Source organism: Pteronotus mesoamericanus, unplaced genomic scaffold (assembly GCF_021234165.1).
Source record: "Pteronotus mesoamericanus isolate MK-2021 breed Mesoamerican mustached bat unplaced genomic scaffold, CSHL_Meso_final contig_72, whole genome shotgun sequence".
Lineage (NCBI taxonomy): Eukaryota > Metazoa > Chordata > Mammalia > Chiroptera > Mormoopidae > Pteronotus > Pteronotus mesoamericanus.
The window spans coordinates 1,185,260-1,242,740 of NW_026555242.1; the positions used below are offsets into that span (position 1 = coordinate 1,185,260).

The 57,481-nt window shown below is 45.9% G+C and overlaps 3 protein-coding genes across 6 annotated transcripts; 2 read left to right on the plus strand and 1 right to left on the minus strand.

Moving 5' to 3' along the window:
• Positions 1–457: 457 nt before the first annotated feature.
• QPRT (quinolinate phosphoribosyltransferase) lies at positions 458–8,467 on the plus strand. 3 transcript variants are annotated; one of them, XM_054582701.1, is made up of 5 exons: positions 458–570; positions 997–1,090; positions 6,536–7,071; positions 7,823–7,954; positions 8,028–8,467. In XM_054582701.1, exons 2-5 carry the CDS (start codon positions 1,078–1,080, stop codon positions 8,244–8,246), a joined length of 900 nt encoding a protein of 299 aa, XP_054438676.1. In that variant the 5' UTR covers positions 458–570; positions 997–1,077; the 3' UTR covers positions 8,247–8,467. The 3 variants fall into 3 exon arrangements, with proteins under 3 accessions (XP_054438676.1, XP_054438675.1, XP_054438677.1); XM_054582700.1 differs by lacking the exon at positions 458–570 and adding an exon at positions 748–865; XM_054582702.1 differs by lacking the exon at positions 458–570 and adding an exon at positions 748–865 and having other exon boundaries at positions 6,536–6,789.
• Positions 8,468–20,052: 11,585 nt separating this feature from the next.
• CUNH16orf54 (chromosome unknown C16orf54 homolog) lies at positions 20,053–22,573 on the minus strand. Of its 2 annotated transcripts, none has more exons than XM_054582803.1 (2): positions 22,471–22,573; positions 20,053–22,080 (listed from the first exon to the last, which is right to left on the minus strand). In XM_054582803.1, exon 2 carries the CDS (start codon positions 22,078–22,080, stop codon positions 21,406–21,408), a length of 675 nt encoding a protein of 224 aa, XP_054438778.1. In that variant the 5' UTR covers positions 22,471–22,573; the 3' UTR covers positions 20,053–21,405. The 2 variants fall into 2 exon arrangements, with proteins under 2 accessions (XP_054438778.1, XP_054438780.1); XM_054582805.1 differs by having other exon boundaries at positions 22,475–22,534.
• Positions 22,574–46,371: 23,798 nt separating this feature from the next.
• ZG16 (zymogen granule protein 16) lies at positions 46,372–48,027 on the plus strand. The gene is made up of 3 exons (XM_054582806.1): positions 46,372–46,439; positions 46,605–46,740; positions 47,614–48,027. Exons 1-3 carry the CDS (start codon positions 46,385–46,387, stop codon positions 47,927–47,929), a joined length of 507 nt encoding a protein of 168 aa, XP_054438781.1. The 5' UTR covers positions 46,372–46,384; the 3' UTR covers positions 47,930–48,027.
• Positions 48,028–57,481: the final 9,454 nt, after the last annotated feature.

A 57,481-nucleotide genomic window follows, 5' to 3' on the forward strand; every position in this document is an offset into this window, starting at 1 on the left:
GAGGCAACACCAAAATTTGAGAAAGGACCTGCAAGAGACAGCACAGAGCCTTTAAGAGAGAAACGTGGAGAAAATAACACCTGAGGAACAAAGGGAGAAACTAGTTTTCAGAAGTGCTGTAAGGGGCAGTCCCGGACAAGAGTGAGGCAAGCAAGGCGCTTGGGTGCAAAATAGAACCTAAGAGTGAGGCCTGCTTCAGCTTTGCACCCTAGGACCTTCACTTGTCTTAGCCGAGCCCCAGTCCCGGCAGGGTCCTGTGCTGCGGAGAAAGAGATGGGAGAAGGCCGGGAAGGTGCTTGTGGATTAACAATCGGGGTCCCAGTGACCTTTGCCAGCAGTTTCCCGTGAAGAAATAGAGGCCCAGCCATTCTTGGACAGAACTTGCCTGACGTTCCGGTACAGGTTACTGGCAATTTCCCAGTTTTCCTGGTCAGGAGTCTAGCTCTGATCTGTCCATGTCCTTAAAGTACTTCGGGAAGAGGGAAGAAAAAGGAAATGGACATTTGTTGAGTTTTTCACTCTGTGTTGCTGGCAGAGGTTTCTCACTTGATTCTCAGTTGAACCCATGAGGTAGGTATTATCCCATTTTATGGAAGAGTAAACTGAGGCATAGAAAAAGGTTTAAAGGTACTGAGATCAAAAAGGATGGAAGTAGGATTTGAACCCAAGTCTAAGGCCCAATTTTCCTAGTGCACCATCAAAAAAGCTTTCTAGCCCTCACAAGGGAGCACATTCTTGCATTCACAGCCTCACATTCTGGGGAGAGCAGGGGGTGTGGTGAGAACAGGGCCCTTGGCTCAGAGAGAAGAGGATTTCTGAATTACACAACTGAGAACTCCTCTTCTGAGTATGGAAAACAGATAAGGTACTTAACAACCCCAGGGGTCCTGAAAGCGGACAAGCGGGGGTTGAGGGGCGCGGGGGCGGGGGGCAGAGAACCTGGGAAGGGCTGAGAGGGGCTGGCTGGACCAACCCTTCCCCCGCCTCCTCTGGCAGCCCCACCCCCAGCCTCAGGCCTCTCTGAACATTGGATCTGAGCAGCAGACGCCGGTGTCAGTGGGGCCGTTCCAAGCCGTCATGGAGCCTGAAGGTAAAGCAGCGCCCCAGACCTCTCTCCCCTTCGCCACCATCTCCCCCACCCTCCTGCCCCTCTCCCCATCCCAACTTATCTCCGTACCTTATTTTCCCACCTCCACCGGAAGACCAGGTTTCTTCGTTTCCGTCCAGGGCCTTAACCTCCCCATCTCCCTCAAACCTCTCTGAACCCCAAGCATTCCTTTCTGCCTGCCAAAGGCCTCCTGTCACTCTTTTTTTCTCCTCCGTGTTGGGTCTCAAGAAGCTCTAGGAAAGAAAAGGACTTGAGCCCCAGGGAAGGTCTGGGGTGGCCTGGAGAAGGGCACATCTCCTGGGAGCTCTAGAGGGGGTGGGGGTGGGGGGATGGGTAGTGGGAGGCCGGATGGTGAGCAGCTCTGGACTTTGCTCCTGGACAGCAGCTCGGGAGAAGTGGAGACAAAGTCCTGTCCAGTCTGCCGTGGGTGGGGGAGGGGGCTTGAGTCCACTGAGTCTCTGCAGGGGCCGGGGTGGGGGAGGGGGGTGCAGGGAGGTGATGCCCCTAAGGAGGCTATATGCAGAATGATGGGGGCCAGGCTCTCTGTGGTCAAAAGGCCCCTGTTTGAATCCGGGTCCCAGCAGGAACAGTGCTTTGGGCAAGTCACTTGACTTCCCAGAGCCCTTTTTTCCTTGCATCTGTAAAATGACAATAACAGTTCCCTGCTCACCGGTTTGTTGGGAGGGCAAATGACAGGAAGCATGAAAGGGGCCCCACCTGTGAGCTCTCTGAATTTTCACTGGGCTTCTCCCCCAGCTCGGACCTGGTTTGGGGCTCCTGCTGGCTCTGCACATCCAGATCCTTTGGCTTGACTGTGGGAGCAGCTCTCGGGAGCGCACACAAGCTCTTGGTTTAGAAACGACCTCAGAGCCAGGGACTGGGTTCAAGTCCCATTCCTGTGTGACCACGGACAAGATGCGTAGCCTTGCTGTGCCTCTGCTCCCTCATCGATAAAGTGAAAACAGTGCCTCCCCTTGGCTTGTGGTGAGGGTTAAATGTGGAGGGCCGGCTCGGTGGTACCTGGGCTTGTGATGTTGATCCCTGACATCTGTCTCTGCAGCTCGAGCCCTCCCCAGGCTCTGCTGCTTTTTTGGAAGCCACATATGTCCATCTCCACCTGGGCAGCTCCCTGCCCTGTGAGACTCCGTCTCTCCCTCCACCAGCTCCGTTTCTGTTCATGCCTCGCCATCTTCCTACTCAGACTGGAAACGTCAGGGTCAGTGTTACTGCTCACTGCCCCTCGCACCCCAATAAGCTAGACAGGTGCCATGTCCTGTGGATTTACCTCCATGGCATCGCCTGAGCCTTTTCTCATTCCATTCCTACCTGCCTCTGGGGATTGGCCTGGTGAGGCTTCCTTTGCAGTGCTGCCTTCCCTCACGTGACCACACCTGGTGTTTCACTCAGAAGGGCTGGCGCTGGGATCGCTGAGCCGTGGGAATTAAGCCAGGAAGGAGTAGACAAATCAAGGGGGTGAGGCAAAGGCTGGGGAACTGGGGGGAAGAAGGGGTGACTACAGAGTTGGGACAGATGCAGATGGCAGGCTGGTGGGGGAAGGTGGAGAAGTCAGACTTGGCCAAAGGTGGAGAGGTGCAAGTGGGGCGGGGCCAGACCCAAAGTCTGTGGGTGTGGGGTGCGGGGGGCGGGGGGCGGCGGGAACAAGTCGTAGTGTGTGCTTTTTCCTACAGCCTCAGGAGGGATGCCCTCCCGATTACACTTCACCCTGGCTCCCTGCTTCTTGCTCAGCTGTTGCAACAGCCTCCCAATTTACATCTTTCAGGAACCCTAGCCACAGTTTAAATATTTAAACTTCAAAGAGCATTTCTGATGACGCGACTTCTGATCAAAAGTTTCAATGATTTCCCTCTTCCTACCGAACAAAATCCTAACTCTTTCCTATCATTCAAGGCCTACTCAGTCTGGCCCCAGCCTACCACTCGGCCCTCTCTTTCGCTACTCTCTGATTGCTCTGAAATTCTGTAGGTTGTTTAACTACTTGTATTATGGGCAATCACGTTTAGCCCTGTTTGTAGGTCATTTCTCTAGAGAGAAGAGGGGAAAGAAAAGGCCATCAAGCTGAAAGCTGCAGTGCAAACCAGCCTCTGTCTCCATCTGGTGTTTGCCAAATGGATCAACAAATAAATAGATGGCAGAACAAAGCTGCCAGAGTTAGACACCTGGGTTTCAAAAAAATGTGGTCAGGCACTGCACGTGAATCACCTTATTCCCTCCTCATTGCAGCCCCGTGGCTTTTTAAATTTATTTTTAGAGAGCGGGGAAGGGAGGGAGAAAAAGAGGGAGAGAAATATCAATAGGTGAGAGAAATGGATCAATTGCCTCTCGCATGTCCCCTAAACGGGGACCTGGCCCTGGCCTGCAACCCAAGAATGTACTGTGACTGGGATTTTAACCTGTGGCCTTTTGGTTTGCAGAATGACACCCAATCCACTGAGCAACACCTGTCAGGACTAAAGATCACCCCTGGGTTGATTCCCAGTCAGGGTACAGTTCTCAGTCGTGGCAGGGGGGTGGGTTGCAGGCTCACTCCCCGGGGCATGTAGGGGGTGCAGCCAAATCAGCGTTGCATCTCTTACCTCACTTTTCTCTCCCTCTCTTTCCGCCTCCTTTCCCCTCAGGGCAGCATTCAGGTGTTCAGTTGTCTCACAAATGTTCTAATTTGTTTTCAATATGTATGTTTGAATTAGGATCCAAATAAGATCCATACACTGTGATTGGGGTTAGTATGTATGTTGAGATTATTTAATCTTCGGTTCCCTTGCAGTGCATTTGCTGATGAAATTGGTTATCCTCTGGTAGAGTGTCGTCTGGTCTGAATTTCGCTGGTTGTATCCCTGTGGGACCCTTTAATATGTCCCCCTGCCCTCTGGTTTTATTGTAAATTGGTGGTGGTGTGTTCTTCCGTCAGGAGCATGTTTCTTCTTGAGGTTGGCTTTTGATGCTCAGTACCTGGAGGCACTGGTTTACTGGGATTGCAAAATGGTTCCTGCCTTTTGGTAGAGCACTGGTTCTTATTTGTTCATTTAAGCGGACAATCCAAATATTTTCAGTAAATTTACCAAGTTGTGCAGCCAACACCATCGAGCATTTCCATCACCCCTACAAGACCTCATGTCATTCACCCCAGCCCCAGACAGCCACTATATTGACATCTGTCTTTCTCAATTTGCCTTTTCTGGACATTTCATATACATGGAGGCATGCAGCCTGTGATCTTGTGTGAGTATCCTCAAGTGCATCTGAGTCAGAGTGGGAGCTCTTCTAAAACCTGGATGCCTGGGAACCACCCCACCCACCCACCCTCCCACAGATTGATGCAGGCGATCTGGAATGGGCCAACAGTCTGAAGAGCTCCCCGGGCGACTCCAGTGTGCTTTCCAGGTGAAGGGCTCTGTTTTCTCAACCTTTGCTAAAGAGCAGTTCACACCTACTTCTGTACTTCCCCAGTTCCTGCGTATGTCATGACCATGACAATGTGGTTTCTGCCCCAACCACACGGAACCAAAACTGCCCTGGCAAAGGCCTCCTAATTGCTAAGCCCAATACCCATTTCAGCCTTTTTTCTTCTTGCTTCTGCTCACACCCTACTTCTTGAAATCTAAACACCCACTCTCTCCTGCGGCTCCTTCTCTTTTTGACAGCCATGCCTCCGTGTGTCCTTTAAATATTGGTGTGTCCCAGAGCCCTCCTCTCCTTCCCTAACCAGGTGATGTTACCCATCCCCCCCCCCCCCCGCCCCTGCTATGCTCAGTCACCACCCAGCCAGAGCACAGCTGGCTCTGAGTGAGGAATGGAAGCCACTTGGAATAGCTGTGGGAGAGAATATGGGGAAGGAAGGCCAGGTTCCATTACAGGTCTGTGGCTGAGGGTAGGGGATGAGGGATGGATGGGTATGTGGCTTTGGGGAAGAAGGGCTGGACAAGAAGGCTGGCTTCCGAGAGTAGAGCAAGTCAGAGTGTATGGCGTTAACTTTAACTTGGAGCAAAAGTGGGGGAAACAAATCCCAACCCAACCGAACCCAACCTAACTTCTTCGCACGTTACTGAATTACCTTCCGTTCACCTGGGTTTCTATGAGGCTGCAGGTCTTCTCTTGACCGACAGATGGCGATGATGCACCCTGCCTGAGCATGGCCTCTGCCGTCACCTCATTCATCCAGCAGGCGTGAGGGGCACATTTATTCGTGAGTGGGAAGGACCTTAGAGACTGCTATGTCCATAACTATTATTTTACAGGTGAAGGACTCATCCGCACTCATGAAGCTCCTAGAGCTATGTCCCACAGAGAGGGGATCCCCAACCCCAATTTCCCTGTTTTTATAGCCTCTTTGTACAGCTCCAGTCTATAGAAAGATACGTTTGTTGAAACATCAGGCGTGGGAGGGGTCTCCAAGCTAGAGGGCAAAGTCAGAGGGACAGCCCGTCCTGACCACAATGCCTGGCTGGTCTGACTCTGCTGCCAACTTGCTGTATGATCTCAGCCTACTTGCCTCTCCTCTCCGTTTCTGTCTCCACCTAGAAAAACTTCCAGCTTTAAAACACTGGGTGCTATGGGAAGCCTGGGATGAAAAAGCACACAGCTCATATTCTACTGGGGGCTTCAGCTCCTAAATAACTAATCCTTCTGTGCAGACAGACTGGAAAGGCTGCAGCGTGACTTTGAGGTGCTGTTCACTTCTCTCCTAGCTGTTGATCCGGCGCTGTCTGCCAGACAAAACGTAGGACAGTTAAAATTTGCATTTCAGATAACCAACAGATAATTTTTAAGTATATGCTATGTATGTTCTAAATATTGCTTAGGATATATTTATACCGTAAAAAAAACTTTGATGTTTATCAGAAATTTAAATTTAACTAGGTGCTCCGTATTTTTATTTGCTTAATCTGGCAACTCTGACCAGGCCACAGGGCCCACCCAGCACCCCAGCCCTCACCCAGGATCCCCAGATCTCCCCCTGATTGGCTAGTGCCCAATTCTGCTGGTTGTTAAATGGAATTGACCCTCGAACAAACCAACAGAACAAACACGGGTTTGTACTGTGCGGGCCTACTTAGATGTGGATTTTTTTTTCAATAAATACCTGTACTGTTTTCAATCCATGGTTGGGAGTCCATGGATATGAAGGGCCAACTGTGTGCCTTGATCTACGCCATTTTATATAGGAGACTTGAGTATCTGTGAATTTCGGTACTGGTGGCAGTGGTCAGGTCCTGAAAGCAATCCCCACTGATACCAAGGGACAACTGAGGTTCTGAGCGAGTCCAAGTTACATGGGAATTTTCAATTGCACGGTGGTGTCGCCATCCCTAACCCCCGTGTTGTTCAAGAGTCAGCTGTATTTTGACTATCACCTCTGACTGTGAGAGAGGCAGCCACATTATAATTCCGTTTTCTCTCCATCCCTCACAGGCCTGGCGCTCCTGCTGCCCCCCGCTACTCTGGCTGCCCTGGCAGATGGCTGGCTCCGAGAGGACTGTCCAGGCTTCAACTACACAGCCTTGGTCACAGGGCCAACCCCCTCACAGGCGGCACTGTGGGCCAAATCCCCAGGGGTGCTGGCTGGGAGGCCTTTCTTTGATGCCATCTTTGCCCAAGTCAACTGTCAGGTCTCCTGGTTCCTCCCGGAGGGATCAAAGCTGGTGCCCGTGGCCAAGGTCGCCGAGGTCCGGGGCCCTGCCCATTGCCTGCTGCTGGGGGAGCGGGTGGCCCTTAACACGCTGGCCCGGTGCAGTGGAGTTGCCAGCTGTGCTGCCGCAGCTGTAGAGTCTGCCAGGGGGACTGGCTGGGCTGGGCGTGTCGCAGGCACCAGGAAGACCACGCCAGGCTTCCGGCTGGTAGAAAAGTATGGGCTCCTAGTAGGTGGAGCTGCCTCTCACCGCTATGACCTGGGCGGGCTGGTGATGGTGAAAGACAACCATGTGGTGGCAGCTGGTGGTGTGAAAAAGGTGCATGTCTGGCCCCTGCCCTGGCCCTGCTCCAACCGCCCATCACAGCCCTTCCCCTCCGCCAGAGACCCTGGTGCAGGGCGATGGCCTGGGGGCTGGGGGATGAGACTGCAGAATCCCTCAGTCGCGCCATCTGGATAATGACGGGTCGGACTTGCTTCTTTACAAGTGTTCTTCTGCTGCTTGGTGTGACGTTCAAGAGCAAAGGACAAGTTGTGGGGAGCCCAGTGTTGATGGCTCTCCAACTGTGGGCAGGCTGCTCCCGAGTCCCTGGGCCTCTTTCCCATTTGTGAAATTATTCTTGGAGACCCCTTCCATTTTTAATGTTCCGAGTCAAATTCAACTCAGGTGCAAATGCTAAATATTGCTGGTATTTGACCATTTGAAAAGATATTTTAAAAATATTTCTTAAATTTACTGAGAAAGAGAGAGAGAGAGACACCATTTTGTTGTTGCACATCTGCATTCATTGGCTGATTCCTGCATGTGCCCTGCCTGCGGGTCGCCCCCGCGGTCTGGGAGAACAGGGATGCTCGGACCCCCTGAGCGGCCCGGCCGGGGCTTCTTACCCATTTTTTGATCCACAAGTGGTAATTTCATGTGGTTTCACCTAGTATGAAAGAAACCATCCCAATGCCCAGTTTCCTCGTTAACCCCAAACTCGTTATCTATCCGGGACCTTCTGAATGCCAGTGCCAGCTCCCTGTGCTCCTAACGCCGCCACCTGTTCTCACTCTCACCCGCTTGTCAGGCGGTCCAGAGGGCCCGACAGGTGGCCAACTTCACCCTGAAGGTGGAGGTGGAGTGCAGCAGCCTACAGGAGGCCGTGGAGGCAGCGGAGGCTGGAGCAGACCTTGTCTTGCTGGACAACTTCAGGCCGGAGGTGAGGCCGGGAGTACCTCCTGGGAAGGGGCCGTGTCAGGGGATGTCACTCGCCCTTGGCTTGTGTCCTGCAGGAGCTGCACCCCACGGCTGAAGCGCTGAAGGCCCGGTTCCCGAGCGTGGGAGTGGAGGCCAGCGGGGGCATCACGCTGGGCAACCTCGCTCAGTTCTGTGGGCCGCACGTCGATGTCATCTCTTTGGGGATGCTGACCCAGGCAGCCCCGGCCCTCGACTTCTCCCTCAAGCTGTTTGCTGATGGGGCCACTCCAGTGCCCCGTGCCCTCCAGTCCTAAAGCCGAAGAGGATGGCACTGGCAATGGGCCAACATGGTTTCTCGGGACCCTCGAGGTTGCATATCTTTAAGACCAGTGGCCAAAAGAACATTCTCAGCATGAGCCTGAGCTAAGCTCTGGCTCTCCCACTTACTGCCGTGCGACCCCAAAGGGCTGACTTTACCTCAGCCCACCTAATCTGTTTCCTAATCTGTAAAATGGCTCTAATAAATGATCAACCTTTGGGATTTCTTTGAGTGGTAATTAACACATAGTAAGTGCTCAGTAAGCCTTAGAACTTCCAAGAGTTCATTTCTTCTAATGTGCCCTTCTCTTTCACGCACTGCCTTCTCTGAAGTCGAGGTGTGCCTTTAGTCAATGGTGTTAGTGGCCGCTGCCCACCAGGCACCAACCATCATGCAGCTGTCGTAGCCTGTACACTCGGGTTATAGATAGAACATGATCGCCGCTGTTGAAATAAGTCCCAAAGAGCTCTTTCTACAAGTATAAAATAGAAATAGTGAGTGATAAGAAAGCATTGATCATAGTTAAATTGACCACTTCCTTTTGGAGTGGTAGACTGTGTTTTCCAATTAATGGCATCTTATATTTGAGGACATGTGGCATCAGGTGTGATATTCAGCTGGAACGTTCCACTTGGTTGATGTCCTAGGGATACTGGTTATTAAGTCTTTGCCTCTCACCTCTGGCTACTGTTATCACCTCTTTGGTGGAGGTGAGAACATATCTATTCCTCATTTCTTGAGTCCCCAACAGACTTCACCATGCACCTTCCCCAAAATGAAAGACCTCTGGTTGGTGTTAAACACCTTTTAGGGTCTGATTCTACGGGACTGTGGGTTGGGAGAGGATGGTTGGTAGAGAGCAGCTGGGGCCACAGCGAAGGTCTGCTGAGGGAGTGAAGGGTGGGGCTGGTGGGGGTACATGTTCAGAGATCAAATTTCCTTGCATGTGAAGTCAGGACCCAGGGATCTAAGCAGGCAACCTGAGTCTTGTTCCCCAAACCCACACACCTGAGGTCTCTCTCACTTGCGCGGCCGTTCCTACTCTTCCCTGAGGCCCAGAGCTGATCTCTCTCTAACCCTTCTCGGGTGGCTCTGCGAGGCACCAGGCCATGAGGGCTCCCTGGGATGAGGTGGTCCCCGAAATGACTCCTCTCAGAAAGGTTCCAGGCTGCGGCTGCCTCTCTCCTCCCAGGACCCACTCTTCTCTCTGCCCTTTGCCAGGCGAAAAAACCAGCACTCATGCCAGAGGCTGCCTCTCTAGGAAGAACCTAGAATCCCACTCCACCTTTAGGGACATATCCCTCCCTTAGCCCTTTCTCCCACCCTGGAGACCAGTGAGGGGCCTGGGAAGGGGGCAGATCAAGAAAACAATGAGCTCATCTCAGATGTGGAAGCCCCAGACACCTCCCACACCTGCCGTGAGCAGGTTCTGAGCACACAGCACAGCTTCACCTAGCACAGGTGCTGGCTGAGGGGGACACTGCCTTTGGTAATATCTTGAACTAAAGTGGCCATTTTTACAGGGCATAGCTCAGAGGTGCCACCTGGGGCTGTTCCTGTCGTCTAATACACACCTTCACTTCTGAATCCTGTCCTTTCTCCAGGGAAAACATGAACAGCTCAGCTAAGCAGGCTTCCCCGCTCCAGGGAACTTGGATCTCTGAGCCCTAGTTCCTCAGACCTGAAGAGGGAGAACTGAACCCCCAAAGAACCAGGGGTACTTCTGGGTGTCAGAACAGGGAAATTGGGACCCATGGATGAGGTCGGAACTGGGAGGCAAAACATGCGGGATCCAGGGGGAAATCAGAGCCTGACAGAAGCAGAAGGCAGAGGTGGACTAGGAGTCTCAAACTCCAATGCCTCCAGGACCCAGGCAGATGAAACAGATGGAGGGAGCTGGAATAAGACAAAGGGGAGTGAAAGATGAAATCTACCGGGCTGAGTGTCAGGCTCATCCCTGAGCCCAGAAATGGGTCAGCCCTAAGTCACCTCCAGAGGAAAAGAAACTGGGTTCTGGGCAGGCAAAAGCAGCACCGAGGAGATGGTACTGGCAATGCCTCAAAGTTAGGAGTGGCTTGGATTGTTTGGTCTAAAATTTAAAGCTGGGATCAGGAGAGGTGAGCTGACTATGAGTTGGGCTGGGTCCAGACCACAGAATGGTAGGTCAGAAGACTTGGACTCTGTCCCGAGAGCAATCAGCTTGATGCTGGAAAGTGAAATAAGCATATCTGCAGTTAGAGTGCATCTATTGCAGGAAGATGCACTTGAGGGGCTCGTGTGGCTACAGAGAGACCAGAAGGAGGAGGCTGACGCAGCTACTCAGAGGGCTTGAACGTGGGTCGTGGCAGTGGGGCTGGAGGGGGAATACAGGCAGAGGCAACAGCGTCTGCACTGGCTCAGAGGGCACATAGAGGCTGATGGGTTTGGAGCAGCAGGAAGAGCTGGGCATGACTCGGGGTGGGGCGGCAGGGTGGATTGCAAAGAGGAATCTCACCCTCGCCTAGTATTGCCCTTTCTATTTGGCTACACTACCTCCTTATCTGGCCAGCCTAGGACTAGACTTGGATGTTTCCTCAGGCTGCCATCCACCCAGCACAAAGCCCATGCCCGTTATGGCAAATGCCCATGAAGCCAGGTGCTGCTGTTAGCATAGGGTGCTGCCTCAGCACTGGCTGGTGAGTGAGAAGGGAACACACATTGACTGAGCGCCCTTGCTCAGCAAGTGTAGGTCTCTCTCCCTCAGTGAATGCTCGTCGGGGGTGGGTGTTAGCGCCTCCATGTTACTCATTAGGAAACTGAGGCTTTATGAAGTTAAGAGACCTGTTTAGGGGCAGACATCAAATGGTGGGACAGGGTTTGAACACCTACTATGTGCCAGGCAATATTCTAGACACCAGATATACAGCAATGAGTAAACAGACAAAAACCCCTGTCCTCATGGATTTCATAGTCTAGTGTGGGGGTGGGGTGGGGGAAGGTGGGAAGAATAGACAATGAAAAAATACCTGAGACTACCAAACATCGAATCCCCTCATGGCCACCAGAGGGCAGTGTAATTCCACCACCTTCCAGTTTCTGACACCACCTCCCTTTCCAGGTTCCAGAGGTAGCAGACAAGGAGCTATCAATATTAAGGGCAGCATCTGTTCAGGAATGAAAGATGAGGAGGGGTGTGCAGCAGTGCCTTCTTCACTTACTTTTCCAGCTTAATCTCTTTATCATATCTCCATCCAATTGCCCAAGGTATCGCAGTGATTTTTGAAGGCCCTGTGTACTCCAGAGATCACCAAGACTCGCGTTTGCCCACCAACCTTCCATCTCTCTCTTTTTACCCACCTTCTCAGTCCTCTTCTGTCTGCCCTCTTGGCCACCCTCCTAGCTACCCACTCAGCTTCCATCTATTCTAATTCTCACCTACCCACCCCATCCACCCACCCTCCCTTGGCCTACCCACCCCTCTTGCCACACCTGCTCCCGCGCACCCACCAACAGGGGCACTTAGTCTAGAGGGACTGGAAAGGCAACAGATCAAACCAGGCCGCCAGTCAGCGAACTGAATGGGCAAGAGTCTTATAGTGTTAAGGCCAGTGGAAGTTGAAAGCATTTAAAAATGGCAAGACATTATTGGCCAACTAAACTGCATCTGAAAGCAATTCAACTTTGGATCTGTAGAAAATCCCACTGTGATATTATGTGGTATAGACACATGTATAAACTTATCAATAGCTCTTCAAGACAATATGGTAGGTAGAATTCCATAAATGGCTAGCACCTATGTGCTTTGTTCCAATCACTTCCTCAGTCATAGATCATTTTGGCAGTTACTCAGTAACGTTTAAGACCTGCATTCTGGAACTCTAAGTATCTCAGCATATAAGACCGAACTACAAAGTACTGAAGAAAAGCTGACTATGGGGCTGTGAATAACATCTCTATCAATCACTGTACACATGAGATTTACCCAAGATAATGTGGTTTTCTTTATTTCAGGTATGCAGTGCTCTTTAGATCACTAGAATCTAGCACAGCACACCCAGAAAATGATCCGGGGCCAAGAGACCCTTTTATATATCTCTAGTTTGGTGGGCCCCTGGGTAACCTCTTTTGTCCTCTTGAGCTACAACATTCAGAAGACTTAGAACCAGCCAAGAGCTATCCACAGGTCACTTGCTTCTGACATCTTGGTGCTTTTTAACCAAAGGAAAGTATCTTTGTTGTTTCATTTGCTTTGTATGTATAACACAAATTCAAGCCTAAACTCTGCCTTGAAGTTTAAGTATCTCCATACATTCAAACACGTTAGATTTTCTAATGGCTTAAATTCCTTAGAGACCCCTCTGTGTAGCCTTCTGACCTGCCTGTGTCTGGAGTGGTTATTCCCAGGCCTGCTGCAGAGCTGTCTCCTTGGGAACCCCTTCACCATCTGCTGGGAGGGACTCCCCTCACATCTTTCTTGAATCGGATCCTGAGTCTCCTGGATCCTGTGCCTTCCTCTTTCTTGCTTTATCCCTTGCTTCGGTGGGGGCATTCTCTAGTACCTTGATAAGTAGATACATTTCTGAGACTTTGCTAGGTCTCAAAATGTCTTTATTTTACTTCCACACTTTATAGGTTGGATAGAGAATTCAAGATTGGAAATCATTTGTTCTCATATGTTGCACGCACAGCTGTCTCTCCTGGCTCTCGCAGCACCGAGAAGTCCAGGTCCATTCTGGGTCATGACTGTCAGAAAGCATTTCGTCTCTCTGGAAGCAGGTGGGGATCTTCCCTGGTCCCAGTGATCTAAAATTCTTGGTCTGGGTCTCTTCATTCACTGCATTGGGCCCCATCAATCTGGAAAGTCATTTCCTAAGTGTTTATTTTCTCTTTTATTGTAGAAATGTGTATTCAAAGAACTATCACCTCGGTCGAGGAATCAAAGATTGCCAGCATCCTAGAGCCGACCGCACCTAAGGCTGGTCCCTGCACGGAGGTATAATGACCATTTTGACTGCAGTGATCACCATCTTCTTGACTTTTGTTATAGGTTCTCTTGCGTGTATAAATCTCTAAGCAATCTAGTGTAGTTCTGCCTGTTTAGGACTTTATAAACATGCACTACAGGTAACATAACATTTACCATCTTCTCCATTTCTAAGTGTACAATTCAGGAGCGTTAAGTCCATTCACATGCTGCGTAACCGCCTCCAGAGCTCCTTTCATCTTCCCAAACTGAAACTCTGAACCCATTAAACACCAGCTCTCCAACCCTCGCCCCCCGGCCCTGGCCCCCACCATTCTCCTTTCTGTCGCTGGGAATTTGACCATTCTAGGCGCCTCACAGAAGTGGAATCATAATGCATCTCTCTTTTTGTGACTAACTTATTTCACTTAGCATAATGTCCACAAAGTCTATACATGCTGTAGCATGTGACAGGATTTTATTTCTTTTTATGCCTGAATAATATTCCATTGTGTGTATGTATACACTACCTTTTGTTTATCCACTCATCTATTGAGGGAAACCTGTATTGTTTCCACCTCTTGGCTATTGTAAATAGTGCTTCTATGAAAACGGATGTGCTTTGAGGCCCTGCTTTCAATTCTTTGGGGTATATAACCTGGAAGTGGGATGGCTAAATCATATGGTAATTCTATTTTTAATTTTTAGAAATAACCTCCACACTGTTTTCCATAATGGCCGCACCATTTTACATTCTCACCAACAGTGCACAACAGTTCCAATTTCTCTACGTCCTCACCAACACTTGTTCCTTTCTTTTCTTTTTCTTAGGAGTCATCTTAATGGCTGTGAGCTAATATCTTGTAGTTTTGATTTGTGTTTCTCTGATGATCAGTGATGTTGAGTTATCTCTGGCTACTTTTAGAAGTTTTACTCCAGCACTGGTTTTGAGCAAGTTTATTATGATGTGCCTCGGTGTACACTCTTGTGTGTGAGATTTGTTGAGCTTCTTGGATATGTAGGTTTATAATATTCATCAAATTTGGAGATCGTTCAGCCATTAGTTCTTTTTAAATTTAATTTGACTTAATTTTATTTTTTCCCATCACCTCCTATCCTCCCATACCCTCTTCCACCCCCTCCCTGCCCCCCACGCAGTCACCACGCTGTTGTCCACGTCCATGAGTTCTTTCTCTTTCTTTTCTTTTTTGCTCAATCCCTCCACCTAGCAATTAGTTCTTAAAACTATTTTTTTCTGTGTCTCTCCTTCAACTCCAGTTACTCACATATTAAGCTGCAGGAGGCTACTCCACAGCTCACTAATGTGCTTTTAATTTTTGAAAGCAGTTTTTCTCTGTGTTTCATTTTATTTTTTAACACTTTATTTTTTATTTATTTTTAGAAAAAGGGGAAGGGAGGGAGAAAGAGAAGGAGAGAAACATCAGTCAGCTGCCTCTCACTCGCCCCCAGTGGGGACCATGGCCCACAACCCAGGGATGTGCCCTGACCGGGAATTGAACTGGTGACCTTTCATTTTACAGGTTGTCACTCAATCCATTGAGCCACACCAGCCAAGGCTATATGTTTCCTTTTAGATCATTTCTATTGCTATTTCATCAACTCACTAATCTTTTCTTCTATGATGTCTAATCTGTTATTACCAGTGTATGTTTCACCTCCAATATTGTCATTTTAATTTCTAGAAGTTTGACATACACTGTTTATATCTCCATGTCTCTATGTAACTTTTTTAACATATGGGATATAGCTAGAATAGCTATTTTAATGTTCTCTATTCATTCTAACATTTGTGTCAGTTCTGGGTTGGTTGCTATTGATTGATTATTCTCCTCAGTGTGGATCAGGTTTTGCTGCCTCTTTGCATGTGTTGTAATCTTTGATCACTTGCCTGACGTTATGAATTTTGCCTTGTTGAACACCAGATATTTTTTTTAATCTGTATGATTGTTCAGGCAGGCTCAGAGCAGTGTTTAGTCTCGGGGTTAATTAATAATTTGCCACTACGAAGCCAAGACTTTCCTGAGTACCCTGCCCACTACCCTGTAACATTTTCCAGTCTGGCTGGTAGGAACAGGCCCTGGCCTTGTGTGAACCCTGGGCACACTACTCCCTCTAATTCTTCAGGTGGCTCTTCCCCTGGCCTTGGGTAGTTTCCTCCCACACACGTGCTGATTATTTCTCTGCTGAATACTCAGGGGAGCTTCTCGACAGGTTGTAGGGGTTCTCTCCAAGCAGCTCCTGCTTCCCTGTGTTCTGCTCTCCCTCCTCCAGCTGCAGCGCCCCGACCCTCAGCTCTGTTCCCTCAACTCCAGAGGTCCTCTGGGTCCCGCTTCACTCCCCCTGACTCTGCCTGCAATTTGGAAATTCTCCAAGCAGTAAGCTGGGCCATCTTAAAAGGACAAGCCTTGATTGTTTTCCTTTCTCTTGGGGATTTTACTGCTTTCATTACCTCACCGCTTGGTGTCAAGTGTTTTGAAAACTTTTATTTGACGTTACATTTGCCTGGCTGTGTTGTGGCAGTGGCGGCTGTTCCAGGCAGAGGGTAAACTCAGTCCGTGCTACTCTGCCGGTTGAGTCCCGAGGTCGTAGGTGTTTCTAAGAGCTCCCCGGGGGACTCCAGATGTGCAGCCAGATGGCGGCCACTTCACAGACCCCTTTTCTCTGCTTGAAATGTTTTTCTCAATCAAATACAATCTTTGATTAATTTCCTCCCCTATGTTTTCTCTGAAGCCTCTGTTATATGGCAATTGAATGGAATGATCCTTCATCTCGTAACTTTTCTTTCATATTCCCCATTTCTTTATCATTTTGCTCTACATCCTGAGAAATGTTTAAAACTCTTTCCTCCCATACCTTCCTTTGATTAACACCATTATTGGGGAAATCTGTAATTTCCAGAACTTCCTCTTTCTCTCCAATTGCAGTGTCTTCCCAGGAGCCGCCACTGTTTTATGGGTGCCTTATCTTATTTATTTGTTTCCTCAAGGGCTGGTTGTTTTGTTTCTTCATCCTGTTCCTTTTTGGTGTCACTAAATTAGTAAGAGGAGGCCACATGGTTCTTCTTGGCAGCTGGGGAGGTCTGGTTCCACAGGAATCTTATCCCCGGAATAGGCTGCAATCTCCATGGGCAGGTGTGTTAATTCATTAAAATACTTCATTTAGATCCGGGGTTCCTGTTTCCCTCCCCTCTACCTGCACGAAGTTGGTGAATTGGTGATGTCTGGAGACATTTGTGGTTGTCACAACTAGGGGGTGCTACTGACACCTAGTGGATAGAGGTCAGAGATGCTCCTACAGAAAAGAATTATCATTGGCCCAAACGTCACTAATGTGAAGGTAGGGAAAACCCTGATTTAAGGCCTTCTGAGATCAGGCTGCCCCACCTCAAAGCACCAAAAGCCAAGATAATGAGGGACGCTCCACATCCACCTCAGGAGTGCTTGTTCAGGATTGTTTGGAAGGGATCTCCAACTGAGGGTTCACGAGGCACATGTGGCCCACAGACTTGCTTCATTGGGCCTTTATGAATAAATCAATTAAAAGGTCTACATATATATACACATATGCTCACATACACTGAATATATGTGTGTGAGTATACATATAGTGGTCAATATTTTGGTTGATTTTACTTAAAAAACCCAGATTTTGGGCTTCTACCGAAAAGTCAAAAGGATGGACGTGATTGGTAGCACCGAGGGGCAGCTGCACCTCCAGACAGGCATGTGGTCTTTTCTCGCCTCTTTCTCCTGGTCCACATCACGTGTGAATTCATGACCCCTGCACTTTTTTGGGGGGGGGGCGGGGGTGCTGATTTTATCCTGGGGACAAATACTGACTGTACCCAGTGATGGCCATGGACTGGCTCTGAGATAATCTTTTAGCTAATCATCTTGTTTTCTGTTCCGTTCGTACTATTACTTTAGAATAATGGGTGAATATCTAGAGGAGGACCTTATCAGCTACAGATGGAGGTAGAGACTTTGGGAGCCACCAGAGCATGAGACAGCAACAGAAGCCATGGGCATCAGTGAGATTGCCCAGGAAGTGTGTTGAGGGAGAGAAAGCAGTCAGGGCTGACCTGAGGAAGGCAGCCAGCAAGAGTCAAAAAGGGTGGCCAGGGAGAGGGAAGGGAAGTCAGGTATGTGTGGAGTCACAGAAGGCAGGGAATAGAATGTGTCAAGAATGGGATCAAAATGTCTAATGCTGTCCACAGGAGGCCGAACAGCGCCCTTTGATAAAAAATATGCAGACTCTACCCTGACTGGTGTGGCCCAGTTGGTTGGGTGCTCATCCCATAAAGTGAGAGATTCCTAGTCGGGGCACGTGTCTGGGTTGTGCGTTTGGTCTTGGTCAGGGCATGTGTGAGAGACGGCTGGTGGGTGTCTCTCTCACGTCAATGTTTCTTGCCCTCTCTTTCTCTCTCCCTTCCCCTCTCTCTAAATATATAAAATCTTTTTAAAAATGCAGGCTATGATTTTGGTGAGAACAGTTTCTGTAGAAGGCTGAAAGTGTACAGAAGCTGTAGCAGGTTGCAGAGTGATGGGAATTTGAGGAAATGTGGACCGCTGGAAGAGACAGCTCTCTCCGGAAGTTTGTCTGTGCAGGAGGTAAGGAGTCATGTTATGTGGTGAGCAATGGTGAATTAGTTATTGGTTGTTTTAAGGTGGGAGAGATTTGTACTTGTTTATAGAGGAAATAGTCTGGCTTTGTGTGTGTGTGTGAGATACTGTGAATGTTATAACCAGCCAAGCACATCTCCACCATGAAACATCTAGAAATGCTGCATAAAATCAAGCAAACATCCTTTAAAATGCATAGCGGTGTTTCAAGAAAGTAAGGGGAATGCCCAGGAGCCACACAAAAGAGGAAATTGAAAACCAGAGCTGTGCGAGCGGTTAGGTAGTTGGAGAGTTTGGCAGTGAAGGGGCTTGGCTTTTACATTCACCTAGAGACTGGGGAGGAGGCCTTGCCTGGGGCATTGAACACAGAGACCCTAACATAAAGGTCACATGCTCAGTGAAAGAGTAGGTTAGAAAAAAAAATCTTCCTATCAGCCCGGGGAGCAAAAAGGCCCTTGTCTGTCTCACCCTGAGACCAAGGGCAATAGAAAGTCACCCCTGAGAGTTCATAACCAAAGGTTTACCCTCACTTGGATTTAGGGCTCAAGTTTACACCATGGTCTCAAAGCCCAAATAAAATGAACAAACAACATGGTCCAACTTTTTAATACCCCTGAAGCATCCTAGGCAGAGCAGACACAGAACCTCTATAGATATCCCCTCAAATTGACCACATGTGTTCCCACTAATAAGGTGCTGCTGAAACCGAGTTTATGGCCCCGAATCAGAAAGCCTAAGAGGAACCCATCTGTCACGAAAGAGTGTGAGCACTTGGAACTCCAGACAACAGAAGATTGGGTAAAGGACCCTACGGTAAGTATGTTTCAAATGCCTAAAGGTATAAAGGAAGGACTCAACATGAGAAAGTGATAAGATGGTGTTAAAAAGGAGAGGGAGAGGTCTAAAATAAAGAGAAAGGAGAAAGGGTAAAACTGATGCATCGCTTAGTCCACCCGCTTATTCATTCTGCTTTCCTTGGGCTCCTGTTATGATCTAAACCATGTTCTGGGTCTGGGAATATAAAGGTGACTTTGGGGGTAGCAAGTTGGACTCTACCTCAGGAAAATCACTTTCATCCACACATGCGTGTGTGCATCTTTCATTTTATACCATGCTAAGATTTCACTGCTAGAAAAGTCCCAATGGAGCACCTTGTTCAACTGCCAGCTCTCTTGTACAGAGAAAGAATGTGAGGCCCAGTAATATAAAAATCACTTTTCTGAAGTCCTCAAGTAAGTGAGTGATAGAGCCAGATTGAGAGCCAGGACCTTGCCTCCGGGGTCCCTTCCCCACTGTCCTGCTTCTGCTGAGCACTCGGTGTGCAGGTGTCTAAGCTCTGAACACTGTATCTCTGTCCTGTTTCCCTGGTGGGCTGATCACTCCCCATGGGCAGACTCCCCATAACCCCAGTCCTGTCACCCGATCGTGAGATTTACCCTCACCTGGATTTAGGGCTCAAGTTTACACCCTATGTCAAGTTTATGACAAGAAGTGACATAGTTACCTAGCTCATGAGTGACAGAGATGGAACAGGAACTCTGTCTTGTATCAGTTATTTGTCCCTTCCTATCTCACCCTCCACCCCCACCCCTGCCACTAGAGAGACTGCGAGCTCCTTGAGGGCAGGGGCTAGGTCTGATCCCTCCGCCTCCAGGGCCCGGCTCAGGGAAGGTGCGAGGACCATCTGCTAGATGAGTGCACCTGGGGAGGGGTCTCTCAGTCTAGAGCCTTCTCGTTCCCCTGCTGTTCCCTCATCTTCTGGCATCCACAGGGTGAGCAGAGAGAGCTGAGTGTTGGCCTCTGCCCAGCAGTATTTCCCTGGTGTGGGTGAACCTGGGAGGTCGCTGGCCCGCATTAGGTGGCACAGGGTCACTGCTCCCTGTGCAGGGCTCAGTACTTCCGGGGGAAGTCTCAGGGCGGCGCTAGAATGGCTAACACTTGCTGACTCATCCTGTCCTTTTTCAAGAAAGACCAGATCTTTGGGTCAGTGCCTCCGTCAGGGAACAATATCTACTTAAACTTAATATCTTTGTTTACAGTGTACTTATTTTCATGTTTTACTTTCTATTTATGGCAAGTGATACTGGTTTTCCATTTACAGAGGTGATACAAAAAATATTCCTTTTAAAATAAATTTATTAAGCAAATAGCAAACCAATTTAAAGAAAAATATAAAGTAAATAATAGTACAGGTGGTGAATTGATATGGCAAAAATCCTAACATTCAGGACTGTGGTTTGGAGTCCGACACATCTGGGAAATGAAAACTCCTTCGCCTGTCCCAGCCCCCCACCCCCACCTTTGCTCCTAAAGAGGAGGTCAGCTGATACAGAGGCCTACAGGGCCAAGGTCATTGGGGGGTTCCATTTCTCCTGCGTGGTGGGTTATAAGTAATCCTGCCGTGGGGGGGCGGGGTGGATTCTCTCTCTCTGAGCGCCAGCAAGCTAGGAGGGAAGACAGCCAGAGGCTGCATTTTGGGAGCTGCCCTGCCCTGGGACTGTGCTCCTTTCCCAATGGACCAACCTCTTATCTCCTTGGCCCAGGCCTCCCTCACCATCAGGGGTCCCCAAACGCCACCCTGCCCCCTGTCCCCAGCACCCCGGGCAATGGACGGGAACAGGTCCTTGGCCTGTTGGTGACTGGGCTGCACAGCAGGAAGTGAGTGGTGGGCAAACAAGCAAAGCTTCATTCTGCTCCCCATGGCTCACATTACCACCTGAGCTCCATTCCCCCTCCTCTGCTCCACCCCCACAGTGTGTGGAAAAATTGTCTTCCACGAAACTGGTCCCAGGTGCCAAAAAGGTTGGAGACCACTGCTCACCATGGAGGGGTAAGATCCAGAGGGCTGGCATGTGTCAGCCTTCAGAGGATAGACAGAGGAGCCTACTGGTTTTCTTTGACTCTAGGTCCCAGCCGAAGGTAAGAGAGGGCCTCTCCAGCGTGTCTCCCCAAGTTTGCTGCGGTGAGCTGGGGGTCACAGTCACAGTTCATGTATAGTAAGATGCTCCTTTGCCTGGTCTTGATGTCTCTTTATGTGCGTTCCCTGGAGGGATGGTTTGTGGCTCTGGGAGCTGGATTCCTGTCATCTCCTGCCAGCACAGCTGGCACACATCATTACCACACTCGGTCTGTTCTGCAGCATCTACGGGACCCCTTCCTTCTGATATTGGCCACTTAGATGCACAGTGAAGGAAGGTGGAAGCCACTGCAGAGATGCTATGTCATGCCTGTGTTGTACCTTGAATCCTTAATCAGAAAAGTGGCCTTGGCAGCTTCTGGCCCAGAGTTGACCGCATCTCCAGTTCACTGTACCACAGCCCCTCCTCCTTCCCCCAGGCAGCTAAGCAGAGGCTAATCTGAGCTTGGCCCTCAGCACAGGCTCTGTCCACACAAGGCTTGCCCAGACCCAGGTCCAACTCAATTGAAATCCAGATGTAAAAGGCCTGGGGCATTCTTCCCTGGCTTCAACTATCAGTTGGGTTCCCAGGCTGGAGCCTCAGGGTCTTAAGGTCCTGAGGCTGGGCCGTCCTCAGAGGTCTCTGGGAGGCCAGTCCTCCAGGCTCTGGGGATTCAGAAACCCACACTGGTCCGGCTCTCCCGCCTCCAGAAAGCTGAGATCTGCTCCAGGGTGACCCGAGGCTGGAGGCCCCACTCAGGATCAGGGCTACCTGGCCGCTGCCTTCGGGCCTGGGGGCTCCCCAAATTTGCGTTGGCCTCTGGCCTCTGTTCAGGCTCAGCCCAGCTCACCAGGCCTTGGCCGTGGGGCCTCCCCTCCCAGGCCTGCGGCCCCCAGAAGGTGCTTTGGGCTGGAGCCTTGGATGGAATCTGGGGGACTAAGGAGCTAGGAGGGGAGTATGGAGTTGAAGGGGCAGGTGGGGCTGTTGCTCGGGCCTCCAAGCTGCCCCCGGGGCTCAGAGGATCTGGGGCTTGGTCCATCAGCAGGGGGACCCCAGAGCCATACCAGTCCTCAGAGCGCTCTCGGGGTGTGCCTGTGGGCTCAATCCACAGCTCTCCTCCAGGGCGCCAGACCAGGGTGGGTGCGTGGTTGCTGGAGTCCGGTTGTAGAGAACGGCGGAACAGGCGCTCTGCCAGCACAGCTGTAGTGAGGAGGAAGAGGGCGGCCAGGGAGGCCAGGGCCAGCATGATGGGGATGCAAGGCCCACAGGGCAGTGGGGGCCACGAGGTCAGTTCCGATGCAGGGGGCCCCTCGATGTGCCCAGAGGGCTGCTCTGGAGTCCAAGGCATCTGGAGAGACAGGGGTCAGGAGATGAAGCACTACCGAGAGAGGGGGAGAGGTAGCAAGTGCCCAGAAAAGACGGAGTAGAGAAACAGGTCACGGGGCTGGGAATCTGGCCTGAGAAATAGACCCATGCAGGGGACAGGAGCAGAGAGAACCCGGAAAGGGCTAGAGTCGTCCGATGGGGTGAGGTATTGGGAGCACCGCCAGGCCTGCAGCCTGGCCTCCTGCTCAGAACCCCCAGGCCCCTCCTAGAAGCCCCATTTCCCTCCCCGTCCCCAGGTGCCTCAGACAAAGCTCTAAGGATCCCAAGGGCATGTGTCCTCCGTCTCCTCAGTCCCTCAGGTCTCATTGGGCCTAGAGAGGAAGTGGTGGATACTGTTCCCGGGCATTCCCACCTACAGCGGCTCGCCTCAGTCTTCTGTCTTGGGCTCCTCTCTCCCTTCAGAGCAGCTCTTCCTTGAGCCTGCGGGAGGGTGCAGAGCAGCGCCTCAGATGAGGGCGGAAGGGAGGGCACCACCTGTTGCTAGGCAACTGTGCCCCAACTCCCCTGCCCTGAGGAGTGTTTCCAAGGCAACCTGGGGGATGTGGTCACTGTGGTGAGCAGGCGGGTTCCTGGCAAGAGAGGTGGGGCCGGAATGGGCAGTGGCTCTGTTGAACTTAGTGTCACCACATAGTCAGGCCCCAGAATATTCACTCAGAGGCCGGGGAAGAGGAGACAGAGACTCTGTCCTGTCCATGTCCTTTCCCCACCCCCTCCACCCTGGCACCAAGGCGTCTCCCTCTCTCTGTTCTGCTCTTGGGTCAGGCTGTTGCCCTTACCCTCTCCTGCCCACTGAGCCCCACCAAACCTGTTCCTGCCATCCAGCCCCCACATACCCTCCTGTTTCAGCTAGCCTTCTCCACACTTTTCATGGACATCTATCTCCATGTCTTCAGACAGTTTAGCCCCAGTTTTTGTTAGACAATATCTGTGAGGTGAGGCTTAGGTGACAATATAAAGGCTCTGGGAAGAGTCTAGGGTCAAAAACAGTCTTGGGCATGTCTCTGCCAAACATTGGCCATCTCGGCTCCTGGCTCCTGTTGCCGAGGGTCAGGGGAGCCTGGGTCAGGACATGGTGGAGTGTCATCAGCTCCTGGATTGGAGTCCTTTCAGATTGTCTAGTTTGACCCATTAATTGACAGATGACAAGTAAGCCCCAAATAAAGGAGATGTCATGCCCAAGGTCACACAACCCATATACGGAGGAGGGACGGGGGAAGCATAGACATAAATTCCTGGTCTGGCAAGCTCCCTGAACATAACACAACTCTTACTAGGTATTAATATTTTGCTTTGCAAAATGACAATGTGAAAGGCTACAAAAATATGTTGAAATGTTAGTGTCTTGCAAAAGGTGATCACAAGGGCAGTCTGACTCAGATCGTTCTGCCCTGGTGGTTTTGAGCAAAGGGCCGGAAGGAGCACAGAATGCAATAGGGGGTGGAAGTCGGCGGAGATGAGGAGCACCGTGGTTCTGGGCCTTGTGACACGCAGGAACCTGGTGAAACTAGAATTTGAGGGGATTATAATCCTTAAAATCTGAACTTCATACCACTGAAATGAACACTTAAAAATGGTTAAGACAGTGAATTTAATGTTATATGTATGTATGACAATAAAAAGTATTTTAAAAAGTCCATGTAAATAAACAAATAAGACCTGAAAATTATTATGCATAGTCTCTTTCAATGAGTCTTCCTTTCAATAAAAATAAAACTAAAAACAGTAGAAGGGTAAACATTATTAAAAACCAGAAAGGTCACACTGGCTGGTGTTGCTCAGTGGATTGAGTGCTGGCCTGAGAACCAAAGGGTCACCAGTTCAATTCCCAGTCAGGGCACATGCCTGGGTTGCGGGCCAGGTCCCCAGTAGGGGGTGCACGAGAGGCAACCACACATCGATTTTTCTCTCCCTCTCTTTCTCCCTCCCTTCCCCTCTCTCTAAAAATAAATAAATAAAATCTTTTTAAAAAAGCTTAAAAATTTTTAACTGGTTCCTCAAGAAGTTAAACATAGAATTACCACATGATCCAGCAATTATACTGTACCTATTCTATGTAAGGAACTGAAAGCAGAGACTTAAACAGATATTTGCATAGCAGTGTTGTTCACAATAAGCCAAAAAGTAGAAACAACTTAAATGTCCATCAGTGGATGAATGGATAGACAAAATGTCACACACACACACACACACACACACACACACACACACACACACAGTGATATTATTCAGCCCTAAAAAGAAAGGAAATTCTGACACATTATAAAACATGGATGACCTTCTAAGACATTATGCTAAGTGAAATGAGCCAGCCATAAAGGACAAATATTGTATGATTCTGCATATATGCAGTCCCTAGAGTAGTCAAACTCATAGGGACAGAAAGTAGAATGGTGGTAGCCAGGGGTTGGGGGAGGGGGAGAAAGGGCAATTATTATTTAATGGGTACAGAATTTCAGTTTGAGAAAATTAAAAAAGTTCTGGAGATGGACAGTGGTGATAGTTGCACCACAATGTGAATGTGCTTAAAGTCACTGAACTGTACACTTACATATCATTAAAATGGTAAACTTTATGTTATGTATATTTTATCACAGTAAGAAATTTAAATGATACTATAGAAAATTGAAACATAGAGAAGAAAATTATTCTCCATGATCTCCTTACTCCCAAATAAACCTGTATTTTTTTTAATAGGCTCTGTAGGGTGGGTATCAGAATCCATGTGTCCTGACTTCCAGGTTTCTCCCCACCCCCCCACCCAAGAATTTCTGAAAAAAAGGAATCATGAAGGTACTCAAGGAGTGTGTGCAATAGAGAAGTCTCTGGGACAGAAATCTAGAAAACAGGTCTTTGAGGGTGTACGTTCTGGGTTGTGAGGTGGGCCAGGGGCTGGTTGTTTTGGGATGAGCTTGACTGTTATTGGAACCAGCGATAAAAAAATTTATTTCTTTGTACACTAGGCAGCTGGCTGTGTGACACTGTGTGCAGAGTTCTATCCTTGGTGCTATTTGCTCCTAAGTCTATGTGGTGGTTTTAAAACATGTCTGCAAATTTCTTGACATTCATATCCTAAGATTGGGTTTACTCCTTGCCTCTTGGATATAGGCTGGCTTTGGTGACTCACTCTAGTGGAATATGGCAGAAATGACAACATGGCTTCCAAGGCTAGTTTAAAAAAAAAAAAAAAAAGGGATACAGCTCCCATCCGGCCTGGGTACTCTCCACCCTGCCTCAATGCACACCCTTGAAACCCAGTTGTCAGGTGTGAGGAAGTCCAGGACACCTGTAGGTGCCCTGGTTAAAGTCCCAGCTAGAGTCCCAACTGACAGGCCGCTACCCAACCCCTTCATGAGCAACTCTTCAGATGACCCCAGCCCCAGCCTTCCAGCCACTTCAGCTAATGCCAGGTAGAGTAGAGATGAGCTAGCCCCCTGAGTCCTGCCCAAAACATGGATTTATGAGAAAAATAAATATTGCTGTTTTAGGTCATTAAGTTTTGGACTGGTTTGTAACACAGAAATAGATAACTGGAACATTCTGTGTCAGTGGTTCTTACCAGATGAGTAAGGACAGTAGGGCCTTCTCCAACATTCACTCTATACTTCTATCACCATCCCTCCTTTCTATTACACTGTTTTAGGGTCTGAATTGGGGAGGGTAAAGTAAGGAAGAAAACAGCAGCAACAAGGGTGCTGGGTTGGTTAAGAAATACCACAGGTGATTCAGATATGCCCTCCCCCTTGCTGAGACCCACCAGCCCTGTTCTGTCCAATATAGTAGCTATTAGTCATGTGTGGTTCTTCAAATTAATTCAAATAAGATAAAATCTTCAGTTCTTCAATTTCATTAATTACATTTTAAGTTCTCAGTTGACACATGCAGCTGGTGGCTATTGCATTGGACAGCACAGCTACATATGTTTCCACCACCACAGAAAGTTCTGTTGGACAGTGCTGTGTTAGAACCTCGCTGCCCAACGTGGGCCGAGGACCAGCAAGGTCAGCATCACCTGGGCATTCACAGAACACAGACTCTCAGGCTCTTCCCAGACCTACTGAATCAGAAGCTGCATCTTAGCAGGATACCTGGGTGATCTGTAGGCACATGAACGTTTGAAAAGCTTGGAACTAGCCAGAAGTCCTCAGCCTTGGCTGTACATTAGAAGCAACCAGAGAGCTTTTTAAAAAGACTGAGTCATCTGAGGTGGGTGGGATGGGCATCCCTTTAACTTCTCTAAAGTTTTAGGTGATTCCAATGTACAGCCAAAGTTGAGAACCACTGCCCTAGTCTGTATCTCCTGGAGGGTCCACCAGCTTCTGCCCTGTAGTGGGCACCTGCTGGATTGACCAGTGCCACTATTTGATGACTTGTCTTTCCTGAATGGTTGCAGTAAGAGCTGTTGCATTTGTGCAACGTCATCCTCCCCCGCCCAACCCTGCAATCTTGAGTTACTGGGTTGGATGCCTCAGGCATGCTAGACTAATTACTGTAGTTCTTTTCCTTGGAGATTTGAAATTGAATGACTCTCTGGATGACTGAATCTGTTAGACATAAAAGTTGGGAACCCTGCCCCATCACTTGAGCCAGAGAAGTGGAAGAAGCCAGCCCAGCATAGAGGAGCATTGGAGAGAGAGATTTCTGATGGTGTCTGGGTTTCTTGTTTCAGTTCCTTCCCAATGCTCAGCTATATTCCTGTCCTTGGGTTCCTGTATCTTTATAATAACATTTTCCTATGTGCCTAATAGTTTGGATTAGGTTTCTGTGACTTGTAACCCAAATAGTGCTAATTTATAAAATCCTGGATCTGTTAACTATGTTTCAGAATAGAATTTCTGACTAGATTCCATAGATAACTCAAAGTTAATAAGTAAAAAACAGCTTTATTACTATTGTACTGCATAGCACATTTCTTTTTTAAATTATATTTTATTGTTTATGCTATTACAGTTGCCCCAATTTTTCCCCTTTTGCCCCACTCCACCCAGAATCCCCCACTCCCTCAGACAATCCTCACATCATTGTCCATGTCCATAGGTCATGTGTGTAAGTTCTTTGGCTACTCGATTCACTATGCTGTATTTTACATCCCCATGACTATTCTGTAGCTACTAATTTTACTTCTTAATCCCTCCACCTTTTTCACTCATCCCCTCCACCCACTTCCCATCTAGCAACCATCAAAATGTTCTCAGTGTCTATGATTCTGTTTCTATTCTGCTTGTTTGTTTATATTTTTTAGATTCAATTATTGATAGATATGTATTTATTGCCATTTTGTTGTTCACAGTTTTGATCTTCTTTCTCTTCTTAAAAAAAAAGACCTTATAACATTTCATATAATTCTGGTTTGGTGGTGATGAACTCCTTTAGCTTTTTCTTGTCTGGGAAGCTCTTCATCTGTCCTTCAATTCTAAATGATAGCTTTCCTGGGTAGAGCTATCTTGGTTGTAGGCCCTTGCTTTTCATCACTTGAATACTTCTTGCCAATCCCTTCTTGCCTGAAAAGTTTCTTTTGAGGAATCAGCTGAAAGTCTTATGGGAGCTCCCTTGTAGGTAACTAACTGCTTTTCTCTTGCTGCTTTTAAGATCATCTCTTATTTAGCCCTTGGCATTTAAATTATGGTGTGTATTGGTGTGGGCCTCTTTGGATTCATCTTGCTTGGGACTCTGTGCTTGCTGGAGTTGTATGTCTATTTCCTTCACCAAATTAAGGAAGTTTTCTATCATTATTTTTCTCAAGTAGGATTCAATTTCTTGTTCTTTCTTTTCTTCTTCTAGCACCCCCATGATTCAAATGTTGGTATGCTTGAAGTTGTCCCAGAGGCTCCTTATGCTATCCTCATTTTGGGGGGGTTCTTTTTTCTTCTTGCTGTTCTGATTGGTTGTTTTTTGCTTCCTTATATTCCAAATTGATGATTTGATTCTCAGTTTCATCCACTTTACTGTTGATTTCCTGTAAATTGTTCTATATTTTAATTAATGTATCCCTCATTTCTGACTGGATCTTTTTTATGCTGTTCAGGCTCTCACTAAGTTCACTGAGTATCCTTATAACCAGTGTTTTGAGCTCTGCATCTAGTAGATTGCTCATCTTCATTTTGTTTAGTTATTTTTGTGGAGTTTTATTCTGTTCTTTCATTTGGGCCATCTTTCTTTGCCTCCTCACTTTGGCAGCCTCTATGTGTTTGTCTCTATGTATTAGGTAGAGCTTCAATGTCTCCCAGGCTTGAGGGAGTGGCCTAATGTAATAGGTGTCCTGTAGGGTCAAGTGGCACAGACTCCCCTATTACCCAAGCTGATTACTCAAGGTGTGCTCACCATGTGAGCTGGATATAACCTCCTGTTGTAGTTGAAACTTGATCGTTGTTGGCACGTCCAAGGTCAGCCACCAACTGTGTTCTGTCTGGAGCCACACACCATAAGCTACAAAGCGATCTGCAGATGGGTGCTACTTGTGCCAGGCTTGCAGGTGGCCTGACAAGGCCAACCTGTGAACAAGGCTGGCTGCTGTAAGTGCTGGGCCGAGTGCAACTTAGCGAGATGTGTAGATCTTGCTGAACCCAGAAGCTGCTTGTTTGAGAGAATACAGAAAAATCTGAAGCATGGGCCAAGACAAGCTGTTCATATGGAAAGCCACTGGACAATTTGGGTGGGCCCAAAAGTTGGGTGGGGCCAGGCTTCAGGGAATCACCAGGGTGGGGCAAACAGTGAACCACGTTGATGGACAACTTCTGGCCAAGATGGAGGCATAGGAAGATATGCTTTGTTTCCTCACACAACCAAAGAAGGGCAATAACAACCTTAAAAACAAAAAACAACCGTAACTGCCAGAAAATTGAACTGTATGGAAATCCGACAACCAAGGAGTTAAAGAATAAACATTCATCCAGGCTGGTAGGAGGGGTGGAGACGGGCAGCCAGGGTGGAGAGTACACTTGGCAAGGCATTGGACAGGGTGGGTGAGGCAGCAGCTAGCGGACCTGGTGGGCCCATATTCGCATGTGGATAAGCTGGGAGGGACAACTGGGGAGTGAGACAGACGATGCAACCCAGGTTCCAGCATGGGAAACTAAAGCCTCAAAACCCTGGCTGTAAACACCTGTGGGGTTTTAGGCAGCAGGAGAAAGTAAAATCTCAGCTTCACAGGAGAGCTCATTGGAGAGATACAAGGGGTCCTTGAATGTACACAAACCTACCCACCCAGGAATCGGCACTAGAGGGCCTGATTTGCTTGTGGGTAGCAGGGTAAGTGACTGAAAGTGGGGTGAGAGCTGAGCAAGTGGTACTGTTCCCTCTCTGACCCCTCCCCACATACAGCACCGCAACAAAGTGAAGCGGGTTGTCCTGCCCTGGCAAATACCTAAGGCTCTGCCCCTTGCAATGTAACAGGTACATGGAGTTAAAGAAATATGGCTCAAATTAAAGAACAGATCAAAACCCCCCAAAAGAGAACTAAGTGACGAGGAGATAGCCACCCTGTCATATGCAGAGTTCAAAACACTGGTAATCAGAATGCTCACAGAAATGCCTGAGTACGGATGCAAAATAGAGGAAAAAGTGAAGGCTATGCAAAGTGAAACAAACATTCATCTGGAAGAGAATGAAGAAAGAATTCAAAAAAAATGAGGAGAGGCTTAGTAACCTCTGGTACAACATTAAACATTCCATCATCCAAATCATAGGGGTGCCAGAAAGAGAGGAAGGGACAAAAAAGTTGAAAACTTATTTGAAAAAATAATGAAGGAAAACTTCCCCAATCTGGAAAAGGAAATAGACTTTCAGGAAGTCCAGGATGCTCAGAGAGTCCCAAAGAAATTGGACCCAAGGAGGAACATAACAAGGCACATCATAAATACATTACCCAAGATTAAAGATAAGGAGAGAACCTTAAAAGCAGCAAGAGAAAAGGAGACAGTTACCTATAAAAGAGTGCCCATAAGACTAGTAGCTGATTTCTCAAAAGAAACCTTACAGGCAAGAAGGGGCTGGAAAGAAGTATTCAAAGTCATGAAATGCAAGGACCTACATCCAAGATTACTCTATCCAGCAAAGCTATTATTTAGAATGGAAGGGCAGATAAAGTGCTTTCCAGATAAGGTAAAGTTAAAGGATTTTGTCATCACCAAGCCCTTATTATTTGAGATGTTAAAAGGACTTATCTAAGAAAAAGATGATCAAAAGCATGAAGAGTAAAATGACAACATACCGCTATCAACAACTGAACCTTAAAAAAAAAACCAAACAAAAAAAACAAAAACAAAGACAAAGTAAGCAAACAGCTAGAACAGGAACAGAATCACAGAAATGGAGATCACATGGAAGGTTATCAGTGGGGAGGGAATGGGGGAAGTATAGGGGAAAAGGTACAGGGAATAAGAAGCATAATTTGTAGGCACAAAATAGACAGGGGGAGGTTAAGAATAGTATAGGAGATGGAGAATCCAAAGAACTTATATGTATGACCCAAAGACATGAACTTGGGGGAGAATGTTGATGAGGCTGGGGACAGAGTGGAAGGGGGTAAAGGGGAGGAAAAAAATGGGACAACTGTAATAGCATAATCAATAAAATATACTTAAAAAAAAAAAAGAATGAACCAGTTCAATGGAGCATCAGATATGGTGCCCACCATATATGGTGGGCTCTGTGAGGGGAGGGCTCAGAAAAGGAAAAATGGCCTCTGCCAGCAGTTCTGTCTGGGAGAAAGCTTACCCCCACTTCTCACTCTGATGCCAGACAATTCAGTTCCTTCCCGTATGTCTCTAATGCCTTTCATTCTGCTGTTCCCACACTGGAGCTCAGAGGGAGTGAGTCCAAGTAAGTCTGTCACATGGGCTCTTTAAGAAGAATTACATGGGACTCCAGAAGTTTGTCTTCCACAACTTCAATCCCTACTTGTTTTTACAGCCAGAAGTTATGGAAACTTATCTTCCTGGCACTGGAACTCTTGTGTGGAGGTCCAGTGTGGTGCTGGGATCCCTTGTTTCAGATATCCCTCCCAGTTTTTATCTGCCACAAGTGGGTTGAGACCAGCCCGTTCTGCATCTCTGCCCCTTCTACCAGTCTTGATGTGGTTTCTTCTTTAATTCCGTAGTTGTAGGACCTCCATTCGGCTTGATTTCTGACAGTTCTGAATGATGGTTGTTCTATAGTTTAGTTGTAATTTTGATGTGGTTGTGCAAGGAGGTGAGCCATGTTTACCTATGCTGCCATCTTGACAGGAAGTGCACATTTCTTTTTTGTATTTTTATATATTGCGTAATGTTTCATAATAAAAGTCTCTTACAAAAGCCATCTCTCCATCCAAGCTTATTTATGTCTTTCTGAACTAATGGCATCATGACCTCCCAGTTTGCTGACCTAGAAATGTGTGGGATAACCTGGAATCTTTCGTCCTTCCACCTTTCCCCAGCCAAATGGTCCAAGTGACTGTATATGTAAAATATCCTGCAAATGTGTCTGCCCCTTCCCATCCCCACAGCCACCACCTTATTCAACAGTCTCCTGAAGTAGTTTCCCTTATTCTCATTTCTCCCCCATCCTGGTCATTTCCAGGTTAATCTTTTAAAAAGATAGTTCTAATCCTATCACCTTCCTGCTTTAAAATTCTTGAGGGCCTACTGTTGCCAAAAAATCAAGTTGAAATTCCTTGGCTAAGCACACAAGGCTCTTCAGAGTTTGGCTCCAAACCCCTTTCCAGTCTCACACACAGACAAATTCAAGCTACCTGAGCCCACTGTCTGCCTTCCTCATGCATGTTATTTATTTATCCACCAGTCCAATAAATGCCCAATAATGTGGCACTTTACTGGGTGCCAGGGATACAATGTCTCTTTCCCCTTAGGAGGGTAATACCCCTCTATCTGGCCAACTATTACTAGCTCGTCAAGGCTCTGTTAAAACATCATTCCTTTGGGAAGCCTTCCGAGACTTATCCAAAGGCTAAGATGTAGAGTCCTTTCTCTGTTATGTGGAAAGGGTGAGCAGGGAAGGCTTGCCAAGAGTAAATGGCAATTATTTATTCACCCAGAATCTCCTATGATTGGCGGGGGGTGGGGTGGGGCGGAGTACCGCATCCTGTGCAGAGCTCCCCTGAGGTTGCTGTGGATGGAGGAAAATAAAATAAGTTGTTCCAGACACTTCTCGATCTGCCAGGAAAAAGGGGTGGTGATTTCCTCCTGTGGAGAATGCCTGAAACCCTTCTCTTGAAGTGGCTTTTACTGAGAATGATATGCACAGGGGTATACAGCATGCATGCAAAGCTCATCAATCAATGTCAAAAGGCTATGTTTACAGAAAATGGATAGAGATCATAGATAACAATTGAAGGAACACAGAGATTTGCATTAGGTCAGGGTCTGGTAGACAGGGTGGCACCCATTCCTGGGAAACTAATCTCATCCTGGGACCCCAAACATCAATACTCATTAACTCAAGGGCATTCTTAGTAAAGTAAGTTTCATAGGATTTAATGCATTCCTTTTCCAGGCCTAATTGTCCCCGGGAACTGCCTGATCCAGATTAGGGCTGTACTCGTCTCTAGTATTGTTTCACTAACCTGGTCTGGCAGGTGGAGCAGAGCAGCCAAGAGATAAGACTTCTTTCAGTTAGAATGAGGACTCTGGCCATGACAAAGCCGAGGGGTGAGGGTCTTTGCCCCTTCTTCCTGTCTCTCAACTCCTTCCCTGATGGCCCCCATGCAACTGTGCTTGTCTTAGGTTGCCCCTGCCATTGAGGGGTCTTACTTGTCATTTACTAACCAGCCATCTTCTGGGGCCAAGCAGGGTGATGTGAAGAAGGCACGGGCTGCACCCCTGCAAGGGGTACAGGCTTTGTCTCCTCAGTGGTCTATTTTTACAAGGCCTCCTTGCTCAGCTCCAGCCTTGGGGCCCTCTTGCTTGTTGGCGAAGCTACAGTCCCTGAAACTAGGTGGGATGGTTCCCAACACTCCTAAAGTGACTCTATTTCCAGGCTTCCAAGGAAAATTATCAGGGACCAACCAACGTGGATTGGCCTGGACTTTTAAAAAAAGCAGCCAAGCCAGGTCAACTGACAAATGCATCACAGTGGAAATGTGGCTGGACACCTCATTTTGGGAAGAGAAGCCAGTGTGGGTTGGAGTGTGTAGATGAGTATGCTCCCATATGTGTCTATGCATGTGCTTGTGCTCTTGTGTGCCTTGGTGTGTCAGAATCCCTGATGATGAGCTGAATTGAGCTGCAGTCAGGGGCACAGCTATGACTATGCTCTGGGGAGTCTGGCTACTTTTGCCTATGAGGCCCCCTTAAGGACTAATACTCAAACTGTCAACCCTCATCTGAGTTGGGGACATTTTGGCTACTAGTAAAATAGCAAATCTGAGCAATATTTATTATCTACTATGTGGCATGTACAGGGATTCAACAGTGAACAATCAGACACGGTCTCTGTCTTTGTGGGGCTTACTTGGGGAAGTAAGCAACCAGGGTCTTGAGCCCTAGCAACCAACATGACCCAAGCTCCTGCTAGTCCCAGTACATGCTAGTTATGTGTACCTTCTTCGTGTGTGTGAGACTAGGGAGACTTCCTGGATAAAACTGACTGATTTATTTGGGGATGGGCATACAGGGGAGGGGGAAGAAGCAGGCTTTTTCAGCAGGACACCCTCTCTGAGCAAATACGTGTTAACAAAACTGGAAGCTACAGTTCTGTGCTATGTTCTGTCTAATCAGAAGGTCCAGATGATGCCAGGCCTAGTGTATATGACTCTCAAAGGAACAGAGATTTGGGAAGCTGGTGAGCTACCCCTCCCCTGGAGTTCTGCTCACTTTCAGCCTAAAAGACTTGCTAAGTGACTGCCAGGTGCCTTCTTCATTTCTCCTGAGGTCCCCTTTGCCCAATCTAACCACCCTATACTTCATGAGTTCTCTGTAGCCCTAAACTGAAGCTGATGCTCACAGTCCCCATCAGGAGATAAATGAGACCTGTTGGGTCTCAAGGAAGAAATCAGTTAAGCTGAGGATAGGAGCCTCCTGTTCACATGGCCACTTGCTGCAGGTCTCATTTCTCTGCCATGAGCCCATTTGGAGAGTCACTGAGGTCCATTCCAGACTGAGGCTTTCAGTACCCAGCATTTGACCCTACATTCTGTGATACATTGTTGCCCAGCAGATGTGCCCATGAGAAAGAAGGGCCCATGGGGCTACCTCATCTTTTCCCAGCTCCTGAGTGTAATGATCCTGACCATACTTGGGTTCTTAGCCTGATTCTGGTGGAGACAGATGTTCTCAAGAAGACATTAAGCTCTGTACCCTCTGAAACATACCTGGCCATCACTGGCCATCCGGAAGGTTTACTCCCTCTGCGGACTGTTAGCCGCCGATCCAACAGAAGGACCTATTTGTGTCCTGGTTCCAGGAGATGCATCCATCCTTTAGCACTTTTATCCTGATGCCAGGGGCTTCAGCTGGATCCTGAAAGCATCACTCCACTACTGCACTTTCTACATGCAGCAGGACTGGGTGACCAAATTTTATTTATTATTTTTTTGGTTGAGCTATAATTCACATGCTATGAATTTCACACTTTTAAAGTATACAATTCAGTGGTTTTAAAGATATTCATAAAACTATGCAACCATCACCACTATCAAATTCCAGAACATTTTCATCACCTCAAAAAGTAGCCCTGTGCCCATTAGTGTTCACTCCGCATTCCCCACTTCCCCATTCCCTGGCAGCCACTATCTGCTTTCTGTCTCTATGGATTTGCCTATCCTAGATATTTTATGCAAATATAATCATATACTATGTGGCCTTTTGTCCTTTCATCCATTCTGTATCACTTCAGTACTTTATTTATTTTTTATAGCTGAATAATATCCCAGTGTATGAATATATTGCATTTTTAATCCATTTATCAGTTGATAGACTTGTGAGTTGTTTCCCCTTTGGGTTATTATGAGTAATGCGGTTATGAACACTTATATACAGGTTTTTAAGAAATTTTATTGATTTTAGAGAGAGATGAAGGGAGAGAGAGAGAAACATCAGTCTCTTGTTCCACTCATCCATGCATTCATTGCTTGATTCATGTAAGTGCCCCAGTGGGGGATTGAACCCACAACCCTGTGGTATGGGGACAAAGCTACAACCAACTGGGCTACCCAGCCAGGGCTCCTGTATAGGTTTTTGTGTGGACATATGTTTTCAATTTCTCTTTGGTGTATACCTATGAGTAGAGTTTCTTGGTCATATGGTAACTCCATGTTTAACTTTTTGGGGAACTGTGGGTGGCCAGATTTACATCTGCTGAGTTCATCCACTTTTCCTTTTTTCTCCTCAGAACCCTCCTACAGCAACAAAAGTTCCACGCCTTCTCACTCTACATTGTTGAGTACTGCTGTGAACCTGGCTCCCGGGCAAAATGTGGAGGCCTCCAACTTCAGGCAAGAAAAGAATCAGCAGCAGGCACTGGGGGAGACTACTGCAGGAAGACTTTGTCTGCTTTCTTCCTGCCATGCTCATGCCACCCGTTCTGGCTGAAGCCCCAAGACCTCTTTTTATACAATGTTAATGTGACTGGATTTCTGGATTTTAAGTTTCAAGCTGCCCTCATCCACACACAGCCAAGCCCCATCTCAACAATGCCTACTGAGCATGGTGTGCTTGGACCTTGCCATGCTTGTCTGGGAACAAGCAGCAGCAGGGGAGGTGATCGAGTCAGGAGGCTCCTGACTTGTGGTCCAGCCCACAGCAGAGCAACAGTGGAGGGCTCCAAGCAGAATGTTGGGGAAAGTTGCTTTGCACTTCAAAAATTCAGCTTCAGCAGACACAGGAGTATGCAGTCAATCCTAAACTTCTGAACAGACAGAATTTAAACCTTAATCCCAGCTCATGTGCTCTATGAAAAGCACAACCCTAGGTGGTGAGAAGCAGAGAAAGAGGCAACAGAAAGTCATATTTTATACTTGGAAATTGAGGCTTAAAGGGCTTGAGTAGCTTGTTTGGAGTGACTAACTGTCCTACTTGCCTGGGAATATCCTGGTTTTAGCACTGAAAGTTCCACGTCACAGAAAATCTTTTAATTCTGGACCAACTGAGAATCCAAAGTCACACAACTCATGCACCGGAGCTGAATCTGAACTCAGACCTTACAATCTCTAATATCCTCCTTCCACTAAACGAATGACTTACTGAGCAGGTCGATCACATGAAACATATTCAGAACTTCAATGAAAGAGTGCAGGTACTTTCTGTTGCTTTTCTCTTCACACTTGTCCTCTCTATAGTGGGGCCCAGCCCAGCTGAGAGTTCCAGCCCTCACCCGGGGCCATCTTGCTACTAATAGGGAATAAAGACAGGACTGAGCTCAGGGCTGGCCAGATCTTACCTACCTGGCTGCCCAAGATACCAAGAGTCAGAGATTCCAGCCTTGAGATCTGTGAAAAATAAACTAGAAAGGTCTCAAGTGCCATCTCTTTATGGAAATCTGGGGAGGTGGAAGGCACATGGGCTTTGGAACCAGTCAGCCCTGGTATTAAATCTAAGCTGCCTGGCTTAACAGCTGTGAGACCCTTGGCGATCTATTTAATTTGTGTCTACATTTCTATTTTTCACAAATCACCAACTTGAAGGACTGTTGGGAGGATCATATTAGATAGTTTATATAAAGCGCCACATACAGTAGGTGTTCAACACTCAGGTCCCCTTCCACCTTGATCTAGCATTGCTTCTCATCTGTGAAAGATCATAAAGAATTTGCCCCTCACATTAGGGACTCACCTTAAATCTTTTTATAAAAAAGATTTAATTTATTTCTTCTAGAGAGAGGAGAAGGGAGAGAGAAAGAGAGGGAGAGAAACTTCAATTGGTTGCCTCTCACACACCCCCAACTGGGGACCTGGCCTGCAACACAGGTGTGTGCCCTGACCAGGAATCAAACCTGTGACCCTTCAGTTCACAGACCAGTGCCCAACCTACTGAGCCATGCCAGCAGGGCTTAAATCTTGATACCATTCAAGACTGCTTTACATTGACCATCAAATTACCCAGACTCTGAGCCTTACCTTTCTTCCACTCCATGTGCTTGTCCATCTTATTGACACTTTCCTGGAGTCCATCACTGACTACTCACCCTCCCTGACCTCACTCCACTTCCTCTATAACATTAACTGTATAATGTATTGCTTCAGCCCCTCTCTCTCCAGCACTTGTCAACCTGGTCCTTCTGCTATGCCTCCCTCATACATCTTCCCTGGACCAACACAACCACCTTCCTTTTGTCCTTTACTAGGTTAGTATGTTCTGCTCTGGGAGAAAATCACACAACTCATCACATTTAGTGTTTCCAACTCCACCTGGTTGCTAAATTGTCCTGTAACATGGGTCTGGGCAACTTTCCCTCCCTTACCTATTTGAGTTGCTCTTCCAAACTTTTCATAGCTTCCCTAAAGAGCTCTGCCCAACTTCAACAGCTCTCTCCATGAACCAAGAGCCTCTCCCTCTCTCTGTATAAAGAGAGCAGGAGCTCTAGCTCTCTTTCTTGTTGATTCTCAGCCTCCAAGAGTGGGGTTGGCCCCCTTTGCCCCTTATCCCCACCCCAGCAAGGATAGATTAGTAATTTGAAAATAAACTTCGTGCTTAGCTCTTGGCTCCACTCACAGCTTGCCTGGGGATTCTCCTTGGCTTCCTTCAGTTCTCACAGCCCTATCTGCCTTAATGCTTTTCTTCTGTAGTGAAGGAAGATGTGTCCCACTTTGTACCCTCTGCTGATCTTCCTACATTGTTCAAATGTCTCCACTCCTCCTATGCTATTGCTCCAGCCATAAATGATTGTGCATCTTCTGTGTGCCTAGCAATTTGCTAAGCACATTTTTATATCTCATTTAAACCTCTAAAATAATCCTTTGAAGTGGATCTTATCCCTCCTTTACTAATGAGGTTCAGAAACTTTAGGTAACTTGCTCAAGATAATGGCAGAGCTGGACCTCAGCCAGCTTCTCTCTGTTCACTCTGCAGTCCTGGCATCTGTGACCAACTTCCCTGGCCATGGGCAGGATCCTCATTTCCTCCTCCATGCCTGTCTGATCCGGATCTGCTGGCCCTGCTCATTCATGTCCCTCTGCAGAGCAGTTCCTTTAGGTTTGCCCCTCAAAGTGGCTCTGAGCCCCTCTAGGGCAGGAAACTTCATTTTCACTTCCAAGTGCCCTCTATAAATGCTTTTGATTGCATTAAGTTTAAGCTATCTTTGCCTGTGTATCAGTGTTCTGTGATTAGTTGAGCATTTTGTCCTTATTCTTTTATATATTGAGTAGACATGAAAAAGTGATAATACTAGAGAAAAGATATGAGATCTCATAAACTTAGTACAATAGGAACAAAGTTGAGAAGTACTGTGGATGCTGAAGTCAGTGACTCTGGCCTCAGTTGGACACACACTGGGCTTTGGTTGGTCTGCAGTATGTTCCGTTGAGAAGGAAATGCATAAAATTGAAGCATATGTGTAGAACGCTAGCAATACATGATTTAGGTTTATAACTAAAACATCAGGGATAATAAGGGATTTTATGTTTTATCTTTTCTACAGGATTACCACTCATTAGAGTAAGACTCTGGTTTTACTTGTGCTCACTTGATACATATAGAAACACTCCCTTGGCACTCACCACATGCACGTGTGTGCACATGTGCTAGAGCTTTGTTCACATTTACCATTGAATTCTCACAGCAACCCTGGGATGTAGGTACAGTTTTCTCCTTCTACTCCTCCTTCTTCTTTAAGATGAGAAAACAGAAGCAGAGAGAAGTAAAATAGCTTGGTCCAGGCACGGAGCCTCTCAGTGGCAGCAGCTGGGCCCCACAGCGCCCGTGCTCTTCACCAGGACTCCGCACCACTCTGTCTAATGCACTTGTGGAACACACCATGTGCAAGAGCAGATGACTGAAACTCATGTGATGTATATAAAAAAGGCCAAATCTGCTTGTATTTTTAAATTCTTCCTGACACAAAGCAAGAACAAGTGCATGCTGGTAGAATGATCTCAGCTTGCTTCCACTTTGGTAGCAGCTCATCCAGCAGAGATGAGCACTGGGTCTGGCTGAGTCTAACCAACCCAGATGGATGGGGGCTTCATCCCTTCAAATATTATATTGTCATATGTTTAGAGAATGATAATTCTTTGTGAAGAAGAAAACAAAGGAAACAAAGGGAAGATAATCTAAACAAAGCAGCGGGGCGGGGGCGGGGCGGGGGGGAAGAGTTGCAGTGGATCAAACAATTCAGTAAGAGACTGAAAGCCAAAATTGCGGAGGCTTAAACAAAGTTACCATATATGTGTGCCTTAATAAAAGAAAATGAAAACCATATTCCCACGTGACTTTAACTTCAGTCATCCAAACCAACTTACATAAAATTATTTTTCAAATCTTATTATGCATTTGACAACATCTCTAGAATCTGAACTCAAGCTAAGCCATAAAGTAAAGCTACCTATGAGAAAGATCATGGCTGCCCAGATCAACTTGATCTGGAGAACAAAAAGAAAGCCTATGTCTTGTGGAAGTCTGCAGGGAGAAGACAGTAAACATTTACTCAGTACCTACCACATGCCAGGTCTCTACCAGAAGGTTGACAGAAATTTGTTGGTCTCAATATCTCCAGTTTACAAATGAAGAAACTCAGTAGGTCATGAAGCAAGTAAAGGCTGGAGTCAGGCTTTAAGTCCATATCTCTTTATAATATAATACTCTGTGAATTCTTGGTATATTGCTATAGGCTTCTGACTTCAAAAAATGATTAAGTCATTTTGTAGCATATATGTATATGAAATCATTACGTTGTACACCTTAAATTAATATATGTCAATGATATCTCAATTTTAAAAAATGATTGACAACGTACTTACGTATCCTGAGTCTGGGTCTCTGGCACTGCTCTAGTTACTGCCCTAGAGGTGTCCCAACCATTTCTAGCCTGACAGTTTCAAATTGAATGTTGGTATATAAAGAACCTTACCCTGAGAGTAGTAGAGTTCTCATTATTTTCAAGGTTTTTGTTTTTCTTAACAAAATCACATTTGTTAAGTGGAAATCACATTTTGTATTGTAAGCCAGTACAACAGTATATAGTATTTAACTGAAACAATATTTAGCCTTGCTGCATGTGATGCTCTCTTATTTACTTTTAAAATATCCTGGTCTTGGGCTGTTAAATTGATTTCATGGTCCACTAGTAGGTTAAGATCTACAGTTGAAAAATCATTGTCTTTGAAGATTTTGTTTGATCTTGAGATTTGTTTTTTTCATTTTACAAATGCAGAAATATAGGCTCCAAAGAATGAAGTGACTTCTAGAAATTCACACTGTGAAGAAGTGTTGGATAGAGCTCAACCTGGAATTCTGTCTTTATGCCTAGTATTCTTTTTTTTTAAAAAAAATTATTTATTTATTTTTAGAGACATAGGAAGGGAGGGAGAAAGGGAGGGAAACATCAGTGTGTGAGAGATGGATTGACCACCAACTGGGGACCTGGCCCTAAATCCAGGCATGGGCTCTGATGGGGAATCGAATCCTGCAGTTTACAGTCTGGTCTCAATCCATTGAGCCACACCAGCCAGGGCAATGTCCAGTATTTTTCTGAATACAGAGTTTCTCCAGAGTAATTGGAAATAAGAAACTAAAGAAAAACCAAATACAATGCTACAAGAAGAGAGACACAGATGTGTGAAAAGACAAAAGAGGACCATTTGATAGAAGTCTCACTGCACCCCAGACATTTGATAATCATTTATGGGGCACCTGCCAGGTGAGATACAGGAGCTGGGAATTCAGAGTTGGATAAGACAGTCCCTACCTCAGAATGTGCTCAGGCCCTGGCCAGGTAGCTCAGTTGGTTAGAACGTCATTCCGATATACCAAGGTTAAGGGTTTGATTCCCAGTCAGAGCACATATAAGAATCAATCAATGCATAAAGAAGTGGAACGAAAAAAAATGGTGTTCTTTCTCTCCCCACTCCCGCTGTCTCTAAAATCAATCAATAAATAATTTTTTAAAAGAAGAATGTGTTTAGGTTTAGTAGAGGAGGCTTCCATATAAACAAATAAAATTACAGTGCAGGGTAATTAGAACCAGACTAGTGATGTAGGAAGGAGACCAAAGAAAGGAATGGGGAATTCTGTTTGAAGTGGAGGTGCTGGGAAGAGAAGGGGCCCAAGGAGTCTGTGAGAGAAGGCTAGCTGGTGGGTGCGGGGGAGTGGCAGTGGTGGCGGCGGCAGTGGTGGTGGTGGTTGTATGGGCTGAATGTCTCGAAGGCAAGAGATACTAGGTGGGAGGAAGGAGGAGAGCATTTTAGGCACCTGGAGTGGTATGAGCAAACTGCAGGAAATGGCATGGGGGACACAGGGCACACAAGGTAGGGAATGGAGGGTCCCACTTTGCAACTTAGTGAAGTCATTTCTGCTTGCTAGACTATTCATTGGAACAATGAAGGGTGAACAGAAAAGCAGTGTTCACAGTTGTTTTTGTGGTAAAATCCTCTGTTCAAATGAAACTGCCATGAAGGCCCAATGTGTAAGTGAGGAGGTATGTAAAAGAGAATTTTTTTTTCCTTAACAGGGAGCATATATGCCATTGTTTGGGAACATTTTTTGAAAAATCTTTGATGGTGATAAAGGGGCAGATTGTCACTTTGGGGTCTGAATTCGCACCAAGACCTTAAGAAGAGGACAAAGCTGCTTTGTCTGAGAGAGGGAGTAGCTCTTAGATAGTCCAGGAGGGCAAGAGAGAGTGGCCCAGTGAAATGGGGAAATATCCATGTGGCTCGGGCTATGGCCTCCCACTTCCACGTTTACCCACCCTCCAGTCCATTCTCCCTATATCAAAATCCAAAGTGGGTAATCCTTTGAAAAGGCAAAAGCCTCCAAATGCTCCCCTCACTCTCAGAAGGAACCCAAACTCATGATCATTGGCCTCCTAGGCTCTGCCCCTTCTGCCCCTTGGCTGCTGCCCAGACCTCACCTCTGGCAGGCTTCCCTCTCTTACACCAGCCACCCTGCCCCGCCCCTGCTGTTTCTAACTTCATCCCACACACTTCTTGCTTACATCTTTGGGGCTTGTCCTTTCTGCCTGGTCTACTCTTCACCCAAATATCCGTATTTCTCTCCATCACTTCAATCAGATCTTTTCACAAATGTTGCCTGAGCAGAGGGCCCACAGCACAGGAACAGCCTCTTCATCCCTCCTCATGCGCTCCCTCCGCTTTGCTTATTTCTTCATGGCATGTATCATGCAGTGACATGGTTGTTCATTTGTCATATTGCCCACACTGGAGGGCAAGTTCCTGGCAGGTATGATTTGACCCTCTTCCTTCATGTTATCTTTCCAGCATCTAGAATGGTGCCTCCTGTGTTGACTGAGTTGCTTTGCCAGTGGGGAGAGGAGATCACAAGAGAGGCTGAGATATCAGGAAGCTTTAGAAGAGTTTGGGCTTTCACTGCCTATAGGACTGGGGGTAGGGTGAGGTTTAAGGCAACTTCATCTGGATGTTAAGGGGCAGGTAGGCTCCCAGCTGCCATATGGGTTAACTGTAAAACAGATCAAGCCAGAGCTGACGAGGTGGAAGCAGAATGGGGCCTGGTGTCCCATCAACTTTCACCTTGTTCCTTCTGGCTCTTCAGGCACTGCATCTGAACAAACACTAGATGTACCAGTGTTAGCGACACAGTGGCCTTCCTCGTCTCTGGGACCCACAGAGGATGAACCCTGAGACTCCTTGCACCACAAGAGAGGCAAATCTTGCACTCTGGAGAGGGGACTGGAGACTTGTCTTGGGGAACCCAGGGACCAGTCTGCAGGCCTGGAGGAGACTCTGGATCTCTGCATAGGTGGGGTCAGTGAACCAGAGTGAACCTATGACACTGTGGGAGCTTGTATTCTGAGGGTCCCAGAGGAGTCATGCATAGAAATATGAGGGCATTTTTCCATGGTGTTTACCCCAGACCTCTGAGTAGCCATCACATAATTCCTAACTTCAGTCACACACTGTGTGATATGCTCCTAAGAAGAAAGAGTTGAGATGGACAATGGTGAGGGAGGACAGAGAGGAAAGAGAAAGAGCTTGGGAGAGATAGAAAAACAAAGAAGAGAAGAGGCAGAAGGGAAAAGGTATGGAGAGAGGAAATTTAAAGAAAAAGCCTCAGGACAGGAGATGTGGGGGAAGATCAAGACATAAAGGGAAATGTCTGCGACAAGAAAAAAATTCTGAAACACCCTAAATTAAATTACAGTGGGCAGGAGAGTAAGAGAAAGAGGCAAGAATAATTAACCAGTTAATGGCTGTGGGCCAATGAGCAAAAGACCACTCACGTTCCTGGGTGTACGTCAGAGCTTTGAATCAGCTCCAGGCATGCATTAGCTCACCACTGGACAGCACCACAACATGAATACGTATGGACTTTCAGGACTATTGCCTTAAGGACTGTGCTCCTATCCTAGAACTGTCCCCCTTCACCTTTTGCCAACCCCCCTAATCTGTAGTCAGTGTAAATTCTTTCAAAACAACTCACATCTTCCTTCCTCAAAACAATGTATAAAAGATCCCTTTAACTCCAAGACAGTGGACATGCTTCTCTTTTCCACTTAGCCCTGCTGCTGGTGGTTTAGACTTTATGCCCCAGGACCTGGTCCTTTTCTGATTACCACATAGCTCAATAAACTCTTTCTTTTAAAAAGGCTGTTACCCACAGAAGTTTGTTTGTTTGTTTGTTTGTTTAACATGCGAGAATTGGGAAAGAAAGGCAACTTGAGAGGACAGGGACATACAGAACAGAATGGCTGGAATGAGGTAGAAGTCGTGTCACCAGGACATACCGATCTTGGACTTGGAGAAGGTTGGAGAAGAGAGCTCAGACGTGGCATCCTTGGCCGTCCTCCTGGCACCTGGAATCTCCCTGCCAAGATCCCCACTCTATTGCCAGCTCCTCAAGGTGAGGCTCTCTTTGTTTCCTGGGAGGAGTGCTCAGTCCCAGGTGGTGAGCCCTGTGAGGGGTGGGGTGCTCTGAATGCCCTGATAATTGTCATTAATAACTGAGGCGCCATCCTTATCTCCACTTGGAAGGACCTGCTGGCTCAGGGTTAGAGGCCCAACCCTAGAGGGATCGTTAAGTAGAACTCAGGAGTCCTAGGGATTTTAGGTGGAGAGGAATCAATCCTGGAACAGAAGGGCCTGCAAAGACAAGAAGCCTTGGATATCAACCCTGAGGAAGTTTAAGACTTACTGAATGGAACAACTGTTCTGTGTAGTCTACAGCCCCAGGGCAATAGCCCTAGGAGTCCTGAGGGCCCTGAGCCCAGAACTGCCTCCATAGGAGACCTGTTTACTCTTAGTCCCTCAGCTTCCTGCCTGCACAGTGGACTGACTCTGTGTTCCTGGAAGGGGATCTGCAGGTGTTCAGTGTCCACCTGCAGCCCCAAGTCACTCTTCTCAGAAAGAAAATGTTTGTGAAGTGTTTGGAAGTTTGAGGTTGGAGAGATGAAAAAAAAAAAAAGCAAGTCCACCAAGATATAACCATAGCAAAATTTACATAGTGTGTATATGGTGTTCATTGTACAATTCTTCCAACTTTTCTATGTTTGACTTTTTTTTCATATAAAATATCAGAAGAGAGAGAAAAAAATGTCTGGTAAATAGCAGGCACTACTAAGTATAAGACATGGACAGTGTAATTCCTTTCTAGGAGAATAGATATTTCAAATGGCAGGAGAGGGCAATGTTATGCATAAGGATGACAGATTGCAGGTGAGAGCACCTGCAAACATTCAATAGATCAGAGAGAACCTAAGGCTACACCCAGAGGTGATTAGTGACTTTGCCCACTGAAAGATACTGGCTTTTTGCTTGGAGATGTTTTCCCAAGTTTATTCTGCTCCTCCTGAGTGGACCCCACCCTGCCACCTGTAACCCCTGTGAGGAGGAACAGGATAAGATGTTCTAGACCCTGCCTGACAACTGACCCTAAGAGATTGATCATGTTTGCCCAGGAGGTGAGGTTCACACGATAAGGAGCAGGGGGAGGGCTTAGGCCTGGTATATAAGACCTGGAAGATTCTGGGGGGTTACTTTGCACCTGAAACTGCCAGGTGAGGGGTGCCAGAGGCCTGGGCTAAGGGTGACAAGGATGCCTGGATTTGAGTTAGGGGTAATTCAAGCTGAGTGGGAGAAGAGTCTGCCTGGATTGGACAGCAGAGGGGAGACCTGGGTGTCAGTTAACTGGGGCACCTGGATCTGAGCTTGATATAGGTACATTGATATCTGGATCTCAGCTGAAGGACTGGAGACGCTTGGGATGCTCAGGGCCAGGGATATGGCCAAATATGTGTTAGTGGAGGAAGAATTATGATGAATAGACCAGGTACCTGGGATCTAATATCTTAAGCTGGTACCAGATCCTAGTCTTTCATTCTGTCCCACCTCCACCAGAACTACTTGGAAACTGGTGTTGGCATAATCTCCTCTATCACTGTCTTCACTCCCCAGGTGACACAGAGACACACCTCTAAAATGCTCTTTTCCTTCTGAGACCAGGGTGAAGGTAGGGATGTAAGCTGTGTCTCAGATGCCCCATAGGCCAAGCCGATCTACCACAGGTGGACTTTAGTTAGGTTTTCTTTGATTCCTGGTTGGTCAACTCAACCATTTCTTGATTTGGAGATTTCCTCTACTTTTTCATTTTATTTTTATTTAAAATTTTTTAAATTTGTTTTTAGGAGAGGGGATGGGAAGGAGAAAGAGAGGGAGAGAAACATCGATCAGTTGCCTCTCGTATGCTCCCCAAACCCAAAACCCAGGCATGTGCCTTGACTGGAAATCACACCAGCGACCTTTTGCTTTGTGGGACTATGCCCAGCTAACTGAGCCACACCAGTCAGGGTTCTATTTTTTCTTTAGGAAACTCCTTTCCTACCTTGTGCCAGGAAGGAACAGGGCTTGACACAGCTTAATCCAGAGAGTCTTAGGACTGATCTTCTGGCTTGGGACAGAAGAGGAAGGTTAACTACAGGCAGACTAGACAGAAGAAGAGAGGTGAAGGACACAACAGTTAGTGTCTGTGAGGAAAAGGACTAGAGACTATGGACAATTCTTTCAAAGCCCAAGGCTATGTGGGCTAGGTCTGACTTGAAGGACCAAGAAGCTGGAGTCTCAACTAGAGGTGAGAGATGCCTGGATAAAAAAAGTCACAAGGAAAAGGGTAAATCTTCACTTTCTCCTTCCTTTCCATTCCAGCTCCAGAATGTTGACAATTGCTCTTCTTGCCCTCCTTTGTGCATCCGCCTCTGCCAATGCCAGTAAGTAAGAAGCCAGGAGCACAGTACCAAGGTCACTGCTGGTGGCCATGACTTTCAGAGGCAGGGTTGGGGTGGTGGGAATTGAGTTGTGGGAGGAATGGGGATGGTAGGGAGAAACTGAGCTCTAAGGGAATTCCTCCTGCCAACTCTTACTTTCCCCTTCAGTTCAGGCTAGGTCCTCCTCCTCCTATAATGGAGAGTATGGAGGCGGTGGCGGAGAACGATTCTCTCATTCTGGCAACCAGATGGACGGCCCCATCACTGCCATCCGTGTCCGAGTCAACAGATACTACATCGTAGGGTAAGATTCTTTGAGTTTCTATGACTTGGGGACCTTCTAGGATCTAATTAGTTGGGAAATTCTGTCACTTTGAGTCACATCCACTTCCGTTAACAAGACCCAGGAATGACATAGTATGTGAAAGTTGTCAGAGGTTTATATTTGAGACCTGCACTGCTGGAACCTCTATAACCCAAACATGAGTGATCTTGGGTAAATCATATACTGTATACTCTCAGGAGCCTAGAAGTTGTCTAGTTTGGCCCCCACCCAAGTTATTTTTATTTATTGGGTTGAGATGGAGGGAGAGAGAGACATCAATTTGTTGTTCCATTTATTTATGCATTCACCGGTTGCTTCTTGTATGTGCCCTGACTGGGGATTAAACCCACAAACTTGGTGTATCAGTTCAATGCTCTAACCAACTGAGCTATCTGGCCAGGGTTTAAATCCCCTCTGGCAACCCCTATCTTTGCATGATGCCTCTCTCAAAACATGTATCCTTCTGATCCTGGATCTGCATCCTGGGACAGCAAAGACAAGTCTTTTTCCCTCATGAGAGCCTTTCAGATACTAAAAAATCGCTTTGCTTCTTTCAGGTATTGGGTGGGGGCACAGTGGGAGTCTAGACCTCAAGCTCAAGCTCTGACACTTACTGTCTGGGTGACTCTGGGCAAGTTGTTTTCCCTCCGTGAGCCTCTTTGTGGTCAACATGAGTTGAATTTCCCTGTATGACCTCCAAGGGCTCACTCAACCCTCACATACTGTGGGACTGGCAGGAGACTTATCATCCCTGTCACTAGCTTGAAGGTCTCAGCATGTAGGCCACGAGGTCCTGAGTTCTGATCACCTTACTCAGTGTCTCCCTTTCTTCCGTCCTCACCTTGTCCCCAGTCTCCAGGTGCGCTATGGCAAGGTGTGGAGTAACTATGTGGGTGGCAGCCAGGGAGACCTGGAGGAGATCTTCCTGCATCCTGGGGAATCAGTGATCCAGGTGTCTGGCAAGTACAAGTACTACCTGAGGAAGCTGGTCTTCGTGACTGACAAGGGCCGCTACCTGCCTTTTGGGAAAGACACAGGCACAAGTTTCAATGCTGTCCCCTTGTACCCCAACACCGTGCTTCGATTCATCAGTGGCCGAGCTGGCTCCCTTATAAATGCCATTGGTCTGCACTGGGACACCTACCCCAGTGATTGCAGCAGCTGCTGAGCCCCAGCCTCCTCCTAGGCAGAGGCAATGCCGTGGGGGGTGTGAGAACCACCTCACACTGACACCATCCACAGCGCTCAATTAAAAAAATAAAAGGACATGGCTGAAGCTAGTGCGTGCGTGGGTGTCTGCAACTGGGGTCCACCTCCTGACTCCGGGTGTGGATGTGTGAATCTCATCCTTGGCTGTCTGTAGCATTTCAATCTGGGGAAGTATGAGTATGGGAGGATGAGGGAAAGGTGTTAAAGTGTTTGGCTTTTCTTCATTATTTATCAAAAGGAGATAAACTTTTGACTTGCACCAATTCATTTTTCAAGGGTAGCTCCTGAAAGTGTTTACCCAAATTGGAGTTCTGAGGCTGCGAGTATGGCCTCCTTGTGACCTACTGCCAAAACCCAACATTTTCCACTCTTCTCTCCCCTTCTCCAGCCCTTCTCTTCCCTCCCCTTGAGAAAGCACCTCTTCACCAAGGCTGCCACCTCACTCTCTTGACCTTAACCCACTCATTGCATGCGGGTGGCCTAGACCATTATCTGTTGTTCTTTCCCAGAACCCACCTGACTCCCACAGTTTAGCCTAATGTATCAAGGGCTCTGCCTATTATCCCAGCCTAGTTCCTCCCCACCTTTACCCATAAGCACTGGTGTCCTTGCTTAGCTCTCTCAGAACTGGGGTTCCCTCCTTAGGAAGCCACCGCTTCCTCACAGCTTCTATGCTGCCAATACCATCCTCAAAAAAAGAGCATTCCAGCCCTGGCCAGATAGCTCAGTTGGTTAAAGTGTCATCCTGATATGCCAAGGTTGTGGGTTCAATCTCCAGTGAGGGCATGTACAAAAATCAACCAATGAACATATAAATGAGAACAAATCGATGTTTCTCTCTCCCTCCCTTCCTCTTCCTCTAAAATCAATAACTAAAAAACCCAAAAAATTTAAAAAATGTCATTCCTGCCTTGGTTGATTTGTTTCTCTTGAACAAATCAGTGGACTGAACACCAGCCTGCAAACTGAAAGGTCACTGGTTCAATTCCCAGTCAGGGCACTTGCCTGGGTTACAGGCCAAGTCTCCAGTTTGGGGCATGTGAGAGGCAACCTACTGATGTTTCTCTCACACATCACATGTCAATGTTTCTTTCCCTCTCTTTCTCCCTCCCTTACCTCTCTAAAAAATAAATAATTTTTTTTTCAAAAATGGGGGCATTCCAAAGTGGGGGAGATTTCCATTGTGGGTTTCTATGGCCATAGGTAAGGGATTGGTTAGAGTTCAGGGGAAGCATTAGAGGGACTGGGTAGATGCAGCAATATAAACCCGCTATGAAAATAATTCTTGGGATTCTAGTTCCCAGTCCTAAAATGTTTCTTCCCAATTAGACAAAGATAACAGTTGTGTACATGTAATTTCATAGAGAAATATTAACATTATAGAAACTCATGACTAGCCTATTTTTATAACAATCCTTTTCTCTTAATCAATTCCATGGAATGGAATACTATGCCACTATAATTCTCTTTATTGAGATGTAAATAATATAAAATTAATTTCAGTGGTTTTTAGTATATTCACAGATTGAACCATCACAGCTCTCTAATTCCATAACACTTTCATCACCTCAAAAAGAAACTCATACCCTTTAAGCAGGCACTCATTCTCCTCTCCTAGTAACCACTCATTTACTCTCTGTCTCTAGGGATTTGCCTATCTCAGACATTTCATACAGATGGAATCTTACAATAACGCAGCCTTCTGTGTCTAGCTTCTTCCATTTCACATGTGTTCAAGATCCATTCATGTGTGGCATGTACCAGCACTACAATCCTTTTTAAGGCAGAATTTGACAGATTTTTGACAGATCAGATGTCTGGTCAAGTTTAGGATGGCCTTTAAACCAGTGGTTTTCACACTGTGCCCAGTGAAGGTGCTGGCACCTAAGAGGCAGCCACAGCAGAAAAGGACTAAGTGATGGGATTCTTGGCTGTTGTCTAGTCTACATATTAGAATTTTGCAGATTTTATATAAAGAAAACTTTCCTTAATAGTTTTTTTTTCCATTTTGTATTTGCCTCGGCATAATCCTTTTATTTATTTAATTGGGGGGGCATATATTTATTTTTTTACTTAAAAAAAAATCATGTTTATTCTATTTCAGTTGTCTCAATTTTTCCCCCTTTGCCCTCCTCCACTCATTCCACCCCACCCCCTTTTCCCACAGTCAATTCCCACTCTGTTGTCCATGTCCCTGGGTCATTCGTGTATGTTCTTTGTCTAGTCCCTTCCCCTTCTTTCCACCATTGTCCCCCTTCCCCATCCCCTCTGGTCACTTTCAGTCTGCTCCATGTTTCCATGCCTATGGTTTACTTTGTTGAATAGCTTCCACTTACAGGTGAGATCATACGGTATTTGTCTTTCACTGACTGGCTTATTTCACTTAGCATAATATTCTCCAGTTCCATCCATGTTGTCACAAAAGGTAGGAGTTCCTTCCTTCTTTCTTTTTTTTAAATGCAGATTGATTTTATTTATTTTGTTAAACGTCAAAATCCATTATAAAATATTTAAAAATTTAAATCCATTATAAAGTCTGAGTAATTAAAACAACATGACACCAGCACAGAAATAATCAAGTAGGTCAATGAAATAAAATGAGCATTCTAGAAACAAATGGATATATCTAACAATGTAATATATGATTAAATAGATATTTAAAATCAATGGGAAAAATAAGCCTTATTCAACAAATAAGGTGCATGGATGATTAGTACTTGAAATAAAACAAATATAGAGACCTATTTCACATAATATACAAATTATGTATATGTAAAAAAATATTATACAAAAAATATTCACGTGAGTTAAAAATCAATATGTAAAATCTAAGGAGTTTTAGGAGAAAATACAAAATAATATTTTTCTTATCCTGAAGCAAAATATTCAAACCCAGAAGCTATAAAGTAAAATGTTGACAATATTAGTATATTAACATTTAAGACTATATAGTAATATGCATATTAAAAAGTTAAAGGACAAGTAATAAAATAGGAAAGTATTTGCAACACATCTAAAAAAGGATTAATAGCTTTTTTAGGGAAAAAATTCTACAAACATTTAGTCAAAAAATGGATAAAGAATGCCAAAAAGTCATTTAAAGCTTTTTAAAAATAATAGAAATAGGCAAGAAATATACTAAAACAGGTTTAGTTTCAACTAATAATAAAGAATTAAAATATCACATCATTGTCACAATCAGATTAATAAGTATTAAAAATATTGGTAATATCAAGTATTGGTGGCTGTGAAAGGAACTGGGTATTCATAGGCTCTTTTCTTCATCTTCTTAAAGCAGTCCCTTTAGCATATCTTGCAATGCTGGTTTGGTAGAGGTGTATTCTTTTAGCCTTCTTTTGTCTGGGAAACTCCTTATTTCACCTTCCATTTTTATTGAGAGCCTTGCTGGGTAAAGCAGTCTTTGTTGCAGGCCTTTGCTTTTCATTACTTGGAATATTTCTTGCCACTCACTTCTGGCTTGCAGTGTTTCTGTTGAGAAGTCAGCTGCTAGCTGTATAGGGGCTCCTTTGTATGATACTTCCTGTTTCTCCCTTGCTGCCTTTAGGATTCTCTCTTTGTCTTTGATATTTGCAATTTTAATTATGATATGTCTTGGAGTGGGCCTCATTGGGTTCTTCTTGAATGGGGCCCTCTGTGTTTCCTGGACTTGTATGACTTTTTCTCTCCTCAGATTAGGGAAGTTTTCCATCATTACTTTTTCATACAGGTTCTCTATCCCTTCCTCCTCCTCTTCTCCTGGTATCCCTATTTTATGGGTATTATTATGTTTCATGTTGTCCTGCATTTCTCTAAACATCTCTTCATTCTTTTTTAGTCTTTTTGCATTTTCTTGCTCTTTCTGGGGGCTTTTTTCTACTTTACCCTCCAGCTCGCTGATTCGATCCTCTGCTTCATCAAGCCTGCTTTTGATTCCTTCTATTGTGTTCTTCAATTCAGAAATTGTATTCTTCACTTCCTCTTTTTTCTTATTGATAGTTTCTATGTCCTTTTTCATGCTGATATAGTTTGCAGTACGTTCCTTGTAGTTTCCTGTAGTTTTCTGTAATTCTCTCTGAGCTCACTGAGCTCATTGAGCTTCCTTAGAACCATTGTTTTGAACTCAATATCTGATTGTTTACTTACCTCTATTTCATTTAGCTCTCTCTCTGGGGATTCTTCCTTTCCCTTCAATTGGGGAGTGTTTCTTTTTCTTCCCATTATTTGTGAGATTCTTTTTTGCTTCTGTTTCTTAAATTGGTCTGTCTTGATTTCCTGACTTTATTGTGTGAACTTCTATGGTAGTAGACTACTGATATTTCTTTCTGGACCTGCCTCTCATAATGCAGATGTTGACCCTGTCTGACCTTAAGCAGTATGTTCAAGATTTCCAGGAATTTACTGTCTGTGGCTGTCTCCTTCAGTTCTTAATATAGTCACTCTGCAGGCTTAGGCACCACAGGGCAAGGCTATTGTGTCCTCTCACACTACTGCCGCTCAGGGGAGTGGCTGTCTGAGCCAGATGATTGCAGTTAGGTTGTGCTAATGCTGATTCTTCAGTCTGTCCAAGGTTATAAGGCTTCTCTCTTGCTGTTGTTCAGTTGTTGGTTCCAGGTGATTTGTCCACAATTTAGTTGTAATTCCAGATTAGTTCTGGGAGGAGGTCAGTGTGACTTCCATTCACTCCTCCACCGTCTTGATTTCTCCCCCGAATAGTTTTTTAGTGGAATCTTTTTAAAAAAGATTTTATTTACTTATCTTTAGAGAGAGGGGAAGTGTAATGGTGGGAGAAAGAGAGGGAGAGAAAAATCGATCAGTTACCTTTCACATGCCCCTACACAAGGGACCTGGCCTGCAACTCAGGCACATGCCCTGATTGGGAATCAAACTGGCGACCTCTTGGTTCACAGGCCAGCAGTCAATCCACTGAGCCAGACCATCCAGGGAAGTTTTTTAATTACTGAACTGAGCTAATCACACATTTATGAAACATTTCCTGCTAGGTGCTACGAACATAAAGACTATTGAAGATTTCTTTCTTTTTTTCTAGTCAAATGGTTTTATTGGTGCTATAACAAAGCATTTTTTCATTACATGTTAAAGGAGCCAAAGGAGGGGTTCATTTCTCTGGGAGGGTCAGGGAAGACTTTGTGAAGGAAGGACTGTGTGTATTTATAGGAGGGCAGTATGGGGTGCTGGGACCCACTTTTGTGGACATCTGAGGATATGAAAACTGTAAGTGGTTCAGTACAGCTAAAATGCAAAGTACAACTGGGCAAAAGATGAGATCTCATGGAAAGGCAGGGACCATGAATATCATGCTAAACTATTTAAACTTTATCTTACGGGCTACAGGAAGGCACTGAACCAAAATTTTTCTTAGGGGATTGATATGCTATATGGGAAAATAACTTTTCTGGTGCAAGTGGGGGAAATAGATTGAAGGTGAAAGCAGGACAAGAAAATACTTAAGAGACTAGGTCTACATCAGAAATGATGAAAAACCTTTACAAAGGCAGTAATATAAGGAAGAAAGAAAAAGTGAGGATTTGAGAGATTTGAGGGGGAGAGTAGACTCAGAAGAACTTGATAACTGAAAGAATGAGAGTAAGTGAAGGAAGAGAGTCTAGGGGAACTATCATATCTGTAGCCTGGGCAACTGGGAAGAGAGTGATGTTTTCTGAGATAGGGGTACACAAAAGAAAAAATTAATTAGCTTTTGGACCTGTTGCATTTTGATGAATCTGTGGTACATCCTGGTTGAGATCCAACATTAGGCAGGGTGATTTTTTGGAATAAAAATTTTGGATTCAGGAGTCATCAGTGCATAGATAATGAATTTCAAGTGTTGGGTGTAGAAGAAGTCTCCCAGGGAAACTGTGGGCATATAAAATGAGAAAGCTAGAGTCAGAGGGTTGGGGAATATCAAATTTTAATGGTTAGTCCAAAGAAGAAGAATCAGTTAAATAAATTAAAAATGGAGCTCTGGGAAGTAAAGGAAATGAGGAATGATGTACTAGAAGGCAAGAGAGAAATTTCAAGAAGTGGTTAATGCCACTTAGTCAACAAAAGGACAAACTTCAGTTTCCTTGGCTTTGGCAATCAGGTCATTTATTACTTGACAGTGTCAGTAGGTTGAGGGTAGCTGGAGCTAGGCTGCAATTGGTTAAGGAATGAATAGGAAACAGAGGCAGCAAGAATTGAATAAGTTTGCCTCTAGTAAGCCAAAAACTAGGCAAGTCATAGTTACGAAGGCTGTATGGAAGAAAGTTTTTTCTTAGACTGGAGACACATGAGCATGTTTGTATGGTAAAGAAAGAGTTAGAGTAGAGAAAGAGGCTGGAGATTCAGGAAAGAGGAGATAACTGATGGAACAAAGTTTCAGAAGTGACTGGAGAGGAGGTTATGAAGTAAGAAAAAAGGAAGAAACCAAATGAGTGAAGATATAGGTTAGTTGGTATGGTGACTGGGTATGGAGTAAAACTTGAAGGAGTTAATACCCAACCTTTACTTGTTTAAAGATTTTTTTAGAGAGAGGAGGAAAGTGGGAAAAAGAGAGGGAGAGAAACATCAATATATGGATGTGCTAGAGATACATCAATCAGTTGCCTCTCACAAGCCCTCATATGGGAACCTGGGCTGCAACCCAGGCATGTGCACAGACTGGGAACCTAATCAGTGACCTTTTGGTTCACAGGCTGACACTTAATCCACTGAGCCACACCAGCCAGGGTTACTTGTTTAGTTAAATAAGTAAAGCTACTGACTGTTATCAGTCAGATTTTACGAGAAAGGACCAGTAGGAGATATATGTACATATACACATAAAGACATTTATTGCAAAGAATGGGCTTCTGCAACTGTGGAAGCTGGCTAGCCAAGTCTGAACTCTGTAGGGCAGGCCAGCAGTCTGAAAATTCTCCTGCCAGAAACCTCAGTTTTGCTCTTTTTTCCCCTGCAAACTATTTCGTTATGTTATCAAAATTTATATTGTAACTTCATTTTCTTTAAATTTTTTCAAGCTTTAATGAAGTATAGTTAACAAATAAAATTGTAGTATATTTAAGTATACAACATAATTTGATATATGTATATATTGTGAAAGGATTCACAATCAAATTAATTAACACAACCATCACCTCATATAATTACTCTTTAAAAAGTTCAGTCAGCTTAGGATCTACTCTCTCAGTAAATTTCAATTGCATAATTGTACAATTATGCAATACAATATTATCAACTATAGTTACCATGCTATATCTTAGACCCTCAGAAATTACCTTATAACTGAGAGTTTGTGCCCTTTTACTAGCATCTCTCCATTTTTTTGCACTTCCCAGTTGCTGGCAATCACCATTCTACTCAGTTTCTATGAGTATGACTTTATAATTTTAGATTCCACATAAAGTGATACCATACAATAATCAAGATAACATACAAGAATCAATTTTGCTCTTAAGTCTTTTGACTGACTGGATGAGGTCCACCAGATTATCCAGGATAATGTTTATTTAAAATTATTGTGGATGCTAACCATGTCTGCAAAACATCTTCACAGCAACACAGATTAGTTTTGCTTGAATACTATACTATAGCCTAGCCAAATTGATACTTCTAGGAATTTATTGCTACATAAAAATAACTGGTCTCATTGTTCCATGGTTGAGTGTTTTATAGAGATAACTGAGATGTGAGTGTGGAGAAGGAAGTCTCAGACACATAGCCTGTGATGGCCAGGAATGGGGCATGTCTGGAATGGCTGCAGTCTGAGGCCACATCGTGTAAGGAGTACTCTGGATCATGCCTGAAGTGGAGGGCCCAAAGGCCACCAGCTACAAAGGGAGCCCAAAGCCCTTCTGATGACAACTTGGAGTTGAAAGGTAATCTCCCAAAAAGACAACCCTCCCCTGCTAATGTGACCAGATTGAGTGCCAGCCTGCAAGCTGAAGGGTTGCCAGTTTGATTCTCGGTCAGGGCACATGCCTGGGTTGTGGGCCAGGTCCCCACTTGGGGCACGTGCAAGGCAATCAATTGATACTTCTTGCACATTGATGTTTCCCTCCTTCCCTTTCTCCCTCTCTAAAAGTAAATAAATAATATATACATATTTTCTTTTAAAAGATTGAAGACATCACCAAATTAACTGGGTGATATGACTACTTTCTCATTTGGATCATCATGGATTCCACAGTGACTGGTACTGATCCTCAAGCTCCCACCACTGAGGGGAGCAGGGAGAAAGCCATGCCAAGGAAGCACAGGGCCAGGCCTCTTGAGCAGTCCCCAAAACAGAGAGCCTCAACCTGCACAACTGATGCAGTCATCCAGGAGAGAGCTGAAGTCAAATCCATAAACAACAATTACCAAAAGAATCCAACCCTGCAAGTCATGGAAAACTCCTCTTAGACTACAGTTCATAAATTTCAAGAATGTTTTGGGCCCAGTAAATTCAAGTCTAGCCAATGAAAGTGTGCAATTCTTGGTGTTATGAATTTGGACTTGCATGTGTTGGGGAAGGAGAGCAAATATAGATCAATTATTAACACAGAGCATATGAGAGAACATTTAAAGATCTCTTCAGACAGGAAGACTATATTAGCACTCATACATGTTTTTTGGGGGGGGGTGTTTATTTCAGGGAGAACAGTTGGAGAGATGAAAAACAGAAGAAGCAACTAACATTTAGTGAGCACCCATCATGAGTTCAGGTACTCTTCAAAACTACCTCATTTAATTGTGGTAACAGTCCTGTTGGAAAGTAGCAATATTATTCCCATTTTTCAGATGAAATCACCAAGACAGAAAGCAGCTGATCTGTTTGTATAGCAGATGAGAGATACAAGGGCAGATCTCAGAGGTCACTGTGTCCCCTTCCCCACTCAAATTTACACCCATAACTATTCCCCGGTATTTAACAATTAAGCACACTCAGATAAAAAACATCTTTTCTATTCTCTGCTTCAGTTTGCCATCAAAAGGAAACTCACTCAGAAACCCTCTAAATCTTGGTAGAGCAAATTAAAATGAGAATTTTTTGGACTTAGTATAAAACTACGGCTCAGAAAAATATTACTTCATTCAGTCACAGTACAAATATCTATTAGGAGCTTATGACATGTTACATACTCTGCTAAATGCTGTTACTTGTCCAAAGTCATAAACATAGTATGTAGCAGTGTCAGGATTAAACTCAGATCTTTTTGATGTTGCAAAACCTGGACATTTTTCACACATCCATGATTTCCAAACATCTTAGAAACAAAATCTTACAAAAAGTTCCAATATGAGGATCACACAGTTGAAAAACCATGCATATGCCTGTATAACCCAAACTCCTTTAAAGAAATAGGACACTACCATCCCCTCAGGAAATTCCTTCTGGGCCTTCCCAGTCACTTCCTGCCCCCAGCTCTCAAGAGGCAACCACTCTTCTGACTGTGTCTACATATTACATAGACTGTGGGAAACTTCACTGTACACTTATAATTTATGAGAGTAAGAATGAAAAGGAAAA

Coding starts and splice junctions, on each gene's coding strand:
- CUNH16orf54 (XM_054582803.1), bottom strand. CDS start 22,080: ATGCCTTGGACTCCAGAGCAGCCCTCTGGGCACATCGAGGGGCCCCCT.
- QPRT (XM_054582701.1), top strand. Junction 7,072..7,822: donor CAGCTGGTGGTGTGAAAAAG/GTGCATGTCTGG, acceptor CCCGCTTGTCAG/GCGGTCCAGAGGGCCCGACA. Junction 7,955..8,027: donor TGGACAACTTCAGGCCGGAG/GTGAGGCCGGGA, acceptor TGTGTCCTGCAG/GAGCTGCACCCCACGGCTGA.
- ZG16 (XM_054582806.1), top strand. CDS start 46,385: ATGTTGACAATTGCTCTTCTTGCCCTCCTTTGTGCATCCGCCTCTGCC. Junction 46,440..46,604: donor ATCCGCCTCTGCCAATGCCA/GTAAGTAAGAAG, acceptor TTTCCCCTTCAG/TTCAGGCTAGGTCCTCCTCC. Junction 46,741..47,613: donor AACAGATACTACATCGTAGG/GTAAGATTCTTT, acceptor CCTTGTCCCCAG/TCTCCAGGTGCGCTATGGCA.